Source organism: Scardinius erythrophthalmus (genome assembly GCF_964197995.2).
Source record: "Scardinius erythrophthalmus genome assembly, chromosome: 8".
Taxonomy (NCBI): Eukaryota; Metazoa; Chordata; class Actinopteri; order Cypriniformes; family Leuciscidae; genus Scardinius; species Scardinius erythrophthalmus.
Genome location: NC_138228.1, coordinates 12,032,479 through 12,104,567, shown reverse-complemented (window position 1 = coordinate 12,104,567; position 72,089 = coordinate 12,032,479). Strand labels below are relative to the sequence as shown.

Sequence of the window (72,089 nt, the reverse complement as noted above, 5' to 3'; positions counted from 1 at the left end):
GCAGTAGTTTCAATTTTGATATTTTTAGGTCAAACCATTCTTGTCTGTCAGTCATATAATGCAGGTCTATGGTCACTGTCTCAAAGAGCATGCACAGAGTCCAAATTAAACAATTCCCCATCGTCCAAATTAAACAATTCCCCATCGTAAGTACACATTGATGACTTAAGACACGAAACGAGCGGTTTGTGTGAGAAAACGAACAGTATTTATATCGTTTTTATCTCTTATAACACAGCCACGTCCAAGTGATCTGGTGCAGACTGGTGCATAGAAATATACACTAGATGTCGCCTTGGCTACGGCAGTTCATAACGATTGTCTTTAAGGCGACATCTAGTGTATATATCTATGCACCAGTCTGTGCACACGTCACACAACAGGATGCGCGCGCACCCTCAGATCACTTGGACGTGGCTGTGTATAAGAGGTAAAAACTATATAAATACTGTTCGTTTTCTCACACAAACCGCTCGTTTCGTGTCTTAGGCCATCAATGTGTACTTACGATGGGGAATTGTTTAATTTGGACTTCTCTGTGCATGCTCTTTGAGACAGTGACCATAGACCTGCATTAAATGACTGACAGACAAGAACGGTTTGACCTAAAAATATCAAAATTGAAATTACTGCGGAAAAAAAGACACCTACATCTTGGATGCCCTTGAGGTACAGTAAGCTAAAACATACCAAAATTTAATTTCAAAGTGAACTATCCCTTTAACTAATATAGTTCACAAATGAAACCCAAAGCGTTTTCGAAATAGCTTATGCTGCCAAATTGATTACAACACATAAAGGGGCTAAATGGTTTATAAACACTTCCTGTCATTAGCTGATGACCTGTTTGGCTCGAGGTCAGTGCACCTCTGAGACTCCATCAGATATACATCTTATTCAAACACACTTCAGTGGAGCTCTGAGGAGAAATGATTATCCAGGAGACTAACTGAGCATCAGTCATGACGTGGCAGTTGATTGCCAGCATTGTCCACCCAATTGCTGTGATTTTCAGTCCTGTACTAATCTGAGGGCCTCTGCCTTTCATTTCAGCTTCAAGATGACCAAGAATATCTGGAGCTGGACAAAAACAGCGACAGTCCACTGAAGAGGAAATCTCCCTATATACTAAAAAGGCAACTGCGCACCAATAAATCAAGACGGCCGTACATTCTGAAGAGAAGTGTGTATTACTGATGCTCAAGACCCACAGACAGAAAGACATTTTTACATTTTGTGAATATGTGTCTGTTTTCACTGTCATAGTATTATATATAGTAATTGTATGTTCTGTTTTAGCTAAACCTTTATTTATTTATGTGATTCAGAAGTCAATCCCTTCTTCTTCATTATGGGATGGACGATATAAATAAAACAGCAGTCTATTCAAGAGTTTATTATATTTATTCATTTATTTAATGTATTTTTCTTCCAATATAATTAAATCATACTTATTAAAACTATTTTTTTCACAGAAGAAAGTATTCTTCAGATGAACATGATATAAAGAACATTTATGAAGGATTTTGAGTGAATGAAAATACTAAAATGTGTAACTTCTCTTAGTGTATACACAGTAAATATAATTTAAAGCTGAAACGTTTTATTCCAGATTTGCTACCTTCAGATTCTTGTCGCATAACAAATAATTACTACATAAAGAAATTTCAACCAATCACATGATAGAAGAAGAAGAGGAATAAAAAAAACTGGATCACAAGACTTTTAAAGGTTTCGTTGGATTTTTAAAACTAACAAGCAGAGAACAAAATTAAGCTATTAATTGTGCTTGGACTTTCAGTTTAAGGAAATTATGTGGCATCTACATTTGTATTGAGATTGATTGATATGACGATTAGCTGACCAATAAAACATCATTTGCAATTCCCTGCTAGTGCAACATCCTTAAGACAATAGCTACGTTTTAATTAGTCTGCCCTTCACATAATACATAATCTGTTTAAAATGTGGTCTGTAAATGGCATATAAAACACTTTTCTGGACTCTAGCGGACGTGCCAAAGCAATTAAGAAAATAACTGGAAATATATTCCATTAAACTCCATTAAGGACATTTGACTTATTTCACGAGGAACAAAACAGTATCTCTGATGAATGCTCAATGATTTGTCAAACCCAGAGCTATATGCACATCACTTTCATTAATGAAATGGAAAAGAGAGAGCTTGTTGGTTTTCATTTCTCTAATTGGCCAGTGCTAATTAAAAATACTAAGTAATTGGCTTCAAAATGTGCTGAACAACTCAAATATATTTCTCTGTGGCCTTTTGACACAGTAGGCTGCAGTGGTAATGATCCTGATACAATTAATGATTCAAACTCCAAATTCACTGTAGATGTATATATATGTATCAACAAAAATGACAAATATAAACAAAAGCAAAAATGGTTGTGTGTATTTTACAGATAATCCAGTAAATAATCAGAGACTGTTCACCAGTAGATGGCAGTACAGTCTAATGCAATTCTGACCTTGAAAAGGCAGCAAGTTAAGATACCTTACAAGTGATCAAGATTATTTTTCATTTCAAATATCGAACAACATATAGATGCCGTTTTTTATTTTATATAGCAGTGAAATTGTGTAGTTCATTGGGAAATTATATACAAGAAACATGTCAAATAAAGATGAAGAGACTAAGAATCATTACTATAAATTCTATGATTCAGTAGTGCCAAAATAAATCTTTCGGTTCTGTTAATCTTATAAGCATTAAAGCACTCAGAGGAATATGCCATTTATATAGAGAGGAATAATAATTTGTCATTCTGTAGAAAGTAAATAAAGTTGGCTCTTTCAACCTAAATAATCTAAATGTGATAAAGGGAAACGCATCAATAAGACATGATGGACATCTTATGTATCACTGTCTATGTAGGAATTGGAATGTTTTTATTGATGCACATCTGTGCAATCCTGTTTAGAGAGTGCTTTTCTCTGTCTCTCTCTTTTTTTTTTTTTTTTTTTTTTTTTACCATTTCTGCAGGCATTGATCGCATATGGCTGCTCGTCTTGTTTGTCACTCACTTTATTGCCTGCTGCTGAAGTCTAGGGAAAAACAGCCGTGTCCTTCGACAAGGTCCCACACAATACAGACAGGAAGACAGCCACATATCTTTGTATTTACAGAACACTGATTATTTGATGGTTGCTCGTATGCTGCAATGTGTTTGATATCTGACCAAAGCGGCAACTGTCTATCTATCCAAAATTACTATATAAACATATACTATAACATTTAGCATATAATGTATTATGTAAAATATATTACACGCAGTGAATTCTGTTGCTGTCCGTTTCAGTAAACAGTCTGTCTTTACTCATGCAAAAAAAATGTCACAATTCTTTGAAAAAGGTCATGGATTGTGAATGGACACTGGGGAAATGCAGTCCTCCTGCATCATCTGTTGTGTCCATGCTAGTGCTCCTTAATTGTTTTGGCCACTATCCAGTGCTGGAGCTCTCTTTAATTTAGCTCAAATTTTCCAATAGAAGCACAGATTGACAGTTTAACTTAGCCACGGATCTCTGCTGCATCCTGGGCCTGATGCAAAATGAAAGTCATTGCCTTCATCTGGGCTTGGCGGAGCATCTCCTACCAGGTTACATCAAGATAATTGCTTGTGAAAGAACGAGATTAGTTCTTTGTGAGATCTCTGATTGTGTGGATTGAATCTGATTGTGTGAATTGGATGATGGTATAACAAGCATGACCTTGTTCTCTGCCTGCAGAGTAAATAATTAGGGCCTGCATATGGGCAGTATTACCAAGCTCAGAAGTGACAGCCTCTAACAGGAGAGACTGAACTAATCGAACTTACTGTCTTCTCGAAATGAACCAAATTGAAATGACCTCCTCCAAAGCAAAAACAGGTCCTCATCAAGAGTTCTCAAGAAAACAAGCTACACTTATTACTTCAAAATGAATGGCCTGGTGGCCTAACAAACCACAGGACACAGTTTTCCATCAAACATTTAAAATATAATCAGAGTTTTGTATTGGTGTGTTCACTCTTAAAGTTTTTTGGCTTTTAGTATGAATATGTTAGCCTTACTGTTATCTATAAGCTAGTGCGCTCCAAAACAATGACAAAATTCGCATTTAGAAGACCAAACCCAACGTTGAAAATGAAAATCAGGTTGATGTCAGAATCCAATGCCAGATTGACATTAATCTCCAACGTTGGACAGACGTTGTATTGTGGTTGAAAATGAAAATCAGGTTGACGTCAGAAGCCAACATCAGTGAAAGCGACTTTCATTTCCAACCAAAATCCAACGTCTGTCCGTCGGTCGATGGTGACGTCAATCCGACGCTGGGTTCTGACGTCAAACCGACTTTCATTTCCAACCAAAAATCCAACGTTTGTCCGTCGGTGGATGGTGACGTCAATCCGATGTTGGGTTCTGACGTCAAACCGACTTTCATTTCCAACCAAAAATCCAACGTTTGTCCGTCGGTGGATGGTGACGTCAATCCGACGTTGGGTTCTGACGTCAAACCGACTTTCATTTCCAACCAAAATCCAACGTTTGTCCGTCGGTGGATGGTGACGTCAATCCGACGCTGGGTTGTGACGTCAAACCGACTTTATTTTCCAACCAAAATGCAACCCCTGCAACCAAAATCACCCCCCGACTGACGTTACTACTGTATGTACAGGACCTTGACAGAATTGTAGTGGTGTAAAAAGTATGATATTTGTCTTTCAAATGTAGTGAAGTTGAAGTAAAAAGTTTCCAGAAAAAATAATACTCAAGTAAAGTACAGATACTCAAAAAGTGCAGTACTCAAGTAAATGTACTTTGTTACTGTCTCTTCAGTCCTCTGGTTAAAGTTTCTTCATGGAACCACATCACAATGAAGAACTGTATTTTTAAGAGCGTACAGTAGCAAATAAAATTGCACAATCTGTTTTTTTTTGTTGTTGTTGCTATATGTCTATGAAATAATATGCATCTATTACTTAATTACGATTAAAAAGTCAACACTTTTCAACTTTTTTCTTCGGTCAGACAGTCTCTTTAAACTAAGTAGGCAGTTCTTGGCCACAATAAGAAAAGGTCTTGTCAAAAGTCTGGATAGCTAGAACTTTCACAGAAATATACTTTAAAGTAGTGACATATTCTACAAAGAAATATTAAAACCATCCCTTCGACATTACCCTAAAAGCAAAGAAACGAAAAAAAGCAACCTTATCCAATTTGTTCCTCTCCTCTGTTGGCTCTTTTTAAAGTTCCCACTAGAGCCTGATGGTCTTCGACAGGCTCCAAGCAGAGCCATTAAAGAGCCTGATGGAGACGGTGGCAGTAATTGTCACACGGGAGGAAAGAAAGGTAGCCACTACGCAGGCTTTTAAATGAGCTGATTGCATCTCTTTGGTTGCCAAAAATGAAATGACTACCCGCAACGTCGCACCTCTATTTTCCTAGCCTCGCTCGGTTATTACATGGCCTGCAATGGGAAAGAGGGAGAGGGGATAGGCCAGAGTGCCTTTGTTCTCCGCAGCACCGCAGTCTCTCCAGTTTTTAGCTCTCCCAACAGTGCAGTGCTTTTAAAGAAGAGCCTTGGGAAATGAGCTATCTCCACTCTACACGCAGGGAAAACCCTCCCATTAATCTTTAATTAAGCCTGTTACAATGGAGAGGGACACTGCAGTAATAGGAGAGAGAGAGCAAAGAGGTCTGCTATAACAACAGGAGACAGACAGCGTATGAGTACATTAGTATCAGCTCATTCAACCATCATCAAAAACACGTCCTCTCATCATCTAACAGACTTTGAAGAGGACCCATGGCTCTTCAGCAAGAGAGATCATTTTACTATTGTTATACAGCGTATTGAACTTTCCCAAATATTGATGTATTACGGGTTTGCATCTGTAATGGATGTGTAATATTTCCATGTGTTTGGTGTATTGATCACACCCTCACAGGAGAACATAGATTAATATCTTGCCTAATGGCCCAATGCTTGCGAATTGATCCTTAACACTCTTTATTCTGCCTTAAAGTTGCATGTAAAAGAACAGATTAACATCATAACTGTAAAGAAAAAAAGAAAAGGTCATCTCAACTTAAAATGATAAGGCACAGAGTTTACTAAACTAAGGGCATATTAGTTACATCAACTTAAAGTTGGTCTTTTAATGAACAGAATACAGTAAACTCCATAATAATAATAACAACAACAACAAATGATCAATTTAAGATAAAAAAGATTAGTTACCATAGATACTGTGTATTCCTATAATGTAGGCGTGTACTCATTATGTATACAACATATAATATACAAATGAAATAAACAGTGCTTTTGTGTATTTAACAGAGGCATTCAAGAAAGAAATTAAATGAACAAATATCAAAATAAAAACACTACATAGACTTCACTGTATATATTATAGACTGACACTTATTAAAGCTACTATTAAAGCTCTCAGAGTAGTGAGTGATTTTCTCTTAGTTTTTTGTTGTTTTATTAACATTAAAGGGATAGTTCCCCCCAAAATTAAAATTGTCATCATTTACATATACACCAACACAGACAACGACACGGACACACGGACACAACACAACAAAAAATGTGAATTTGACTATGGTTACACGAGACTCATACAATACAATGTGACAATATTATTACAAATGAAAATGGACACATGGACACCGGCACTGACACAAATACATGACAAACAGAAAACTTGACTGAGAATTAAAAAAAATAGACATGAAACATGAAAAAGAATCAAAACCCAAAACTAAATGTGACAATATTATTACAAATTAAAGTAACTGTTTTCTATTTTAATATATTTATATAATGTAAAAACGTAATTTATTTCTGTGATAGAAAAGCGGCACGCATACCGGCACGGACACACCGACAGGGACACACCGGCACGGACACACAGACACACTGACACGGACACACCGGCACGGACACAGACATTGACACACTGGCACGAACACAGACACGGACACACCAGCATGGACACTGGCACGTACACACCCAGCGGACACGGGCACCAGTTCGGGCATGGACACCGGCACGGACACACCCAGCGGATACACAGACATGGTAACTCCAACACGGGCACCAGTACGGGCACGGACACTGACACGGATACACCGACACGGACACACTGGCACGAACACCGGCATGGACACGAACACCGGCATGGACACGAACACACCAGCACGAACACCGGCACGGACACACCCAGTGGACACGGGCACCAGTACGGACACCGGCATGGACACACCCAGCGGACACACTGGCACGGACACGGACACGCCGACATGGACACACAGACACGGACACCGGCACAGACACCGGCACGGACACACTGGCACGGACATGAACACACCGGCACGGACACACCGACTCGGACACTGGCACGGACAAACCGGCACGGATACACAGACACGGACACCGGCACGGACATGAACAAACACCCAGCGGACACACCGGCACGGACACACCGACATGGACACTGGCATGGACACACCGACACGTACACCGGCACGGACACACAGACACGGACACCGGCACGGACATGAATAAACACACCCAGCGGACAAACCGGCACGGACATGGATACATCGGCATGGACACCAGCACCGGCACGGAGACACCGGCATGGACACTGACACGGACACACCGAAACGAACACAAAGACACGGACACACGGACACCGGCATGGTAAGGGACACCGGCACGGGCACCAGCACGGACACCGAGTGAACTATTCACAATACAGATTCACGAGTTCACACTTACATACAATTAGAGGGAGTGAAGTTTAATGCGTATTTGGCGTGCTGTCCGGGGGGAGGGCTCCGAGCTCGGCCCGTACCCAGAGTACTCCCCCCGTATGTAAGTGGTTAGGACTAGAAGTGTGGAGAAGGGGTGGTGGAGGGATGCTGCTAAACTGTCAATGAATTGAGGTGAGCCTGCTGAATATATATACACCTCTTATCGTTGATTGCTTAGTGCTCCCCACTCGCGTTAATTATCTGAACGTGCTCCTCCCGAACTTTGTTAATAAAAACATAATTTGTCACTATCCACGATACATGTTGTTGCATTTTTGGTATTGCGATATTGAAGATCAAGATGTTTTAAGCTTATTACACCTTGATTTCTACAAACAAAATGCAACAACCATTCTAGAGTATTGGACTAACTACTCAAAAGGAAGAAACGTCACTAAAAGGAACACAACTCACTCTAACACCATAACGTTTAAAACAAAATGGCATCAAAAACACTAAATAGAGCTAAATTTATTCTTATATTCTCATATTGACCAAAACACATTCTAACACTATTTAAGTGCAAAGGATTGTGGGTATTCCCCCAGCCACAATGCTCCTCCAATTAAGTTTCTCCTAACACATCAAACAACAAAACCTTCATTTTGAAGTGTCCACATGCAATTTCAACTATCACATATCTTCCCACTCTTTCTCGTGTCAAAGTGTCTCTCTCTGGCACCGGCAGGAGAAGCATCTATCAACTGCTGCAGAGTGATGGGCACCATCAGTTTCATAAAGCTGGTCCAATGAGGGAGAGTGTCATCAGACAGTAGTTAATACTTATGAAACTTTAATGGTTTACTGATGAAAGCTGCGTAGAGAAGCAGGCAGGAGCCCAGAGCAACACTCCGAGGGGAACAGCAGGATAAATGAGACTAATTATTGTATGAGGGTAGATCCGGTTCCAGCGCCTCTAGCATGATATGTGACAGCAGCTGAGAAAAGCCAGATGTGTGTCTCCACCTTGGTGCATTGCAGTGATGGGATATTAAACCACGGTGGCCCAGGGGACAGTAAGCATAGCCAGAAATGGTCCATTCCAACACCTGTGGCATTGTGTCTCTGGGTCCACTGATAAACACCTGCTTATGTTCTTATCGGACAGGGACTACAGGTCTTATTTTATTCCAGGTTTGTCCTCCTCCCCTCTGGATTCATCTAAACCACTTGCATCCATGCTGTAATTGACTCAGGACTGTCTTAGTAAAAAAAAAATGGCACAGCTCTGTTGCAGTGCTTTGTCAGTGAAACATGAATATGTAATTCTGCAGGTACATTTTAAAGGGATAGTACATTAAAAAATGAACATCGTGTCATCATTTACTCACCCTCATGTCGCTCCGAACTTTTTTGTGGAACACAAAAGAAGGTATAAAAAAGTTCTTCAGAATATCTATGTTTCTCAGTAGAAAATAAGTACAGGTTTAGAATGACATTAAGGTGGGTAAAATATAGTGGTAGACCAATATATTTTTAATTATTGGCATCGGCCTATACATTATGGCCCGGATTCAAAAACAGGGCTTACATTTAGCCAAGATTAGGCCTTATTAGGGCATTTACAGTAAGGAAGCTTTTATAAATGTGCCTTAGAAAAAAAACATTACAGGTGTGCATCTTGAGACAAAACAATGGCACTGACATATTTTAAGATAAGTCTGTGCAAGTTGTTTTCTGTTAAAACAGCTCAAACATGCATTTTAGCCTAGGAGGACTAGGTTTAAAGGGTGTAATGAAGTTAGATGTTATGGGAAGAAGTAGGCGGGAACTGGCGAACATTCAACAACTTTAATCCATAAATAAATAAATAAATAAATAAACAAACAAACAAATACAAAACGAAAGGCATAATAAAACATAAACAAAACACACCATAAATCCAGGCCTGGCCTCTCTCGTCCTTCACTGTCGTCGCTTCTCCTTTTATTGCTCCGCTCCTCAGTGAGAGAGATGTGAGACCCGTGCGTCGCGCAGGTGTCGCTCATCATTAATCACGCCACTGGCCTTGCGCCGTTCTCTCACGGGCCTCGGCCTCGTCCTGCTCGCCATAAAGGGTTAGTTTACCAAAAAATTAAAATTATCCCATGATTAGTCATCCTCAAGACATCCTATATGACTGACACGATGTATGACGTAGGATGTAGGATAAGCGTAAGCTTTAACATCTCGGTTCAACAAACTCAAGCTCCTCTTCTTTTATATCGAAATTATATGACATTTCTCTTTAAAAATTATCGTTTTAGACTTCAAATTTGTGACTGGTGTTTTGTTTTGCTCTGTCCTCTGTGCTTCAGCGTTCGTCAATACGTCATTCGTCAGGTAAGGGGTTAACCCCCTGGAGTCGAATGGATTACTTTTATGATGGATGGATGCATTTTTTGGACTTCAAAATCATTCACCACCATTATAAAGCTTGGAAGAGCAATGACATTTTCTTAATATAACTCCGATTGTGTTCGTCTGAAAGAAGAAAGTCATATAAACCTAAGATGGCTTGAGGGTGAGTAAATCATGGGGTAATTTTTGGTTGAACTATCCCTTTAAGCCTTGTCTATGAAACAGGGGGTTTGTGTTCTGACAGTGCATGGGGCTTTTATTTTGACAGCGTTAAGAACACCAGCATCTGAGCTCCCATTCTCTATCCTTTAACAGTTCTGTCTAATAAATTATTACTGTTAAACAAAGAAAATAAACAGTATAAAAAGGTATTATAGCATTTGCTTTTCTATTATTAATAGGCCAATAGAAAGCCAAATGCTACCTAATACTTTCTCATCTACCGTCAGCATTCAGCAAATATGCAATTATATGATTTAAATATGATTATATGTCTTTAAATATCTAATAAACATTTAATTTTGCTCACCTTGCTCCCAGTCGGCATTGGCCATCAAAAAATCAATAAAAGTCAGCATGAAATGGAAGATGCAATAGTCTTTTCTTCCCAATTGTGACATGTGAGTATAACAGCCTCTCAAACAAGAAAAAATGTAAGGCGGGGCTTGATTTTGTCAATAGGGAATTGAATGCATCGTGGGTTTGTTGTGGTTTGCTATTGCTATGATCTCATTTGAGTGACAGGTTGTCCCGCCCATACGCGAATAAAAATCATCAGAGATGTTGCAGCAAGAGGGAGTGGAAGTTATTTTGACTAAAGAGGGCACATGAATTTGTAAAAACATTATGTGTACAGATAAATAATTTATAATAACTACTGCAATATTCCATAGAAAAAAAAAATCAAGAATGGTCCATTTTGAGTTAACCCTTTAACATTTCTTTTAGCACACGGCACTGACTTGGTGTTCCTACACCAGACTTAAAGTATAACTGAAATAGCGCCAGATCTTTTCTTTCATATTGTGACGTTTATCCAAGTGTAATGGCTTATTGAAAAAGAGAAAATGTATTCTTGGACTTGGTTCAATGCATAAGTTGTTGATTGGATTTTGAGATGTGGTGATAAAGTTTAAGCGGATTAAAAGATTACAGGTACCCTGCATACGTACATCACCAGAGAAAAGTTAGTCATCTTCACCGACACAGACAAGTTCCATAACATGCTTTTAGAAAATAGGGTGAATTTTCATTTCATGCCGACATCAACATGTTTCTGAAAGGCCCAGATGTCTTTATCGTTCCATCAAGTCTATGTAGCACATGTTTGTTCTTAAAAACAGTTTGCAGAGGTGGTTTGACGAAACGTGGCCCTTCTGTCTCAGTGACTGTTTATTTCACATTGACACACCCGCCCACAAACACATCAACACACAGATCACATCCTTGTCATCGCAGCCTCCCCGTGAGCGTGAGAGCGTCTAATCGCAAAGGGACCTTAGATCAGTGGCCGTCAGACAGTCGCCGGCTTATTACAAGCCATTCATCACCCACATCTCTGTTTTGAGCTCCTCTGCTCCTTGGGGAACAGCTTTTTACGGCCCTTTGTTTACCCATCAATCTGTTCATGCTTTTCTTTTCCATCCTCTTCATCACGCCTTTCCCTGACATCCATATCACTAGGCCCTTAAACCATTCAAAAACCCATATACATGCCAGTAAGTTCCTTTGTTGGTTTTGGATGTTGCACCACAAAACGGATCAAATACAAATACAATCATGCCTTGATTGCTCTTCTAGAGGCAGGACAGCTATTAAGCGGAGACTATATTTTACAGACTTGCTATGTTAAAGTTAAGGGCCACCCGATTTCAAATAAAGATATTTTCCTTACAAAAACCCATCGCTTTGCTTCAGAAAACCTTTATTAACCCCCTGGAGCCGTATGGATTACTTTTATGAAGGATAGATGCATTTTTGTTTTTTTTGGAATTCAAAATCAGGACTGTAAAATATTAAACTTGCTATATTAAAATTAAGGGCCACAAGATACTGATACTGTATATACAGTGCAATGCATAAGTTTAGACACCCATGCTAAAGTTGACTAAAAAGAGGAATAAAAAATCATCTTTTGGAAATTTAACTTAATGCCTTAATTAAAAAAATTAGGAAAAATCCAACCTTTAAGGACACCAATTTTCTTTGTGAATGAATAATGTATCGTAATGAAATAAATAACCATACCTAGTGATTGGCATGGAGTACTTTCCATAAGATCATCTCTTAATGCAAATCAAACCAGCTATTAGGCTTACTGAAATAAAACCATGCCAATCTCTAGGTATGGTGAAGGCTATGTGATGATGTGGGTCTATTTTAATTCCAGAGGCCAAGGGAACTTTATCAGGATGCATAGTATCCTGGATCCATGAAGTAACTGGCCTTTAAAAATAAAAATCTGCCTGCCTCTATGGGAATTTAACATAGGGGTGTCCAAACTTATGCACCCTGTATTTTAAGGAAGAACATTTATTTATTTACGATGCATTATTCATTCACAAAGAAAATTTGTGTCCTTAAAGGTTGGATTTTTCCAAATTTTTTTAATTAAGGCATTAAGTTCAATTTCCAAAAGATGATTTTTTATTCCTCTTTTTAGTCAACTTTAGCATGGGTGTCTAAACTTATGCATAGCACTGTATATATATATTTTTTCAAGGATATAGTAAGTGTTACTTCATTTTTTAATATATATACTCTGATTTACTGCGGCTGCCATTGTAATAAATAACTGAAAATATTCACAGATTGGTGGTAATCCAAGCCACTTGAGAGATTCAATAAAAACACACAACATGTTTCAATCTATTTTTTTTCAACCACAGTATTTCAGAAAATGACTGGCTGGCAAGCAATAGTAAACCTCAGACACTGCAGGTGTTTTACTTGGAAATGCAGTCAAACTGTTTAATACTCTTTTTGTTGTCATTCACAGTTTTATATTGCAGCATGTTACATAAAATCCATCTAAAATGTGCATTAAGGCAATTACAGTAACACACTAAGAATGTGTTTAATGATTCCATGCATTCATTTTACAGGAATGTTTGGTTATCAATTTCCAACAACCTTGCAGAGTTACTGTCCTCATAGCTCAATCACAAATGTTTAGGTGCTTTGACTTGCGTGCTTTTATAATCCCTAAAGGGGTCAACTATTTAAAGCTTTTATTAGCTCCTCTACTGTGATTGTTCCTGAGGCAAATGCAGTCTTTTTTCTATCTAAGTGACATATTTATATTTCAGGCTAAAGTTCTGTTGCTTTCGTTGCAAATTCAACCCCCATGCTGTCACATTAACGGTGTAATATTGAGGTACAGATACATCTATAGTTTCACTGTATTGCTCTCAGGCTTAATCAGTTTGCAGTTTGAGACAGATCGAAGCGGGATTACTTTCATATGAAACTTCGGAGAACTTTCTGAGTAAAAAACAATCGATTGGTTCCCACTCCCTGCCTATTATCTTCTGCCTGCCTCTCTGAAGGTATTAACATCCATAATGATTTTTCTTGGGAATCAGATGGTGGGAGATATCCTGAGCGCGGCGGATCATTTGGGAATAGGATAAGAGAAGCCTCTCCGCCTCAGATTCACATCATCTGATTGTATGGTTTGCTCCCTTATTTACGCAGACTGGCTGCCATGGAAACTCGAATCGATTGGGTGATGCTCCGTGCGGGGCCAGGAGTTATTACGGTATATTGGTTTTTCTGGACCATTCTGACACCTTTTAAAATGCACATTAGCTACGCTTTCCCACATATCTCGCCTGCCATATGGACTCACCTCAGCATTAGTTCCACTCCACTTTGAAGGGCAGTGCTGCTGTGGCCTCAGCTTTTCTCTACCTGCACTGAAAATGTGCAAATCGCTGGGTCTGCAATAAAAATGGCCTGTCTCTGTATATGTGTGTTTATCTAATGAATGTAATGATCTGTCATTTCAGTTAATGTTAATAACCCGAGTATGTGTTAACTGAAATATGGCAAGGTTTAGCATGACCTTTGCTCTGCTGTATGGAAAGATGAATTATAGAGGAAGATAACTGTAGTGCTGTCCTTCATAAAGCACAGATTATTGCAAATTTACCTTTTGCTATAAGAAACATTTATATGTTCCAAAGGTAATTTTAACAGTAAATAATAATAATAAAAAATAACAGGCCCACAAGCCATAAAAAGGGAATTATTTGATCATAATGTAATACAATAAATAAGAGTAAATTCAACAGCATCCACTGAAAAAAAAAAATTAACAAAACACATTTGAACGTTTTTGAGAAAGAGAATTGTACATATTATGTGCTGATTAAAGTTTCATCACTCTGGTTTATTTGTGATTGAAGAAGTTGAGTGTATTACAAGTGCATGCAGTCTATCCTAATATATCCAACATTTATCATGGTAAAATTAATTTTATTATACAAGAAAGAATTTGCTAAGAGCTGTCAAAACTGTTTTCAGTTTAGCTTCCTTTCTTTCCTTTGTCTTTCAAAAACCAATGCCTGTATTGTAGCACTTGATCAAAATGAGATAGTAAAAAGTAATAACGTTGGTGAAATCTCTATAAAATGTGCATTACTTATTGAAAGCCTGCTTCGCTGGTAGGGTGATTCAGAGTAGCGTTTATTAGACCGACTGGTATTTTACCAAGCTTATGCTTTTTCAGAGATAATCAAAAAATTTGGGAATGGGGGAATGAAAAAGTAAGAATTACTGCAGAATATTCCACCATTATCTATGAAGTGCACAAAATAAATGTTAACTGGTTTTGTATCAAGACCCAGATTTCACAAAATGGTCTGTCATACAATCAATCATTTTAAAACGCACAAAAATAAAAATTGAGCTGTATTACCACTGAACTGGACAGATGTAACAATAAAGGCTGAACAGGAGGTAACTAGGAGACATACACTGATATATATTTCATCAAGCCATATATATATATATATATATATATATATATATATATATATATATATATATATATATATATATATATATATATATATATATATATATACTGTATATATATATATATATATATATATACTGTATATATATACATCTATGCTGGCTTTAAAGGGTTAGTTCGCCCAAAAATGAAAATTATGTCATTAATGACTCACCCTCATGTCGTTCCAAGCCCGTAAGACCTCCGTTAATCTTCGGAACACAGTTTAAGATATTTTAGATTTAGTCCGAGAGCTTTCTGTTCCTCCATTGAAAGTCAATGGACGGCATACTGTCCATGTCCAGAAAGGCAATACAGACATCATCAAAGTAGTCCATGTGACATCAGTGGCTCAATCTTAAGTTTATAAAGCGACGAGAATACTTTTTGTGCGCAAATGGTAAACAAAAATAACGACTTTATTCCACTATTCATTTCCTTCTCTCTAGGCCTCGAGTGAGTTCACGTAGTGTTTTTGCGTAGCGTGTCTGTGTTGTACGTCACATGCATCACACATGACCAGTGTCGGCCAATAGTGAGCCTACGTGTGACATACAACATAGACGCGCTGCGCAAAAACATTATGTGAAATAGCTCGAGGCCTAGAGAGAAAGAAATGAATAGTGGAATAAAGTCGTTATTTTTGTTTACTTTTTGCGCACAAAAAGTATTCTCGTCGCTTTATAAACTTAAGATTGAGCCACTGATGTCACATGGTCTACTTTGATGATGTCTGTACTGCCTTTCTGGACATGGACATTATGCCGTCCATTGACTTTCAATGGAGGAACAGAAAGCTCTCGGACTAAATCTAAAATATCTTAAACTGTGTTCCGAAGATGAACGGAGGTCTTACGGGCTTGGAACGACATGAGGGTGAGTCATTAATGACATAATTTTCATTTTTGGGTGAACTAACCCTTTAAAAATCACTCAGATGAAGGTATCTCAGGAGACAGGAAGTGAGGCTAACATATTTTTTAAATACAAGAATGAAGTATAAATTTTTATGAAGGTTGTGACTCCATCGACGAGTTTTTTTTCATGGTTTTCGAAAATATCATGCAACTTATACATTTTTTTTATGTCAAATTTGATATCAAAAACAAATAGCCTATATATGAAAAGTATTTTCTCCTTTTTAAATTATGTGCCATTTATTTTGTTATCCTAAGTTTCCTGTGCCAAATTATACAGTTAGTTGCATAATATTATTTAAAAAAAATTCACTGACCTTCAAACAGACCAGCAACCCAATTTCTGCAACCTAAGAACTGCACAATCACAGCCATGAAAAATCTAAAATTTATCAGCAATTTTGTTGCAAAATCCTTGACACTCATCACCAGTGCATCCTTATAGCATCACTTCAAGACTTACTCGGAGGGAAAACAGCAACTGCACAGCCTCAGGGAAATATTTGTTGAAATGTGTGTATAATTTATATATTTGATTATTTTTGCCATTCTTTTTTAACTTGTGCAACAACCAGAATCATTTCAAGAGAAAATAATATACTGTGTTTTTTTCCACAAAATATAGTAAGCTAGAAATGGAAAACCCACACAAATAGCCTGCACTGTAAATTCATTATGAATGTATTAACATGACACAAAGCATATGAATAAACTGCATGAAGCAGCCACTGCTTTGGGCCATGGTTATATAGAATCCAATGACATATGTGATCATTTCAAAACTGCTTTAGCGCTAATGTTTATTTCCAAACCAGTGAAGAATATCTAGTGCGGATTGTTTGAACCTGTACTATATACAAATGCAGGCCTATGAACATGTAAGGCAGAGAATATTCAGGTGGATCCATGCTGGCTAATGTGTGTCCAGCCAGTGTGTGCATTTGTGTTTTTAGAATAAATTTAAAAAAGTATATAAAGATTTTTTTTCCCCAAATGTGTTTTACTTTACAATCTCTGGATTTCAAATGATGAAATGGCATTCATTTTTGTCAACTCAGCACTTGAGTCAAAGTATATTTAGGTACAATATACAAGGCAAACAGTTCTAATGATAAATGTAAAAAAATATATGTCATTTTACAATATAGATACAGTACCATGTGACAAACAGTGTGGGAGAAATACAACATAACTCTACATCATAACACATTCTCTTCACCTATGCAGCACAATATGTGAGATGTCCATTGTTGCAATGTAGTATTAGTACAGTTAAATTACAAATCAAGTACAGTACAATGCCAGTCAAGTTCAGAGTAGACACTTGGAAACAAGTCAAAGCCTAAAACCGACAGGCGTACTAACACAACGGCATTCTTTCTTAGCTCATGCATGAACAATTATGTATTTAATTGTTTTATTAGGAAGACAAAACCTTCCAATATTTTCGTTTGTAACGTTTTATTACACAGCCAGCCCTAAAATGTAGCTGGCTGTTTCAAAAAAGGACCTGTGCTTTGCTCACAAGAAAGCATTACAAAACTATTGAAAACATACTGTGACATTAAATAGCCATAGAAGTCAGAAATGCATCCAAAAGACCATTCACAAATACAATTGGGCAAGAGGTATTCACTTCTAATAAACTAAATAAAAAACTGACAAGGAATCAATGCAGTTCTGACCTGGGATAAAAATGAATGTATACAGCAATTTAACACATTTCTAGCCTGAGAAATAGTGCTAATGGCTTCTTGATAATTATGGCAAATTCAAATTTTGACATAATATGTTGGTGCAAAGCACTTCTTAATTAACGTCAATTTTGTATCTAGGGTGTTGGCAAAGACGACTGCGAGAATCATGCAAAGTACAGAGTATTTTTATGATTTTAGGTTCGTATGAACTACTACACATGAACTGCATTATGATAATAACGTGAAAGAGATGGTATGTCTTAAAATGAATAAATAAAAACAGGAGATGAACACATTCTACAACATTACAGAGTCATGTAAACAGTTGTCTTATTATTGCATTGTTTATGTGACATGTTCAGTGTAGCGGCGTAATTAGACGGTTGTGAAACGTTTTAACGTCTCTCAAAACAAAGAGTAAACAGATTCTCATACTGATAGATTTAGTCTATTGTGCGTAGACCTACACGATGACATTAAACTTCAATTCCAGCCAGGGGTTTGCTATGAGAACGGTCTTCACTAGGGTGGTTGTTGCTGGTGTAATTTTATGGGGGAATGAGCCAAACAAAATCCAATTTACCCTGGTAAAATTGCGCTGAGCAAAAGATAGGAGAAAAATACTGAAAAGGGGAAGGAGGTTTCCCTCATTTTTCACTATACTGTCCAATCACAACACTTCAGAAGATGGGCGAATACCCACACTGTTCCAGTTCATGCCTTTGAAGAAATGCACAAACAAACCAATACTACACCATCTTTTTGTCCCAAGGTTGATTGAATAACATTTCTGCTATCATTCAGCGAGGAGATAGTATGAAATGTTGCTGAGTAGATTCATGCCACAATACATTGTATATTCAAGGCAATATTGACCCTGTGTTGGCGGAAAGGAGAGAAGGGTAAGCAATTTTTTAGATGTATCAAAGAAAAGAATTATAAATAAAAAACTTTACCCAAATGAAATGATTACAATTCAGCTTCAAGCAACTTTTTTTGTCTGAAAAAAATTGGGAAATAGCTAAGCTGCAAAAAAATCACTTACTTAAACTGTATTTGTCTTGTTTTCCAGTTAAAATATATAAACATTCTTAAAAACATGACAAGAAACATTGATGCAAGGTACTAAGAGTTGTTTTTAAAGAACATCTCAAGTAAGTTTATTTTCTTGCACTGGCAATTTTTCTTATTTTAAGTATAAACCCACCACACCTTAATAGATTTATGATTCAAGTAAGAAAAAGTTTTAATTAAAAAATATATTAATTTTGTTTCTCAAATAAATAAATCTGATTTTAAAGATGTCTAGGAATCTTCACTGGAAAATAAGGCAAAAACAACTGAGACAAAGCTTTTTGATGAGGAGCACACATTTCGGAGTAATATGGTAAAAGGTAGAAGCCTACACCTCAACTCTGATGTGTGAAATCTTATACTGCCTTTAAATGTTCCTTTATGAATAAATAAAGATTTATCATGTGAGAGTGAATAAATAATTGCATAAATAAATAAATAAATAGATAAATAAACAGATACTTGTGCATTAAGCTATGGTTCAGAAAAGTTCTCATTGACTGGCAGCTTGTGTAGTCCAGAGGCTTATGCTTCTAATGATAAGCCATTCTTTCTGACTTGCCGTCACCACAATGCGAACACACTCGATATCAAACGCTATCTTGTGGTCCACATCATAAACCTCAATGTTTCCATTTTTAAACTCCCCTAAAGTTATATACGAGGAGCACTGCCTTCCTTTTTTGGTTCCTATTAATTTCTCTCCCACTTCCAGAGCTCCATGATGCAAAATGTCATTCTGGCGATCATCTGTTCCTGTGATGATCTTGATTTTGCTGATTTTTGTTGCCTTGTTGAACACTATAACATAAAAGTCCCCGGTGGACGGGGCCTTGCCCCAAAAGTACTCGTCCACGCTACTGTAAGCTTTGGCAGCATCATAGCTCTCAAACACATTTATGTTTGTGTACAAACTGGCAGGTGGATTGTCTGGGATATCAAGGGAGTCTTCCTCAAAGTCATCATCCTTAAGTTTGTTTTCTGCACCTTTATAAGAGGAATAGTAGCCCATGTGTTGGAAAAGGGATGGCTTGAAGCGAATCGCATCCTTCTGGGCCAGTAGGCCTCGGAAATGGATAAGAAGCCAGTCGCAAGGCATCTCCTGATAGAACATGAGCAGGAAATGTGCAAGTCTGGGAAGGTCTCGTGAGTGGTACAGCTTCCCTATGTATCCAAGTTTGGAGAATTCCAGCATCACCCAATATGATCCCTCTCTAGATGACACTACTTTCTTCAAGGCAGTGAGGAAGTTTCGGGAGCAGCGCACATCATCCTCCAACATCATGTAGAAGTCTGACAGGTTGGTGCAGAAGTTGAGCAGAAATGCATAATCTACATTCTGTTTGGAGCGGAAGCGCACTCTATCCTCTGGATCATTATAATTTCTCTTCAACCCATCCAGGGACGGGTAGTACTCCTCAGGTGCATGGATAACCAGCAGCCGTCCTGCAATGATATGGTGGCCGAATTTCCTTGAGATTTCCTGAACTAGGCTCTCGCACCATGCCAGGTCGAAGTCTGCCAGGTGGACAACCACAACAATCTCCTTGAGCTCCTCGTAGCTTGATTGGTCAAAAATGGACTTGATGGTCTCCAACAGGTAGTTTCCTCGTTTTCTTTTCACAGATGACAATCCAATAGTGAGATACTCTACAAAATAACATGGGAAGTCATGAAGTGAATCAAAATGTCTGATTTGAACTGCATTGTTTATAATGTGAATACTATCTTATATCCTGTTCAAATATGTGAAATGATATCCATAAATCCATAAACTATGTATTGAATGCACAACTTGAATAGAGTTTGAGATACAGTTACATTATTTACTTATTGGTTTAGAAATCTTTTACACCGGTGTATACTGCTAATACTAAGTGTACAAAGGAAAGCAGTCTTACTCTTTCGAGGTAAAGGTGTTCCAGCAAGGTACCGATAAGTCACATTGATTGTTCCAGAAAAATTGGTGATATCTTTAAAGGTATGAACATATCGCTCCGAGTTCAGCGGATGCATTGAGGTTTCCCGCAACTGACGTTTGTCTTCCTCCTGAAACACATAACATCCAAAGACAGCCAAGTCTATAAGTCCAAGTTTGCCACAGCATTCGCTATGCGCCTTTAAGGCTAGTAATTGTCAGGCTTTTTTATTTACAACAAAATAAGCTAATTCCCTGCACAAAATATAATAGCATTGTAAAACAACACTATACAATAAAGTTTACAGTGGCTTCATAAATTAATTAAAAAAAAAAACGTTAAAAAGCAAAACACATCTGATGCACATTCTTTGTTCTTCATTTTCTAGAAGTAGTGTTTAAAAACCTTGTGTAGTTAATTAAAAGAAGGTACACTGCCATCTTCATCACGAAAGTGACTTGAACGCACCTGACCCTGTAAACACGACTTCCCAGGAGGACTTGAACGCACCATTAGATGTGTTTTCTTTAAATGTTAGCAATGCAGGTCATTATTTTTTGATTTGGTAATATGCTTGCACACTCTTGTATAATTTAATTAAAATTTGAAAAATTAATTGCACACACAATTTTACTCGCTTAAATTTATAGAATCTAGTATTAAAATGATAGCATTGTTGCTATGCTTCAATGTCTTTTTACCACACATGAATTGTTCACACTTTACTAAATCTTTGCTGGCCATGATGGTGTTTGTTTTTCAATTAAATGGGGGTTATTTAGAAAAGTCATTTATTCAAAATGGGTACAACTTTTGAATAATTCAACAGACAAACACACGACATGTTATGATCACAAAGTTTTGATCATGAAGTTGGCCTCATGAATAATAAATGTGTCTCTTGCATTTGGACTGCCTCTACATCATGAAATTTTAAATAGGCTGCATCGCGAGCTCTGATAATTATACATGCATAACACAGCACCGGCAGCCTTACACGCAACATTTGGTAATTAAAGCATATAAACAAAATAACTTTTCAGCAAGGAGATAATTAATGCTAAATCACATGCAACAACAGTAGTCAAGTTGTTGTGAAGCCCACTATTGTCTTGTTATCTGCTCCACTGATGTTGTAAATAAATTGACCTCTGTAATTTACCTGCTGGATTTCAACAGGTAAACAAACTCACCAGCACGTAGCCATCTTCCATGTAGAGGTTTATGAAGAGCAGGAAAGTAATGAGAGCCACCAGAAAAGGAATGGTGGAACGTTTCCGGAAACACCTCATCTTGTCCAGGTACTTTAACACCAGTCTCATGATGGAAATACTACTGGTGTGATCTGATAGAAAACAAAGAGAAAATACTGCATCAGGATGTAGCATTGACACACTAAATTTGATAGATAAAGGGCAAGAGGTGGAGCATGGAATACGTATTGTTAATTTATTGCGCTTTTTGGAGCTTAATAGTCATAATCGTCTTACAAAGCCTAAATAAAACATGTACCAAAAAATAAAACCACTGGGTTAAAAGCAGTGAAGTCAGGGTTGCACCATTCAAAACTGAATCGAAAAGTCCCCACGTGGTGAAAATCAAGCGTTTAATATTGCTTATATGGCTATGTGGTGTTTTTAATATGCTTTAAGACAAACCATGTGCAAATTCATAAGTCAACACCATTGTTAAGTATTTTCTCTTTAAAACTGCAGTGAACCAAAGACAGTCTCAAAAACGCGGTTTGAAATCACTGGTGTTACCTTGTAACCAATCAAGTCAACGTGTGATTTTCAACGAGTGGATCTCTGAGCTGGTGTGAATGAGTGGAGGCGGGGCTAATTTGCATATTCAATGCAAATGAGGCAAGGGTGTAGAGTCACGTTCAAGCTATTTTAAGGCATGGAGATTTTTTTTTAAAGAAAAAAACATTTAATTATCTCATTTTGGTGATCAAAGATGAGTTTTAAAGGATAAAATGATTGACTACAGGGGAATTTAAACTCCTGAATTTGAATTTAATTGAGGATGCATAATTGCAATGTAAGGAGGATTTTGTAGATTTAAAATGAACTGAAATTCACATAACTAATTTTTAACTAAAAAAGCAAAATCCAAGTGTTGGCTTGATAAATTGTGAAAGTTTTGAAAAGCCTTTAAGTTTAGATAGATAGATTTGTATATATAATCATAGATAGATAGATAGATAGATAGATAGATAGATAGATAGATAGATAGATAGACCCCAAGAACATTAAGAGTGCACAGAAATTCACAGAAACTGCACAGAAAGAGCTCACTAAAATTATGATGTCTTTATTATTCAGGAGAAGCTGCCACCAATTTCTTGCTGTGCAGCCATCAGAGAAGCACTTCTTTTTGTATAAAAGACAGGACATTCACTTTAAGGTCACACTTAAAAGAAGTGGAAGCTTTGTGTGCTTCTAAGCCCAGTAATTAACTCGACAACGATGTAGGTATAATGCAGACTTCAGCTGAAGAACACGCTGTGAGGTTAATATCCCGACCCTACTCACCAGGCATTAGCAAAGTACGTACAACTCTGTGCCTTTAAGTCCTTTTGTTTTGCCCATTTTTAGGTCTGTGCGTCAAGTACAAAGTATGGTTCTTAAAAGCTATACTGCAAAAGGGCATTTCAATTTCAGCTATCTTCATCTGATGATGCATAGCTGGAGTGACTGTCTTTGAAATGAAAAAAAAAAAAAAAAAGAGTTCAGCTATGTGCATGAAATAGGCCCCAGGCATTCTTTTATTTTTTTACCTCAAATTACACAGTCATCTAAGAATATAACGAAGACGCAAGTGTTTTGGAAAGCTTACGTGTAACAGCCTTTTTGATGGCTCCTTGTAAGCACCTAAGACCACTAATGGAATACAAAATACCTTTACAGAGGATCCCTTGACCAGATGTGTATCGATTCTGCCCACTGCCAACCTGTGTCAAATGGGGATTGTCAGGTCGATATTCTATGAGCTCTTGCTTGTACTTAAAAAGTAGTGGAAACAGTGAGACCACGCAGCCTTGGTGAGCATAAGAGACTTCTTTCAAAAACATCAGTTTTTTTTACAGACCCCAAAGTTTTAATGGCATTGTACATCAGAGGTACTTTTTTAATACACACTTTAATATATTTCATTGGATAGTGTCTTACATTTACAATGACACATTGAATTCTTGGTGCTTGTACAAATACCGCAACTACAGTACCATCGATTGCAGAAAATGTCAGTTCCTACATATATAATATGTACTTATCATTCAGAAAAAACTTCAACCTTTTTTAAACTATCATAAGACAACAGAATGTAGACAGCAGAAAAATCATATTGCCAAAGCAATATCCATACTGCACATTCAATTTTCTTGGGCATTTAATTACACAAGTGGCTGGCTTTTACATTTTCCAGTTCAAACCATTTTGCATTTTGATACATGCAGGTGGACTCGTGTAATGTTAATGCAGGATAATAGCAATGCTGGATTGATTCAGCCAACAAAACCTGCTTCATCCTTCACTGGCGGTGAAGTGAGGAGACCACTGATGGTTTTGGTTTACATCAGATGGTACCTAATTCTAAAACTTGCAAACTGACTGGATGTGATCACATCTGAATTTAGCTACTAAAAGGCTTAAAGGCACAATATGTAACTTTTTTGCTTTAAAAATAGCAAAAATCACTATATCTATGTTATATATTTTAGTCATTTTAGTTGTGTACTTAGATTATCCCGACTGTTTCCAACAACTTTCAAACCAGGAGAAATTTGTAATTTAATTTGAGAAACGTCCCGTTTCTTTATTTCCGTTTTGTCGCCGCCAATGCCGTCATATCCGCATTGTCCCTGGTTTCCGCCTATGGTGCCATGGTAACCAGAGCTATGAGCAGAGCCCTCTGATTAACAAAAGCGACAGACGCAGACATCTGTGGAGTTCGCAATGTCTATCTGCACGCTGTTGTTGTTTCGTTCAAACATTATGGACCATGGCAAGCAGACTTTGGATAAAAAAAGGAGAACTAAAACGAGAATCAATATCAGCGCGGTGTTTTCGAGATGCCAAGAGATCCCATAGACAGTATATAAACGAGAGCTCCACGTCCGAGACTTCGACCGCTTCTACATGTACTTTATTAAACAGGTGAGCACATTTACATAAAACTAATCAATGTTATATAGGTGTCAGAATTTTATATATCAGAATATGATCTGTATGTTATTCTAATGTTGATCTAGCTTACTGCTAGTCTCATACAGACAAACTAACACATACACTTCAACACATTCAAATGCAGTTTAGTGTGATAGTGTAATGTTAGACCAAGTGAAACAGCGCTGCGTTACCTCACAAGTTTAATTTGTCTAATAAACTGACCTGTGAGTAGTAATTCTGCGTGTAGTTCGGTAGAATGAAATGTCCATATTCCTTTTATATCCGCGGGACTCGCGTCGCGTGTGGAGCTGATAGCTGTCTCTTAGCAATCCCGAACTGCTTCATATCACAGTCATGATAAAAACATCGATGTATTCAGTCATCCATAAACATTATTAGATTGGTCGGCTTGACGTTGACGACAAGATCCATAATTCTTAGCAAATGTTGCGTCATCAATCTACGCCTTTGTTATTGTAAATAGGTTAGCGACCCCTAGTGGCAAAAAATGCCATACTGTACGTTTAAAATAAAAATGTTATGAATGACAATTCTGAAACACAGTGAGGCTGAGTCAATACTGTAAAGCCCTCTTAAAGATGAATTAAAAGGGTTGTTGACCCCAAAATGAAAACTGTCATCCTTATGACTTTCTTTCTTCTACAGAACACAAATGAAGATATTTTGAAGAATGTTGGGGACTAAACAACTGTAGACCCCATTGACTTTCATTATACGGACAAAAAACAGAGACATTTTTTAAAACGTTCTTTTGTGTTCCACATAACAAAGAAAGTCATGCAGATTTTGTAATGACGAGAGTAAATGACAACAGAATCATTGAATTTTTAGGTGAATTTTTTCCTTTGATTTTCAGCAGCATACCTTACAAGTGCCATTTGAATGGTGGAACATTCATATAAAAAGAAAGAATGAAGCAGAGAGAAAGTTAAAATAGCATTATAAATGTTCCAAATATTTTGCAGCAAACTGCCTACATTTGCCAGGTATTCTTCCACCCCCTTAAATCCCCAAGTGTCCAAACACTTCAGACGCACCCTCAGGCTGAAAATAAAACATCCATTAGAAAATGTATTAAGCTGAGCTGACATTATCCCTCCTCCTTTCATGAATTCAGAGAGCGGCTCTTGTTGACATACACACAAAATCAATTCTGAGCTTTGAAACCCAAAACTCCTCAAAAATGGTTGAAAAACAAAGATTTAATAATGACTGCATTTCTTTCCAGACTAAAGCCGCAGATTTAGTTTGTAAAAAGGGAAAACCACCAGCCTGGTACCTTCATATGTTGCGTAATTACACCTGACAAGGTCTGATTCTGGAAGAGCTGAAATTACAGGCAGACGGCAGAGCCGCGTACAGCTGCCAGGGATCTCGCTTTTGCAGAGGTCTCATTTGAGGGAGTGCTGACGTAAATAACCTGAGGTTCATTCCCACTTCCTGTCGCTCTGTAGATCATCACCTCCCGGGGAGAGCAGCCTTTTTAGCAGTCAATATAAACTGGGCATTTAGAGCGTTACCGCCGCGCTAAACGAAACTGCTCAATTAGAGAACGAGAGAAGTAATCCAAAGAGTTGATTTCATAAAAACACAGAAAATCCAGATGGTCCCTCTGTCTAACATCAGCTTGTTTGTGCATTACTTTGCGTATATTAATGCAGACTGCCACACTCGTAGGAAGTATACTTATAAACACCCATTCATTTCAAAGCGAGGACATTGTGCTAGCATCATTTTGAGCTGCGCATTTGCAGATATTTATCTAACGTTCTTATCTTTTCACTCTCCTCTCGGTGACGGAGGGAGTGTCATTTCTCCCAGGGTGCCATCTCTCTCTCTGCCTTAGTGACATGAAATAGAGAATAAACTTCAGAATGAGAAACAAGAAGCTCCCTGGTGAGAAGAAGGCAATTACAGTCATGTCTGATGTGCCGCAAGACCCCATGAATAAGAAAAACAAATCAGTTTACAGAGTTGGAAATGGCTTAGAGAGATGTTTGAGGAAGGATGTCTAGTAGATTGGGAGACTGCTATGCAATTTTTATTATGTAAATGCACTATGAGAGAATGTGGAATTAGGGAACTCTTGGTTTGATTTGGATTTTATACAAACACTGCCAGCATTCAACAGCAATTCGACTAAAGAGTGAATCTACAAGGCCATTCATATTGTGTTTCATTGGTGTAAATCTGCAATCAAAGATTTACTGAAGCGAGCAAGCAAGCAAGTCTTGTGTATCTTCTAAAAAGCCTGATTCTTTAAGGCCAAAATACAAACACATGTAAGTCAGCAAATTTCCTTACAGCTCCGTTTTAAAGTAAATTAAGCCTCTAAAGCATCTTGTCGCTGAATAATTCCAATTCTAATTCTTAAAAAGCAAGCCAAAACGAAGCTAAACCCTTTCAGTTTCCCTGCCACACAGACGCTTGAAACTCGAATGCTAAGCTAATGTTGAAATCGTGAGCCGCCCATATTCTTTGAAATCAAAACCGCTTCATAAAACCTCCGTCAGTTGTAGCTTTTATATGCTACTTGGGACGCAGAGGCGTACCTTACCTTAATGCGAAAACCTGCATAGAGGAGAGGGAAAAAAGCCATTTTGACTAAGAGAGAAACAGATTAATAAAGCTGGCAGTAGAAAGCAATTCTTCCACATTTGATCTTGTTATCTGTTTTACATTATTTCCCAAGGGTATGCTGCACCTCGCTGATATACAGCTCTGCGCAAATAATCAATTAAGCCAGCAGATTCTACAGCTTTCTGCTCTTGCTTTGTGTCAGAGCTTCAGCCACTTAAATAGATTTTTCTCCTCAACAAAAGGGTTGAAAAGCAGAAAAAGAGTACCGGCTGAAGACGATAAGAAACACTGCCTATAGATGAACACTGTGCTGTGGGCCTCAGCTCTGTGAATGAACTTTTGTTAATTAAATCAATTTCTTTGTGTTAATCAATTTGTGCACTGCATTCTTGTTTATTTGAATTTGCCATTAGGCATAAAATACAATAAAAAAATACAATAAAAAATAAATGTATATATATATAAAAAAACAATTATGTAAAGGATAATAGGTGTCTGAAAAAATGTGCAATCCACAAAACAAATTATGCCTGGTTCATCATGTTTGTGCTAATAAAAGGTTATGATTTATGACTAATGTATTTGTACAAGCCCAAAATTCTATTTTGATAATGAAAATTCAAATGTGCAAACTGATCTAAATTTATTCTGTAAATTATTACAGTGTCATGATGTTAGAAGAACTGAATAAATTATATTTTACTGACTGGCTATACACTGTATACTGTATACACTGTATACTATATACTGGCTATTTATACACATTCACAACATGGTAAATTACCAGGCTAATGGTTAAAAATCTTGAATGCTATCTTAAAAGTTGCAGGTCAGATTAATCTCACATATGTTTAATCAAAGTAAAAAGGTAAAAGTAGGTTGCTTAATAAAGTTTATATATGAATTGTGTATTCAGACCATCTGACCAACATAAAGTGACCAGTGATCTTCTAGTGTGCTGTTTAGAACAGGTTTATCTAAAATGTATTTTGTATAAATATATTGTTTATAACAATGATCCAAAAAAAGTTTAATAATGACAACAGTTTTATAGAAAAAAAACTGTAAAAAAAAGAAAACAAAAGTACTTACAATTGTACAGCTCTGCTCTGTCCTGATTATATTTGCTACTAGATTAAACCAACGCCAAACAATGAATATCTGATTTATTTATTTTTTTCATTTCAAAGCAAATTGATTTTACCAATGTTCACTATATTCAGAGTTTGATTTTGACTAAATAATAGCAAGCCAGCAATACAAGCTAACTACTTTCTACAAAGTCTGAATTTCTGAATATCCACTAATGTAGTGAACTTTGGCCAAATCAATTTACTTTGTAAAAAAAAAAAAGAAAAGATATTCAGAGTTCGGTTAAACATCTGTTAAATAAAAACTAATTTGTTAAAAAATAAATTTCTGTTAATTAACTAAACAAAAATTGCTGAAATACAAAAGAAATCCCCATCTTTAGCAGTATGTCAGCATTCTTCTATTCTAGCACTGTCTAACACAGCACATCTTCGTATCTCAGTAGTCTGACTGCTGGTAAATCTCTTAGGGTTGTGCCTGTGCGTATTCCAGTGTTTGTACATGCTGCTGAAATGGCAACTCCTGACATCGGTTTTAGCTCAACACATTTTTAAGGCATAATAAGATAGTTCACTGGAGGGATTGCAAGCAGAATCTTCACTAAAACACACGAAAAACATTGTTCAACTGCTGACACTTTCAGACACAAAACACACTCAGAGAGCCACACACATGCACAATTCCCCCTTTTCTATCTAGTAGACAAGAAGTATCAAGTCACTAAACCCTGCTTAGTTAAAATAATTCTTTTGTTCCTTCACAGAAGGCTGGGAAAGCTGAGGTGGGATATCTGTTTCTGCTAGAACAATGTGCAAGTGACAATTGGTAAACAGTGCGGACACTTGTTGTCTAAAACCTGATGACAACACAAAGAAGGATCTCTCTCCCCACATCTGGGCCTCAAACCTTCATCTAAAGTACGTGACATTTTTCAGTTTCGCATGAAGTTTCATTTTATCAAGTTCCTGTGAGATAAAAGATGATATTTGTTTATATCCTCGTCCCAAGTCTTGGTGGCAGCCTATTTTTAGCGACTCTCCTGCACAGAAGCCGTGGTGGTGCTTTACTGTGAGGATCTGCCGAATGTCTCTATGTTTTGATGTATGAATAAATCCAGCACCCCGCTTGGATTTGGGCGCAGTCCATCAGGCTGCAGCAGGCACCAGCTGTACAGGTGGCTTAGCTTCAAGTTGGAAGCTGTGTGAAGAGCTGGATTGATGCTGAATACAAAGCATATTCTATAATGGCTTACACATGCCAGTTTTTCCGTGATTGTAACAATAAGGGAGCCAAATATGCTAGAATAGAATAGAATTGCATTACTGAGCAAAAGGGAGAGATTGCATGATTCCTTATTCCCTTTCCGTTGCATTACAAGCTTTTTGCTTCTGAAAGAATAGAAACAGATTCTTCAAGAAATAAATGTTATGTTAATGTAAATCAATCAATCCATAAATCAATCACTTTCTAGTTCACGTTAAAGTTCTTTTAAAAGAATAGTTCACTTAAAAATTAAAATTCTGTCATCATTTGCTCACCCTCAAGTTGTTTCAAACCTGCATGAATTTCTTTCTTCTGATGAAAAACAAAAGTAGATATTTTGAAGAATGTCGGTAACCAAACAGTTGATGGTCCCCATAGACTTCCATAGTATTTTTTTTCCTACTATGGAAGTCAATGGGGACTATCATCTGTCTGGTTACTGACATTCTTCCAAATATTTTCTTCTGTGTTCAGCAGAAGAAAGAAATTCATACAGGTTTGTAAATTATGATCGAATTTTCATTTCACATAAGTGAACTATTCCTTTAATGACTCCAAAACAATTCAAGTATAAAAATTCATCAAGCGCAAATACGATTATATTATTGTGCATAATTTTTTATTCATATTTCAAACGTTTTAATTGATACTTTTAGTATTAAATATATATGTAAATGTTTTTATAATAAATATACTTAATACTTAGTGTCAGTAAAAAAGTATGATTTAAAAAAATAAGAATTGGGCACTTTCTCTAATCTTGTCCATCATCTTGAATGGATTTTATTTCACTAAGCTCGGCACAGTGCATTCTGGGATTGTCTTATCTGCGGAAGATACATTTATTGTACTTTCATAATCATAAACACATTTACCTATGGGTGGCTAATGAATCAGAAGTCTCCCACATTCACAGGAAACAACTTACATCCGTGTTGAACAACAAGGTTAAAGAGGCAGCGTAATTATGATTGTGGAGCAGCTTTTGCGTTGTGAGCATATCAGTGATGCCTTTTAATGTAAATTTTGGAACTAAGCCAATGACCTCGCAATATGTGCAAACTATTCTGGTCTACGTTGTCTGACATTCACACGTTTTTAAAATCACAGTATGGCTTCTTGCTTAATACGAGTGACTAATGCTTACTCGAATCTCTAGCTCTCTGTGCCTTTAGTTATGTGGTGCATCTTACAAGGTTAGCCTGTTGAACAAGGCTCTGTCATTGCCGTAAGGCAGAATTTTACCTTTAAGGTCAGTCGAAGACACAGAGGCCTTTGAAATTCTATCAGCAGAGAGTCTAATGAGGAAGAGAGGCATGAGAAATGATTCATGTGCGAGCGAGCCTCTCACAGGCGCCTCTTAGCAGTTAGCACTTTGACCCAGATTATAGCACCAACCCAAACCTCAAAGGGGAGCTCTGGAGATGGACCTCAGCGATATAACTTTCCTGTGACCAGTATAATAAGCACAAACACACAGTACAATCTTTCTTATTCTTTTGCTCAATATTATCATTTACTTTTTACCCGCTTCTACTTTCTTCCTTGTCTTCCTCGCTTCGCTTCCATTTTCCTCAAGCACACTCAAACAAAACTGCACCGTTTCTCCTTTCCCTTAAACATAAAAGATCCTGGCCACTAAAAACAGTATGTGTGTGGTTAGTGCCATGTGGACCTCTGAAATGAGAATTGGAGTGTTTAGTCCAGCATAAATTCATGTTCCAATTCCAGTGTATGTTTGCATGGCTATTTTTATTAAAGCTCACCTTCTTTTTGGACCATTAGACAACAAATCCTCAGTAAACACCACAGGTGTCATGAAGGCTGCAGATACGAAGATGAACCTTTCATTCAGCTGATTGCTCGGAAAAGGCCAGCTCAATTATAGTTCTGTCATACCAACTCTCTAAGTGTTTGGCATGGTAATGGATATGACAATGTTGAGATGTTTGGTCTTGGCAAAATAGATCTGCCGTTGCTGCTGCAGAGCAAGTGTGGGACTTGCTACTGCCAATACACACACAACGCTTCTGTGACGAACTAAGACATGCTGCTGCTGTACAATAGTATACATGAATTACCAGTAGCAGATATATACAGGTGGAGCTGGGGAAAGTGAAGGGTTTATGAAAGCACACTGCAACCGCTACAGCAAATCCTGACCAAGTATTTCAAGTTTGAGCAGCGAGCTCATTGGCTACTGATACAGCAGGAACCAATCAGCTGTGCCCTACAGAGAATGATGTGATTGCGAGCAGATTGAGTTACGGAACTATCAGCTTGTGCCATCTGTTTCATGACAGAACTTTGTATATCATCATTTCAAGTGCATTTCAATTCATATATGAACAAAAGTGGTGACATTTATCCATTTCTAATTTTTTCATCCATTCCGGCTGATTTCTCACAGGAATGTACCAGGCTTGTGCACAATTCAGAATTGAATTGAGAATGACTCCTTAATTCCAATTCAATTCTTGAATTTGAATTGAATTTGAATTGATGTAAAAAACGGGATCTAGAATTACAATTCGAATTTGAATTAAAGGAAGCAGAATTGCAATTCAATAAAAATTCAGAGAAATTCATATACATATTTTAAGTGAAGTGTTTAACAATGAAGCTTTACAGTATATGTCAGATATGAGTAGTTTGAACTACTTGTACAGATTACATTAAAATTTTTCCCCAGCAATGAATGTTAAAAGCAATGTTAAAACAAAACTAATTAAACAACATTGAGGGGGTAATTTATTTCAAGAATTTGATCAATATCTATTTTAGAACAAAATGTATGCAGGGTTGAGGAGTAAATAGTTATATGAAATGAAATTTCTGTTATTAAATTACAAAATTAATGTAATTGTATTTAGTTGTATTACTGAGGTAAAATGTTTAATTCAATTAGTTACTAATCAACTTAAAAATAAATGGCTTTGCATTGATAAAGTTATCCAAATAAAAGTAATCCAAACCACATTTATAATGCTAATAACAGTAAGCAATAACATTTCCAAAGTAACCTTCCTAACACTGAATGCATGCAAGACTCAACACATTCTTTCTGTTTTGTGACTGTGTGGAATTTCTTTGAATTGCCATGAATTTAATTCCACTTCCTGTCATTCCAATTCAAATTCAATTCAACGTCCTGTGGGGCAGAGTAAATTCAATTCAAATTCAAATTCATGAATTGAATGGAGGCCAATTCTGAAATTCTGAATTTTGCACAAACCTGGAATGTACCCATATTACATGCCACACTTTAGCACCCCAATGAAAATAAAAACTAACGTAAATTATCATTCAAACCTAAGGGGATTACATGCTTTCTTTTCTGCTTTTTTTTCCAGGCAGATAGGCTACATCTTGACATCACAAGGTGCTTGATCCGTTGGCTCCAAGGGGAGAATGACTGTGAAAGCCAAACCATTGTGCAAAACTCCCCTCCCTCTCCGTTTGTGTGAGAGGAATGGTGGGACAGCACTCTTTCCTAAAAGCTCTGTAAAGAGCCAAGGTGACCGCTGGGTCACAAGTGAGAAATGGGAAAATGGCTGTGGGCTGTGCGTCCAGTAGTAGATAACATGAGAAAGCACTATCTCCTCTCAGCACATTTTTTGCAAAGAAGAAAATCCAATACATTCGAAACCAAAACTGTTTCTTGCTCTCTGTCTCTCTCTCTGAAATGATGGACAGTTCATTGTTTATTTATTACAATAGATACTGTGCATCAAAATCAAAAGAAATGCTCTAAAGGGGCTCAACAATGCTGTTTCCTCTTTGGCACGATTCATTTGCAAAAAGGAAGGTCTACGTAGACCCTCTTGAAAATTTTAATTTACAAGCTTAAAAAAAAAGTCAAAAGCAAATACAGTATGTGCCATGTGTAAGCAGCCAACATTCTCATGACATTTATAGATGTAATACACATCAGAGTAAAAAATATGACCATTAACCTGGAAAATGTGTAAATATTAAATGGAACTGTAACATGAATAATGTACAGTTAATATACAGTTATTGCAAAATAAACCCTGACACTGTCAGGAAATAGCACAGACACAGAAACGAGAGGAACAGGGGTACTGTTACAATGGTAAGTTTACAACAGGATAAACACAAACAGGTGAGTATTGACCGCAGACACAGAGCGGGGTTACTATATAAATATATATATGTGAACAAGAAAAATATTGATTTCATTTATAGATCAATGGCTGCAGTACCTGTATGTGAAAAAAATCTTCCAGTAAAAAAATAGTCCAATACAACGTACAAAACAATCAGCCTAGCAAAAGATAAATACGTCAATATTACAGTAATATCAATACTAATGTTCTCTGAGGGGATTTCAATATAATCAATGACTGCAGATGCAGTTATTTGCATATGTATGCTACCAGAAATACGAAAGTGCTTTCAGTTTGATTCAACTGTGAGTATTTGGAAATATCAGACTGCTGGGTGCTGCATTTGACCAATCAGAATCGCAAGAGTTTTAGAATGCAGAACTCTCATGAATAATCGAACTGCGAGTGACTAAGCATAAATCAATAAAGGACACACAATCACATTCTGCTGCTGTGTGAACACTCGATAGTTCAACTGTATAAGAGCTGTGTTTTTACATAACTACAATTATGTGTTATGTTGCTTGCAGGTAAAATCTATGATGGCTGAAGTCATTAGCATAAAGTGACTAATTAAATTGAAATTAGCATAAATCTGGACACAAATGAATAGGTAAAGTTCTTATTAGCTCAGGAAGCTTTTTCAACTGCTGAACCAAATGAACTGGTTAGAAAAACATCTTCACATCACAGTGGGAATTCATTTAGTATTCATTCTCCACATACCTGAATTATGACCTAGCTTTATGCAACATAATTATTCATACTAATCCATTACTTTTCATTATTTACATAACATTTTTCTCAGTAACTTATTTAAAAGAACTAGGGGTGGTGAAAAAAATCGATTATTGATTAATCGCGAGTATGTTATGGACGAGTATGAATCGATTATCAAATTTTCAAAAATCGATTTTTTATAAAAAATAAAATAAAATAAAAAATCCACTCTGCGTGCATTTAGAGCATGTTATGTTATGAGAGGCGAATCACAACTACTTCAGAAAACCCAGCACAGTATAGGAACTACCAGGCAGTGACGTATGTGTACGCTGAAATAAAAAGTATTTCACCTCAGAAAAACGGACGTTCCTGTCCTGTCAGCCGTTATACTGTACTCGTAGCGCACACTCTTCAATTGCACGCGCAAATGCGGAGGGGCGCGCCGTGTATCGCTTCACTGTATAGTGCAAAGTGCAAAGGAAACTACGAGCATGCAACGTTGTTACGTTGTAAATTAGTAAGTCATGAAATAAAAGTAAAATACCAATAAATCACGTTACTGGTACGTCGTGTGTTAGCTGAGAAGGATTTGCATGCAGGCATGATTTTCATTCTATTCACCAGGAGCAGTTTCCATGTTTCATTAACAGTTCTTGTTAGTATTGTGTATTCACCATGGTAACTGTCGTTTCAATATTAACGCCAAAATGCCACTTTATTTTCACTTTGTGTTATTTTTTATATTTGTAAAATACTGTGGTGGCTCATACCAACATTGTATTAAAAGCTAGTTTGGTTCAACTTGATGAGTCACAACACAATGTGATGTATTCATTTCTGTGTTCTACAGAACATAAGCTACATACAAATAATTCTGAAGTTATAACTACACGACACAGAAAGTGCTTTGAGTTGTTACTCAATAAAAGAGTTAAGTAATTCAGCAGCTGACTTTTTTTAATACTGCAATCACTTAGTGTATTTTTGTTTACTGTTGTGAACTGGAAAATCAATAATCGCTAATCGAAAATCGTTAATAATCGAAAATCGACTGTAATCGAATCGGGACTTCAATAATCGTAATCGAATCGAATCGGGAAATCAGACAGATTAACCACCCCTAAAAAGAACGTTGATGGTTTTCATTTAATTTCATTTTAATTGTGTGAGTGATGGAAATAAAAGGAAATTAGAATATATGATTCTAATCACAAACTGCAACATACAATTTTCCACTCCTGTAGAAATATAAATTTGATCTCCTTCAGCTTAGGGAGATGTTCATATGGAGTCAAATGAGGCTCTAAGCCATTTGTAACGCAATCAGTACTTAATTAACGAGCACAACTCTGTTCACTGGCATTTATGCGTGTAGCTGTGCGGAATAACTTTCTGACCTCCACACAATAGTTCAGCCATTTACAGTTAAATTCCCCAATCACACTTTTAAAATGAACAGTCACATCACAGCCTTACACAAAAAGTCATGGTCGTTACAAGGCAAGACCATCATTAATCGCTAGTCTGGTCTTAAGACAACTTTTCGACTGCAGTATAAATGGTCCAAAACAATGCGGCAGCTCATTTTTTACTTATTTCTGCAGGGGAAGGCTAAAATAAATGTAACAAAACTCCAGGATAGTTTGTGCATTTGCAGTGAACTAATCTAACCAGAAAGGTAAGTAAAACACAATTTTAACCTTACATCTTATATTTTGGAAGCGTTGCCTTTAAATTTGCTCATATAATGATTAAAAACAATCAATCAATGTTTGATATGCATATATTGCAGAGAGGTTGAAATGGATGTGTCGTCAACGACACTGCGGTGAATTGTAACACTGCAAGTTTCTTGAAAAAAAGAGAGAAAAGAATAAACAAATATTTCAGAATAAACCTGCTGCTGCCTCTTCTTTTGGCTTGCAGTCTCTCTGTCGGCTTTGAAGTTTCCCAGCAAGCCTGAGGTAAAATAAAACGGCAAACTTTTTTTCTTACTTAACAAAGGTAAACTTTCAGCAGTTTCAAACCAGAGGAAGAGCTCACACTTGGCATCTTTCTGATGTTTAGCACACGCAGCACATGTTCCCCGGTTGCTCTAAGAATCAATTTGGTGCATAGTCTTCCAGCCTTTCAGAACTGCTCTTCCACATGGTGGAATAGAAGAACAATGGCCTGTTCTATTGTGAGCACAACAGAATATTGAATCAGATAGCTGTAAAAGCAAAGGTTCTTTCATTATTGATGATAACAGAAAAGAATTGGAAGGAGGAGATAACCGCTTGTTGTATTTAGACACTCTCGTGCACACAATACACATTCACTCTTTTCTTTATGATTCTTCCTCTCTAGCTCTCATTTCACTGGTCTTTTATATTGTACATGTTCATATCATTGTTGCCATTGTCTTGACTCTTGTAGAATTTTTATTTTAGGGGTAGGCTACTATGATATTAGACTACATAGCCTATAATAAAATATAATGAACTTCAAACCTGAACCAAACATATTTTTATTCAAAATCAACAGTTTGTCATTAGTCTGTAGTCTGCCACAAAAAACAACAACATTAAAATCATGAACTCAAATGTCATTGTGAAAAAAAACAAAAACAATGACTGTTGTAACAGTGCGTAAATCAGACCTTTCAGGCTATAGCCTAATGCTAATAAGCCTTATGCCAAAATTATTATTACAACTAAATTGTTCGTCACTAAATAATTGTGTAGATGATTTGCTTTGTGTAACCCGACATCAGCCATCACATTCACTGTCCTCGCGGCTGCTGTAACTTGCGATCGCTATCAATGCATTTAAATTCGCGCCTATGGTATCTTTGTAGAATGACTCAACCTCCACAGACAGTTTTTAATGTTTTATCAGACAATAACTACAACAGCTTAGATTTCATGACTGTCCCGAATGACGGACACACGCTCTGTGTGATTTGCCTAGGAGCGGAGTACCCACGTTCAGCCCTCGAGGGAGTTGGATGTGCGCGCTGTGATAAATTCTCATTGAAGAAGCTCCCGACTGGCTCTCTTCACGAGTGAAGGGAGCCAAGCATCTGAACCCTGCAGCTCTGGCTCCATGTCTGCCAAGGCTGCAGGCTGAGATCCTGGGGTTCTCATGGGTTTGATGGGTTTTGAGGGTGACCACCTTGCTTCTCCTTCTGGCTCTGTGGTTCTAGTGTCTGATTCGGGAGCCCGCCCAGCGGGTTCTCCCAATATGGACGAGGGCATGCTGCTCACCACCAGTTCAGATTAACTAGATGTGGAGTCAGTTGAGACAGATGTTTAAAAAATGCTCCACACAGCAAAGCTCTGCGTATGATGAGCTTTTGGACCTTATGACTTGCACAACCTGAACCACGAGATCGCAAGTGGCCGTTTGGATGAGCGATACCTATGAGGTCATAAGTGTCCAGATCCAGTGAGCCTTCCTTTTCTCTCGGATTTGCACACTAAGGTGGCAGGGTCTTGGAGACACCTATATTCTGCTTGGGTGACGAATGCAGCCTCGAGTTATTCAAACGTAGAGGGCCTTGCGAGCAGGGGAATGGGAAGATACCTTGGGTTGAAGGGATCTCAGCGACCTATCTCTCCTCAGGGATATCCTCATCATTAAAGGCTGCCGTGATTCTATTGAAGCCATGTCAAAAGACATCAACGCTGGTTAGCAGAGCATATGCAGCGGCAGGACAGGCTGGTGGTACTTTACATATGATGGCTGTATCGCAAGCCTACCAGCAGACCTATTGAAAGACCTGGATCAGGGCAAGGGATTATCCCCGAAGCGGTGGCAGAGCTGCGTATGGCCACAGATCTAGCCCTCCGTGCCACCAAACAGGCAGCCTGCTTAATTTGTCGTCTAAAGGGGGTCGCACACCGGATGCGCAGCTCAGCGCCGCGCCGCGTCTAGGATAACTCTCACCTGAAAATCCGATAACATCAGCAATTTTCTGATTTCTGTAAATAAATATAAATCTAAATGTATATTGCAGCACAGGGTGAAGTCCATATATACATTAACTGCAATTTGAGACACATAAATGTAAATTTAATATAAAACTATGTAAATGGCGCTCTGTGGCGCGGCAAGATTTTGAACACGGTCCTGAGCCGTTGCTGGGCGCCGTGGACAGACGCCGAAAGAAGCCGCCGGTGTGCGTACTCTCATAGAGAATAATGTGTTTGAATTTAAAAGACGTGGCGCTGCGCGGCGCTGAGATGCGCGTCCAGTGTGCAACCCCCTTAAGAGTGTGACAAGACCATCCTCAATGCCCCTGTCTCGCCCTCTGGACGTTTCGATATTCACAGAAAAAAAAGCCCAAAAGAGCTGAGGTTAGTTGCTAACTGGACAGTATTAGGCGCCCCTCCACTGGAGGTGGTGAATATAACACCGGGTACTCCGGGACGTGTCCCCATAGCATCATTCAACGCAGCGTGGAGTTCCCTCGTAAGGGAACCGGGGTTACATTCGTAATCTAGATGATTCTCACATTTCTCTGTTGTGATCTTGGTCCACTCTCCTTCCAGTCTCCTTCCATAATGGTGACTTAATGTTTTATTATGTGACTTTTAGTTAGGCACTTGGCTCTCGAATTTGGTTGAATTATTTCTCTTTCAGTAATTGTTGAAAAAAGTGCATGCTATCACTATTGACTACAATGTTTAATGGAATTCATGCTGGTTTATGCTCTATTGTCCAGCAGGTGTATCCAATTTTAATTGTTCTTTTTCAAATGTCTCACAAGATTTTTATACTGTGCTTCAGAATATTTTAAAAATATTATATGAAATATGCTTAAAGAGTCTTGAAATGTTGGAAGGTTGTTCTCTGCTTGATGAAAAAAGAGAGAACCCGTGAACGCATGCTATTATAGGTCGTCCCTTACGAAACAAAAATATATTGCAATATACTAAAATTTATATTGCAATACATTAGAAAATATATTTCAATGTATCAGAAACTTCCTCATATATTTGAAAATATATAGCAATATATGAATGGACAACCTATTGCTATATATTGATTCATATATTAAAATACATTGATATACAAACAAAACTGTATTACATTTATTGCATGTATGTTTATTGAAACAAAGTATTTTTTATGAGTTAAGCAAGCTCATGCATAGGTTTACAGAGAGATTGATTAACAATAGTCCAAATCAAATTTTTGCATGACATTCATTATATTTTACATTATATAGCCATATGGATGGGCCATATATGGCTATGTATTGATTCATATATTGTAAAATGTAGATGAGAGTATTATAAATTAAATTATCATTAACAGCAGCAATTACAACATTTTTTTTTTTTTTTTTTTGAGTCCACTTTGAATTCCCCCACATGACATTTCATCCTCAACATGACCAAAGTCCAACTTTCCAAGCGCACTCTACGTTTACACGGAAACGATCTGAAGAGAAAACGCAAAAGTGATCACTTTTTATTCTGCGTTTAGACGAGCGTTATCCATGGCGTTATCGGGGGAAATCTGCGTGCATGTGGTGACGCAAAAGTGTGTGAAATTCAATGTAGTATGCACTCCAGGCGGCTAGGTGGCAATGTGAAGCACTGATCGGTGCCTTCACTGTCTAGCAAACTTTTGCGTTTTTAACGCGACGGTGGAGCGTTTTTAAGATTTCCACTCTGGAGGGTGGTTTCACTTTTTTGCGTTTTTAAGCCCCGAAAACGCCGTCGCCGTCTAAACGAAAGGCACATCTGATAAAATATTTTTACGCTTTCACCCGCGAGCGTTCTCGTGTAAACAGGGCCTGCAATCACAGTTTTTGTTAAGAGAAGAAATGCTTTGGAGAAATGCTCTGTGCTGCTGCCTGCTGTTTCATCAGATCTGCTCTCATCTGACTCTCCCCTGCTCACACTGGCAGCGGCGCCAGCGCGATCTGAATGCGCCACTCCTAATGGCTCTTAGCACCATAACATAACACTGCACTAAAGGATTGTTGTCCTGTTTTTTCCACTGAGGGATTGTTCTGTTTTTGTTGCACTAAAAACTGTTTTATTTTTTTACAATGAAGAACAGTTGTCCTTCAGCTGCTGCTTTTGAAATAAACCTCATTCAGTTAATGTGAACTATCGATGTCTTATTCAATCTATTATATTTTAAAATATATGACAGACATTGTACATTAGATTATTTCATATTTACCATGTATACAATATATAATATGATAATTATATAATATATTATGTAATATAAATCAATATATTTTTCAACATATTTAATATATGTTCCCATATAAATCTGATTATATTATCTTGTACATTGAGGTATATTATTGCATATAATTTTACATATATATTTACATATATATACAATGCCTCTTCCAATATATAATTTCATATAATGTGGGATATATTTCAATATACATAACAATATATTAAATAGTATAATAATATGTATTTATTCAATATATGAAAACGGCAATAATTGCAGTATTGTCCCATATATTGCAATATATAACTTACATATATAATATATTATTATATAATATATCATATGATATATTACGATGTCAATTTCACAATATATGGAGACACATGAAATATATTGTCACGTAATATATTGAGAAATATATTTTTGTTGCGTAAGGGGTAACTCTTCATAAGAGCAAGGAAATATTCTTTTTCAAGATATGTCCCCTTTAAATATCCCAGAATAACAACCTGCACTGGCTCTGTCTTGAGGCAAAGCCCACCATAGTTCAGGATGGAAGTTAAGGAGGCCCAGACTTCAGGGAGCAGAAGCAGAGCTCCTGTATTACACATTCTGCTTGTACCCTCACAGCAGCCCAGATCCACCTTTGGCTAATTTCCCACAATTTCCAAGCTTCCTGAAAATGAATATGCATTACAGTTGCAGTGAATCCATTTGCACGGCAGAATAATAATGAAGAAAAAGTGCTCTCAAAAATGCAATTAATCTTATGTAAAACGCCTGCTCAATGCCTCTAATTAGATGCCATTTTAATAACTGCGTATGTTGTACAAGAAAGACAGTTTAGCAAAGGTGGTAAACACCATTGTTCATTTGTTTGATGACATAAAAGCAAAAGTAAATAGAATGTTGTTTACTGGAATATAACCAATCACTTTGTCTGAAATAAACCCTCTAGAAAAGTACTGCACATGCTAAAATCTACACAAAATGAGACAAATTGCTAGCAACAATACTTGACTAACACTATCAAACAGATGACATATGCATTCAGAAAAAAACAAATGTAAATAAAGATAGAAATGCATTTCAAACGAGAAAATGGATTCACATGTTTGGCATTCAGGCTATGCTGTACAGCAAGATGAACATGGATTTGTGGGAGTAGACGCTTTTGGCAAAGGATTACACTGAGCCTGCAGAATTAACCAAACACATCACCAATAGAAACACCAGTACATGTTCTCGAAGCATGGTGTCATCATGTTTGTGATATCCAATTGTAGGTGAAAACAGGGTCCTCCCACGACCGGCTCTGGGCTGATAACATCTTCCAACGTTATTATACTATTACAGGTCACAGACTGGGTCGACAACTAAGGATTTCAGAAAAGGTTACTGATTCTTCAGGCTAAGATGTGTACTGTTCTGTGCTACAGAAAATGCTTGATGTACTGATAGTGCCTTTCTGGTAGACTGTCAATCAACATGCCATCTCAAAAGGTACTGTAGGTAGTAGAATGTAAAGGAATATTACAGATTCAGTACAGATCAAGCCCAATTGACAGCATTGGTGGCATAATGTTGATTACAGAAAAACACCACAGACACAGTACAATCAACATGGGAAAATCTCAGAGTAAAACAAGCAGCTGTTTTGCCAGATGAAAGTTTATCTATGTATCATCTTTTTACTCTTTTAATTACTTTTATAACTGTATCATCTTATAACATTATAACTGTTAATTTTCCTTATTTTTATTTTGTGATTATTCTAATTAATTTCTGTGTAAAGCACTTTGAATTACTAAAGTGTATGAAATGTGCTATATAAATAAACGTGCCTTGCAGCAAAAACATTTTTCAACCTTTTCTTTAAAAAAAAGAAGCAAAAATCTGTGAAACAGTAAGGCACTCATTATGGAAAAACAGTATAGTGTTAACATATTTTAAGTCATTTAAACAGCTTTACAGCTCAAACAATATGAAAGTTTATTTACTGTAAATTTACTTATTTACAATACTGTCACACTGACAACGTGAACCTGAACCTGAATATTTCTATGCATATTTCTTTGCCATATTTACCTTCTGATGGTGTTCACTAGAATGGACAAAACTTTAAATGCCAATTTTAAGTATGCAGGCTGTAAAGTATGCATCTAAACCGCCATGGATTATGGTTTTCAACCTTTAATAATTTGTATAAAGATAATTTATTATACTGTTGTTTTAGAAGTATATAAATATATAAAGTTGATAATTACGCTTTTACTGAGGCAATTTATTAAGAGTGACATGCTGAATGGCTACAATTATGAGACAGTTAAAATATATGGTCAGTTATCTGGAGCGTGTAAAACAAATTGCGATTGCAGGCGAAAACAAATCTGCCTGTTGTGTACCGGAGTGCCAGTTTCCAGCGTTCAGCATGTTTATTTATTTATGGGCTTCAAGAAAGAAGGTCTTGGCACCGGCTGGACACTGGGCCACTGCGGTTGCTCAACGCTCTATCACTGGACGATGAGGAGAGAGGTAGGCCAGCACATTAATGATGCATGGGGACCAGTACGTTCAGTTTAAAGTTCTCCATGCTCTGTGCAGGCCCACTGAAATATGCATGAGCTACACCACATGTGCAGGCTGCAGCACGTCAAGTTACTTTCCACCTTGACGGAGGTTGCAGCGGCTCACGGCACGCTTGCAGCAAAGCAACCGCAGGCTCTTCTGAAAAAGGATGCTTGAGTCGTAAGTTGTCCATTATAATAGTCCGGTTTCTGCATGTATGTGTTCATCGTGTAGAGTTCTTGAGTGTTTTATAGCTTGTTTTTGTCATAAAATAGATTTATAATGTAAGAAACAATACTTTTCATATAGTAAAATGCACCCTGTTGAGATAATATATATTCTGCCATATAGATGCTTTGTGAAGATTTTGCTACTTTAATAAAAGTGGCAGAATTTGTCAACATATCATTAAAACAAAAAAGTTTGCTTTATTTCAAACAGATTTAAAGGGGGGAAAAACAAGGATTTTCAAAGTAGCTTGTTATGCTGGCTTGTTAGTTATAATGAGTTGTTTGTTCATGGACTGGCCTCTAGACAAAGTTGTTTGGTCTGCTGGATTTCCTTGAAAGTCAACATGAAACCCAAATCGACCCTGTTTACTTGCTTTCTTTTTGCATTGTCTTATTTTGAACAATTCATTGCTGCACGGTTTTCCAAATAAGTTTAAAATGAAATAACTCTTACTTTTAACCTACTACGTTATCATTGACAGGTTGTGCAGGTTATTAGATAATGTAGTACGTTCAGTTTAACATTAGGTTGACTATAAGTAACATTACACCTACATGTCAACTTACTCTCATTAGAGTATTCGTAGAGTATTAGTATGTCGTCTGCTTAATATCTGCTAAGACTTTATTGTGATGGTCCCCTTTAGACATTCTACTGACTACAAGTAACTTTGCAAGTACATGCCAATTTGTTCTACTAACCCTAATCCTACCACCAATACTGCAATATTGAGAGTTAGTTGACATGTACTGTAGGTACAACATTACTTATACTCAATAGAAAAAAGGGACCATCAAATTAAAGTGTAACCGATAATATTAATCAACAGCCAAACAGCTAGGCTTTATCAAACTAACACAAACCTGGCTACATTCTGGTGTAAAATACCTACATTTTATTCAATCAATTGCAGATGGATAAAATTCATACATTTTTTCACATTAAATACCCAGTTTCACTTTGAACACTCCATATTACAGAAGTAGAATGGGTTAAAAACAGGGCTTCATATTGACTTTTAAGTATCTACAACAACTACAAAAGCAAAATGAGGAGGTGCAGAGACTACATTAACAAATCTAAGGCTAAAAACACTAAATCTAACTTCTGAAAATACTGTCAAGTGTTAACTACATAACTGCAGTCAGCTGTAGCCTCACCTATGAATGAACTTCCAAGTATTGTGCTGTGTTGCTATTTCTACATCACAGGTCTAACAGCGATCTCCAACATGTCAGGATCCGTTATCACTTTGTGGCGCGCAATGCCAACGAGCTCTCCGTGCAGCAGGGCGAGGTGCTGGAGGTACGGATGACCCTCAGTGAGGAGGTGGAGGAGGATGGGGAACAGGGCAGAATAGGTCTGAGGTACAGCGTGTGGGAGGATAGAAGGAGAGAAAACACGACTACAGCTCATGCAGAGATCAACGTCTAGAAGACTCTGTAGGCCGATGCTTGAACATAAATGATAAAAAACAAAACATAAAAAGTTTGAGGGAAACCTGAGGAAAACTAGATTGAACATAACATACCTATAACATATAGGGCCCTGTTTTAATGATCTAAGCGCATGGTCTAAAGCGCATGGCACAAGTGCAGTTAGGGTGTGTCCGAATCCACTTTTGCTAGTTAAACGACGGGAAAAATGGTCGGCGCGCCCGGTGCATGGTCTAAAGGGTTGTTTTGGGCGTAACGTGCAAAAAAACTATCAAAGTGTAATTTCCTATTCCAGTTGTGCTAGCACCATGGCAGATTTGCTATTTACATGGAGGAATTTGCAAGCGGAAAGACTGAACTTGTCTCTAGAGAGCAAACGGATCTGCTCGTGCACTAGGTTAAAGCGTGCGAGCAGACCATCTACGGGACAAGCAGGATTCCACCATACCTTTATGTACACAATATTAATATTTTACAATGTAATCCTTTTAATTTTAATATTTGACATGTTTGTGTGCTGCTGCGCGTCCCTCTGTGTGTAATAAGCAGAGTGCACTCGCGTTGTGTACCCGCATATAGGCGCACATTACTAACGCGCTCTTTAAGTAACAAAAAAAATAAATAAATACTGCACCGTTGACTTAAGACCAGGTTTCAGTTGGTCAATGGTGCAGTCTATGTCAGTTGCCTCAAAATAGCAACACGCCAACAATGCGCCTGAACACAGCTCCTTTTCAGACCAGCATTTGCATTTGCTATTTAAACAACTTGACGCAGGACGTGAAAATGATAATTGCGTCAGGCTGAAACTAGCGAAAAACAATTGCATTGCGCCAGGTGTATGATAGGGCCCAAAGACACACAAATTTAGTTTTGCCTACTTTATAATGCATAAAATGAGATCTTATGCAACTGCACATTATTGGAACACAAGTAAACTCTTGCAAATGCACAATACCCACAACAAACCAGCATGTAGGAAGGCGTCCTTTCAACCTGTCACTTTCAGATGTCTGCAGTTTCCCTCAGAATAGCCTCCAACCCTGAGAAACTCTATTTACATGAGAACTACTGAAGTGATCAAGAGGGATTACCCCCGATTGGCTAATCCATCTGGAAACACGGATAATCGTGTTTCTAGACATGCCCGGCCTGAGCCTGGTATCACTGGGATTTAATTCTAGGATCCCAATGATAGGATGCATCAAATGGGACACAGTATGACACAACCGCTTCACCAAAACCTTTTAGTTAAAATTAGACAACATGTTGAATGAACGAGGAACAGACTCAAAAATAGATTTGTCACAGAAAAAAGTATTGATCCATGCACAGTCATGCAATTAATAATACTAGACTCTCATGTTCTTCTAGGCCTTGGAAAGCAATAAACAGTGGTGGCTGCTGAGGAACCGCAGCGGTCAGTCAGGCTACGTGCCGTGTAATGTGCTAGAAGAGGTCAAACCAGGAGAGCCACAGTACAACCGTGCTGCTCTCTTCAACAGCCAGGTTAGCTTGCAGCCTAAGCTACTTCACTGTCAAAATGTTTACCCACCATTCTGGTTCATAATTTGAATTCTACAAGGCACATTTCATGAATATGTTACATATTCTTTAATGTCTTATTAATAATGTATTAATAATTAATAATGTCTTTTTGTTTAAGCATTAGAGTACAATATGCCATGTTTTTTGTAGTGAAAACGGTCACGCTTTACAATAAAGTCTCATTTGTTAACGTTAGTTAATACATTAGCTAACATGAACAATCAGTGAGCAATATGTGTTTTACAATATTTTTTAATATAATGTTATTTAATAAAAATACTATTGTTCATGTTGCATTGTCAAGTTCATAGTACATTAACTAATGTTAAACAGATATTTTGATTTAAAAAATGTGTAATTAAATGCTTAAATTAACATTAACTAAGATCATTTAATGCTGTAGAACTAATGCTAAAAAAAGAAACTGTATTGTAAAGTGTTACTGTGAAAACGCCTCGGTTACGACTGTAACCTCGGTTCCCTGAAGAGGGAACGAGCGTTGCGTCGAGTTTGACGCTATGGGAACGCTTTGCGTGATGATGTCTTGAAGCACATGTAAAATCAGTCCAATGGCGTGGCGGAGCGTCAGATGCGGGTGACGTCACGTACCAGGAAACTATAAAGCCTGCTTGAAAACAGAGAGCGACAGCTTCGTAAAAAGTCTGAAGTAGCCGCTGACAGGCATGAAGGAGATATGGCAAGGTGACGCAACGCTCGTTCCCTCTTCAGGGAACCGAGGTTACAGTCGTAACCGAGGCGTTCCCTTTCAAGGGAACTCGCGTTGCGTCGAGTTTGACGCTATGGGAACGTCTATACCAACGCCACCATAGCTACGAATGTCTGTCCTGTGTGAAATCAAGTGAGCAGCACTAGGAAGACAGAACATGAGACCCTGGAGTAGAGTCCAAATCCAGAGAGTAGAACCTGACGAATGTGTGCGGTGAGGACCAGCCTGCCGCATCACAAACGTCCTGTAAGGAAACTCCTGATATAAGGGCCTTGGAGGCCGCCATACTCCTAGTAGAGTGCGACCGGACAGCCATAGGAGAAGGCTGTCCGGCTGCTTCATAAGCAAGCGAAATGGCCTAACCACCCACTTGCTCATCCTTTGCTTAGACACTGGATATCCCTTGTTAGGGGACCCGAAACACCCAAATAATTGGTAGTTTTAAGCCACAGGGCAGCTCTGTGGACATAGCGTCTAACGCCCGAACTGGGCAAAGCAAATAGTTCTTTCCTGGTCCGTGAAAAGGAAGAGGACAGAAGGCCTGCAGAAAATAGTTAGAAGGAACAGAGCTTTCAGTGTCAAGAACTTCTCTGGAGCCTCCTCAATAGGCTCAAAAGGGGCCAGGGAAAGGCCTTGCAGCGCAAAGGACAAACCCCATGGAGGGACCCTAGAGCAAACTGCAGGCCTCAGCCTCAAGTGCCACGAAGGAAACGAGATACCAAGGGGTCTTTCCCCACAGAGATTCCACCCAAAAGCATGTGGTAAGCACCTATGGCCGCCACATAAACCTTTAAAGTGGACGGGGTTAGACCTGCAGTGAACCGTTCTTGCAGGAACTCCAGCACTGTACCAAGTGGGCAGTTAACTGGGTCCAACCGACAGTCACTACACCAAGAAGTGAATAGTCTCCACTTCAGGGCATAAAGTTTCCTCGTGGAGGGAGCTCTGGACTGTAGAATGGTCTCAACAACCTCAGTTGAGAGACCTGACACTATGCGCTGGGCCCCCTCAGAGGCCAAGCCCACAGGTTCCACAGTTCTGGTCGGGGGTGAAATATCGAGCCCTCCGCTTGGGACAGAAGATCCCTCCTGACGGGTAGCTCCAGGGGAGGCCCGTCGAGGAGAGACACGAGGTCGGGAAACCATACTCTGCCCGGCCAGTGCGGGGCTATCAGAAGCAGGCAAACCCGGTCCCTGCGAACTCTTTCCAGAACTCCCGGGAGCAGAGCAACTGGGGGAAAAGCGTACAGACGTAGCCTCGGCCACGTCTGCACCATAGCATCCAGTCCCAGAGGAGCTGGATGCGTGAGGGAGAACCAAAGTGGACAGTGAGACGTCTCTCGAGACGCAAACAGATCCACTTGTGCTTGCCAAACTCCCTCCATATCAGCTCCACCACCTCGGGGTGGAGCCTCCATTCCCCGGGCCTCAGCCCCTGTCTCGACAGAGTGTCTGCTCCTATATTCTGGACCCCGGGGATGTACGCTGCCCTGAGAGACAGCAGCTTTCCCTGGGACCACAAGAGGATATGGCGTGCCAAGTTGCATAACGGGCGCGAGCGCAAACCCCCCTGGTGGTTGATATAGGCGACTACCGACGTGTTGTCCGTATGTACTACACATGGTGTCCCCTGAGACCTGTGATAAAGCTCCTCAGAGCCCGGAAGACAGCTAACATCTCTAGGCTATAGAATGCCAGGAACGATGATGGTCTTCCCACAGACCTTGAGATGAGCGACCCTCAGGATCGCTCCCCAACCCGTGAGGGAAGCATCCGTCGTTAGCAGTTTGCGACGACAAGGAGCTCCCAGCACTGGGCCCTGGGACAGGAACCAAGGTTTCTTCCACATAACCAAGGCACGTAGGCATCACCGCGTGACCTTGATTGTGCGAAATGGGTTGCCCCTCGGGGAAAAACCCTCTGGTCCTGAGCCACCACTGCAGGGGCCTCATGTACAGCAGTCCAAAAGGTATCCCGTTGGAAGCTGCTGCCATGAGACCCAACAGTCTCTGGAACTGTTTGACAGTGAGTAGCTGGCCTAGCTTTACACTTCTCACAGCTGCCAGGATCGAAGCGTGGCGATGACAGGCGCGCCTGCATCGACACTGAATCCCAAACCACGCCTAAAAAAGTGGTCCTCAAAAATAGAGAAGCACACTCTTCTTGCCGTTCAGCCGTAACCCCAACTCTTTCATATGGGCGAGAACAACGTCTCGATGTTGAACCGCCATCTAATGCGACTGAGCTAAAATCAACCAATCGTCGATGTAGTTCGTGATGCAAATACCCCGGAGGCGCAGAGGCGCCAGAGCTGCATCCACGCATTTGGTGAAAGTGCGGGGTGATAAAGCCAGGCCGAATGGAAGAACTCGATATTGGTATGCTTTGCCCCCGAAAGCAAACCTCAGGAACTTCCAATGACACGGACGGATGGAAATATGCGTCCTTGAGGTCTATCGTGACAAACCAGTCCTCGGACTAATCTGTGGCACGATTGTCTCAATGTTAACATTTTGAACTTGAGCTGCATGACAACTCGAAGACCTAAAATGGGACGCAATCCCCCGTCCTACTTTGGAACTATGAAGTACCGGCTGTAAAACCCGGTTTCCCTGTTGGAGGGAGGTACATATTCTATGGCCCCTTTCTCTAACAGAGTGTTTACTTCCTGTTCCATAACCAGAACCTGCTCGGGGCCCACCATTGTGGGCAGGATCCCCATAAACCGCGGTGGGCGTTACCAGAATTGTATCTAATACCCTTTTTCCACGGTCTGCAGGACCCAACGAGAAACATTTGACAGTAGCTTCCATGCTGTCAAAGATTCTACTAGAGGTACCAGTCTCTCGAGACTGGTTTCTGGATTTTGTTGCTGTTGAGTAGTCGGTTCGTCGCCCTGTAACGGCGCACCGGCAGGGAACGACCAAACAGACTGCTCTAGCACCCTCCTCAGAGGGGGCGGGCATCCCGAGGCCACTACGTTTCCAGGTGGACCTTGAGATATGTGCTCGCCGGAGACCGCTGCGCCCTGTAACACCGGAGGCGGCAGGGTTGGCAGAACGGTCCCCTGAGGGCACCGAAGAGAGACGGCACCGTATTTTTCTCCTGCTGTTGAGCAGTCGGTTCGTCGCCCTGTAACGGCGCACCGGCAGGGAACGACCAAACAGACTGCTCTAGCACCCTCCTCAGAGGGGGCGGGCATCCCGAGGCCACTACGTTTCCAGGTGGACCTTGAGATATGTGCTCGCCGGAGACCGCTACGCCCTGTAACACCGGAGGCGGCAGGGTTGGCAGAACGGTCCCCTGAGGGCACCGAAGAGAGACGGCACCGTATTTTTCTCCTGCTGTTGAGCAGTCGGTTCGTCGCCCTGTAACGGCGCACCGGCAGGGAACGACCAAACAGACTGCTCTAGCACCCTCCTCAGAGGGGGCGGGCATCCCGAGGCCACTACGTTTCCGGGTGGACCTTGAGATATGTGCTCGCCGGAGACCGCTGCGCCCTGAAACACCAGAGGTGGCAGGGTTGGCAGAACGGTCCCCTAAGGGTACCGAAGAGAGACGGGCACCGTGAAAAGAGGTGTTGACCGCTGCACTTCGGGGGGGGGGGGGGCTACCCTCATTGTCCTGAGCCCTCGAGCATCAGGACAAAAAATTTACTAAGAGAACCAGCCTCTCAAGACTGGTGTAGATGTTACTCGAGCGACCAATTCAGTGCCCTGTATGGCGAACCGGCAGGGAACGACTGAACTGACTGCTCTAGGACCCTCCTCGGAGGGGGCAAGCATCCCAGGACCACTACGTTTCCGGGTGGACCCTGAGATATGTGCTCGCCGGAGACCACTGCGCCCCGAAACACACAAAGTGGCAGGGTTAGCATAAATGGCAAAGACATCGTGTATAAACACACGCGGAATAAGCCTTGCCCACCAGAGATATATTTTTTCACATAAAGCGCTACTGAAGACACAGAAGCTGTCGCTCTGTTTTCAAGCAGGCTTTATAGTTTCCTGGTACGTGACGTCACCCGCATCTGACGCTCCGCCACGCCATTGGACTGATTTTACATGTGCTTCAAGACATCATCACGCAAAGCGTTCCCATAGCGTCAAACTCGACGCAACGCGAGTTCCCTTGAAAGGGAACTATTAGATAAATTAGATGAACTGACGTCAGGTGATTTTGGCTTGTCCCATTTATTTATTTATTTTCTATTGCATAACAAATTTATACATTTTTTGTATGTTTACTGTGAGAATTTTACATTGAAGCTTTAAACTGTATTTAGACAAGTCATAAAATGTGTTAACAGGGTTGAAAAAATAGCACGCGTCATAGAAAATAAATAGAAACAGGCTAATATAATATATCAGACCATTTCCTGAAGGTTAAGCACTTCCTTTTGCAGATCACTTGTGGAAAAATAGAAAAATACTTTTTTTGTACCTTATACGTGGAAAGTGCACACATATATTCTCCTACTTTACATGGCAGGCATTGACTCTTTCTTTTTCTGCCCCTCTGTTTTCCCCATCTACAGCCTGTGAATCCTTACAAAGGTACCTCTGCTGGCCCTGTAAATCACGCAGAGGTTTTGGAGATGAATAAATCCTCCCGGGATAAAGATAGTACGTACCTCTTATCTGCTTGCTGTATTTGCTGTGAGATGGAGAGTGGGGAGAGTCTGCCAAAAAAAAGCAAATGCAGAGAAGTGGGAAATGAATTTGGTGTGAGAGTGCTCTTATGTACATAGATTGCAGATTCCCACCAGAGCTCATTGCTCCTGTCTTGGGCAATCTTATTCACTGTGTCTCTGTCCCAGTGCTTGTTTCTCTATCACTCGCTTCTTCTGCCTATCTCTCTAGACCGCAACCAACAGAAGGAGGTAAATGATGAACTGCTGAAGAGGATAACTGACAACAAGGCCCAGCCACCAGCTCGAAACTTTCGGGTGGAGCGCTCAAGTTCATCCGTGCCCATCACGTATGAATCCCAGCCCTTTGAGGTCAATGCTTGGCTCAACGCAAAGGGATTCTCCAGACCGTGAGTGACACGTGAGCTGCGACATGTGACACTTCAGATGATTTATTGGTTTTGTAACCTAGTGGTTAAACATAATGGGCTGTTAACTGAGGTTGCAAGTTCAAACCCTGGAAGTGATGAACCATGTAACCTTGAGCAAGGTACTTACCCTCAGGTTGCTCCATGGGGACTATGATAAAGATATACTGTAAATACACATAATTAGGGCTGTTTTCGACTAAGGATTTTCATAGTCGAATCTGATTCGTTAGATTTTGCCGTAGTCGACTGATAGTCGAACCTTTTTTTTTTTTTCTTTTTTTTTTTTAGATAGCAGCTAGATTTTTTCCATTTCAAACAAAGGAGCTAAAAAACACATATATATCACACATATATCATAACATTTCATAAACATGAGGAGCAATATGAGAGAGAAATTTGGTGATGGTTGTTTAGGTACATTAAATCACGTAAAGCTTTTCCACGCCCATGAGAACCGCGTGGAGTCAACTCACAGCCGCTCCGCTGCCCTGCTGAAAATGTGAAGCAGAAACGCTTAATATCAGATAACGTCCATAATAATTGGACTCTGGGTTCGATTTTTTGACCATTTTCAGTGGTTATGAGGAGCAATATGAGAGGGAAATTTGGTAATCGTTGTTTAGGTACATTAAACAACGTAAAGCTTTTTAACGCACATGAGAACCGTGTGGAGTCAGCTTTTTAACGCACATGAGAACCGTGTGGAGTCAACTCACAGCCGCTCCGCAGCCCTGCTGAAAATGTGAAGCAGAAACGCTTAATATCAGATAACGTCCATAATAATTGGACTCTGGGTTCGATTTTTTTTATCATTTTAAGTGGTTATGTGGAGCAACATGAGAGGGGAATTTGGTAATCATTGTTTAGGTACATTAAACCATGTAAAGCTTTTAACGCACATGAGAACCGTGTGGAGTCAACTCACAGCCGCTCCGCAGCCCTGCTGAAAATGTGAAGCAGATTTTTGAATACATTTTTATTTATTTACATTAGTAAGCTACAGGACATCGTCTTTCAAAACATGACCTGAAAAAATTAAATAAAAATGGTACCCAGCCCTTCTGAAAATGCGAATGCGTCTCTGTCCCCAGCACATTTCAAACCAAACTGACGCCCATGTATTCGACTATGAGGTTCATAGTCGAATCAGACCTCTCCGAATCGAATCGTCGAATCCTCGACTATTAGAAGTCAGCCCTACACATAATAATATGTAAACCTTATTGAGAATGTTATGGGGGGTCATACTAAAATCTGGCAAGCATCTATTTTAAATAAAAATATACTTCTACCACGGTGTTAACGTAAACTATGACAAATAGTTCTTTGGCGAATAGTTCTTTGAATAAAGTACAGTCTTAAATGAGCCTAATTTACAGAAGGAGGCGTGTTTGTGCTGATAAGAAACACAGTGACTTAATTTCAATATTCGAGCCACTATTTCAGCTCACTTAGTGCTTGGAAACAGTAACAAATAGGTTGTGCAACTGTTTAGTAATTTGCCTCATATTTTCATAGTATATGTAGCAATTTATCTCAAAAGATCAAATAAAATTGGATTCCTTGTGATATGATGAATATGATGTAATCTTCTCTCCGCATTCCAGGGTGGTGGAATGTCTGGGTATTCTGAACGGGGCTCAACTATTTTCTCTCAGTAAGGATGAGCTGAAAGCCGTGTGCGGGGACGAGGGTTCCCGTGTCTTCAGTCAGCTCAGTGTGCAGAAAGCTCAATTAGAGGTCTGTCACAGAGCAATAGCACTTATGTTAATCTGAATTTGTGCAGATTAAACGTTCAAATGCAGTGCAAAATGGAGCTTGAAAGCCTTTCTTTCTCTCAGAGGGGTCGTGGGGATACAGAACTACAGGAGATCATGAGGCGAAGACAACAGGAGGTGGAAGGCTCAACCTGGGACTGATTATAGTCAATCAAGCCGTCACTCACGGCCTTATTTCATCACATTTTCTTCAGTACTCTTGTTCACCCTACAATCAACAGCCACCCTGAGGAATTCAGAACAGATGGACTAAACAACTCCAATGATTACTGAAGCCCAGTCCTGCCCATTTCCTTTATGACCCATACAATGTAGTGCTTAACACTAGTGCTTAAACTGATGAACATGAATGCAATGAGAGTGAAGTCTTTAACCATACCGATGAAAATGATTTTGAAAGCAGGCATTGACTTATGATTGGTGCTGTTAAAGGGATAGTTCACCCAAGAAAAAAATAAAATGTTGGCATTACTTGTCATTTCAAAACCTATTTGCAGTTATTCTTATGTGGAGCCTTCACAGCTTTTTTTCCATGAAATGCAAATAGTGGTCAAATCTATCAAGTTTAAGTCATTATTCACTGCTCTCCTCTCTAGCTTTTAAATCAACTTTGACACTTTTCAATGCATCTCATCAAATGTGATTGCTTCTGAGGGTAAATAATGGTTTATTTATAATCATTTTAGGATAAACTATTTCTTTAATTTAACATTTTAAACAAGTCCCATCTGTTTCTGCATAAATAATTGATGGTGAATAAAAAATAAAGTGGCATTAATAATGCAGTGAAGAATTGTAATCTATTATCTCCTGTATTCAGCTAAATGACTACTTGAATTGTCATTTTAAACAATGTGTTGTTATTTATTTTTTCAAATCATTAGTACACTCATGCTTCACACTTCATTAACGCAAAGAAGATCATGTTTATTCATGTTTACGATTAGAGACTATCATACTTCATAATAAGACACATAAGAGCTCATAGATGTATTGTGAAACATTCCATATACACTATCTGTACCTTTGAATTATGAGTCTGAATATATCTTTTGTCATTAAACAGCAACAATTAAATAAACAAACTATGCAAGCCCATGGGTAAATCAGTATGTGTGAAAGCTATGGGGTCTGTGCTACTGTAATTGATTTAAATCATATTTACATAAATTGTGCACTGCATGTGCATTGATTTCATAAGTGTCAGGTGTCATTGTACTATCGCTTTTCACAGAGCAAATTCCTGGTGCTCTTCTTGCCCAGTGTTGTCTATAAAGCCCCCTTTCAGTCCTGTGAAAACCATAAGGCTGAATCTCTAACCGCCTCACTGACTGACAGCTTTGCTACTTGCCCTCACAGGGGGCACATAACAGTGGCTTTCAGTTTGTCTTGTTGCTTTATTTCTGGAATAGATTGTGAACGCATCAGCGAGTATTGTGCTGTGTTCAGGATGAGTGAGAATGACCTCCATCTCTCCCTTTGTATGCACTGTCAAAACGCCTCCCAGTCTTAAGAGAGGGTGGATGTGGCTGCGTATTGTCACTATGATTCATGGCATGAATCAATGCCTAATGATGGGAACATCAAAGAAAAGATACTAGAGATTTGCAGTGCAGTGGAACCATTGTTATTCATGTTGAGGGAATCTACCATTTTTGAGAGAATTTATATCTTCTATATATTAGGGATTGTGGTCATGTATTCTTTGAAGCAATATCCAAGTATGATATCAGGCTGAGGAGATATGAAAAATAAAACCGTCTCAAATACGTTGCAAAGAAAATTGCATCCAATAAAAGAGAAGTGATATTACATTTCACACCGAAACTTCAGTATTCGGTTAAAAAAGGAATGAACCACAGGTAGGCCACATTCACAAAGCAGCAGAATACAGTTGTCAGTCCTGTATTTGAGTCCTTAAAGGGTTAGTTAGTAGTAAACACAGGGCAGCGCTTCCGGGTTCTACAGAACGCCGGCTCATTATTGGCTGGAAGCGCTGCACTCCGATTACAACGTGAACAGCGTAGGAGACTGACACTGAAGAGAAGAAATTGTTGAATAAAGTCAACATAAAGTATTCTCGTTGCTTCATAACATTAAGGTTGAACCACTCTAGTCACATGGACTATGTCTTTACTACCTCTCTGTGCCTTAAAAGTGCTAATGGTGTTGATGTCTATTGGGAGCTCAGACAGCTCTCAGATTTCATCAAAAATATCTTGATTTGAGTTCCGAAGATGAACGAAGGTCTTACATGAGGGTGAGTAATTAATGATAGAAATAAAAATTTTGGGTGAACTAAACCTTTAATACGGTTATGTTCACACACAGTATGGTTATTTACAGGAGTGACAACCGCATTCTATAACCGACCCCTACATTTTCAGAACTCACAACCGGAAAACCTGCGCTGTGTGATCGGAACCGCAGTGGACAACTAGTTGTCTGTCATGTCAGACCTTGTGAGAGAGCCGCTATGCTAATGGGTTTTGTGTATGGTTTTGCTTCCAGTAACTTACAGCAACTGAGATATGATTTGAAGGTTCTAGATCTAGTTAATGTTTTCCACCGGAGTGGCTCCCGTCAGTTTAGTGTTTTATGCGCGACCAAAGACTGGCGCGACTCTAATGTCGTGTCATGATCAAGATGCTACACAGGACGTGAGACACGAATGCAGCGGTTAAAGGTGTCCGGCTAGAACTTGTTACATTGAAACTTCTGTCTTAACAGATGAACTCTGGGCTTAATTGGACTCTTGTCTTGTCAAATGTGATAAGACTTTAGTTTTATGGACGTCGCCATCTTTGGTATTACTTTGGTCACTGTCACTATGGTTACTGTTAAGAGAATCCAGGCTTGACTCTTGTGGCACGTTCATACAGACAGCGTTCGAGACGCTGCTGTAAGTTGATGTGTAAACGGGACACTTGTTGTGTGTAGATATTTTATGGTGACTTTACATAGACATAATGATTTTTATACTACCCCTACCGCTAAACCTACCCATCACAGAAAACTATCTGCATTTTTACATTTTCAAAAAACATCACTGAGTATGATTTACAGTATAAGCTGTTTTCCTCATGGGGACCAAAAATGTCCAGCACATCACTGGCTGAAGTGAATTCCAATTTCTGACTACTTGAAGTAATTTACAACACCAACCAGTAGAGAAAATAGCAATAACAAGACTAGATGACTAACTCGGAATGCCATGAATCTAATCATGCATAATTTATGAAATGCACAAAAAAAAAAAAAAAAAAAAAAAACACAGTCCAGATCTGTTAGTTTACAGCCAATTATAACCAACTAACGTGAAAGAAGCTGTCACAATTTGCAGGGTATTTCACCCTGGTGGAGAGAACTGCCATAACATGTGACAGATCTGACATTTGGGGATATGCTGTGTGTGCAGGGGGAGAAGAGTTTTTTCTGGAGAGACAACTAAATTCACAATATCAGTCACACCCGCGCTGTCAGCGCTGTAGGAGACCGACGACTTCAAACTTCTCCTCATTTCATTCTCTGCACCACCCAGTGGGCAGTCACTTAAAATAGAAGACAATAACATGCATGGGGCCCGTTTGAGGTGGCAATACAAGCGTGCCTGATGGAGTCTGATGCATGCAGATAAAAGCCATCTAATGCGTGTTTTTTTGTTTTGCGGAGCAAACGGCTGCAAAATCAATTACCAATCGAACTGCATATATAATGCATACTTATCCAAACATCCTCTGGGAATTATAGGTTGATATGGTGATGTCATTTAGCTGCAGCGCATCATCCACAACAAAATTTTAATATAACCTGAGATGTTATAAGCGATCTGCCACTTTAAGACGCCTGAAGTGACACGGATGATTAGGCGAAAAGGGAACAACATGACAATGTGCATATAGCATCTCCCTAAGCCCTTGCCAAGATTCCTAATTCCCAGTGTTTGTTCACAAGGATTAGTGGGTGCTCGGCGCTCTGTACCGACTCAACGAGTGCTCCCACTAATTCTTATCCAACCATGACAAAAGGCGAACAAATTTCTCGAATGACTCTACTGTTAGTCTTGCATGATTTAGATTCACTCCGCGCCGCCTGGTTACTCAAAGGTGAGGGGAACCACGTTATTAGCCAGTTATTCTGCAAATGACATTTTCCCCCGCCTTACAGACATTTGAGATTTACACTCTAATTGCGACTAACTAGACAAGTGCCCTTTCTTTTGGCTTGACCTCACTGGCATTAATAGTTCAGATTAAATCAAATGTCATTCCACACTTAGGTAATTTAATTATATCTCTGTGTTCGCCCTGACATCTGCAGTGATTCATTTTCTTTTCCCCTTTTGTAAATCACCCTGGACTTCAATTTAGATTTGTGTCTCCCTGTTTTCGCTGAGCGGAGGGAGAGGGATCGATCCGGTCGCCCCCCTTAGCATCTGAGAGGGTCTTGCCGCCGCACGGCACGATCGATTTACAGTGTGGAAAGCTGTTTCTTTTTTAATTCGTCGAGAAACAAACCATGAACGGTTACCGGGCGTGGAGTCCATGTGCGTGTGTAACACTGACAGTGAGGACTGAACAATATGTGAGCGGGTTGATGGCCATTTAGCTCAAGGCTAATGTATAAGGATAGCCATTTAATCCTTCAGAACAGAGACAGATCAAGTTAATGCACCCTGTCACATCCTCTCTGCCTCAAGACAACCCTGCTCAATGTAAAAAAGGCCCTCTGCAAACTCCATTCTGCTGGTTATATTATATCAAGAGACTGCCGGCCCTCTATTGCTCAGTGGCCAGTTCATGTGCTTCCAAACAGTTGCAATCTCATCTTTACTAAAATCATGAAAATGTTTGATAGCAAAGGTCATTTTTTGTTTGGTTTGCTTTTTTCGTCAACAACAAGGGCAACGTGCAAAAAAAGCATGATGATAATGATAATTAAATCGTTAAATTGATGCTGATAGAAATGAATATATATACATAGTAGGATTTTTCAAAAATGTTACAAATTTTCCATCAGCATGAAATGTGTATATATATCCATATTCAATGCTGATGGAAAAATTAAAACAGTGAAAACATTAACAATACATATATGAGCTTAAAGGGATAGTTCACCCAAAAATTCTAATTCTGTCATAATGTCTGTAACCAAAACAGTTGATGGGCTCCATTGACTTCCATAGTATTGTTTTCCCATACTATGGAAATCAATGGGGCCCATCAAATGCTTGGTTACCCATATTCTTCAAAATATCAAAATTATGACCGAATTCGATGCAATGATTGAATATTAAAAGTTACTGTGATGCAACATTGATGCTAACACAGAAAACAAATAACATGCCAGCCTAAAATATGTAAAAATATTAACAGTCTTCAAAGCATGAAGTCTTCACTGTAAGTAGCCAATGCATCAGTACCGTCAGATTCAGTTCAGTAGCTTAACTTTCCACAACAAGAACCGTATTTACACTTTCTACTTTGTTCATGTTCATAAATCTTTTATGTTTTGAATTTCTTATTCAGATTCTTGTGTCCTTTCTAGAAGAAAAGCAATAACATGAAAAACGTGGTTGACCCAAGCCAATGTCTGTGATAACAGCACTGGAATGCGTCACTGCCTCAAGTCCCTCAGATCCGTACAAAGGTTTGAGTAAGGTCTGCATTGAGTGGCTGTTGTAATTCTCAGAGAGACAGGCCCGCAATCTCCAGTTTCCCAGACACAAATCCTGCTTATCTGCTGAGGGGTGTCCTCCCCTCCAGTCCCTCTCTACGGTCCAATCCCACGAGTTCCACCAGCTAAGCGCAACCAACCAAGGGGACAAAAAAGCAGAGAATTATATCACACAGTTGCTAAAAGCAACCAATGAAAATACATGTTTGGGAAATTATCTTCGGATTTGACTCTTCTGTATGTTACTGTATGAAACAGATGATGATGCATGCATTACAAGCCCATCTAAGTGTCGACTTCCAGCTTGTTCCACGAGAGCTCCTTAAGCAACCTTACATGAGCAGAATTTGTAAGTTATGGTGTCAGCCGCTACCAGTTTCAGAATGCATAATGCAAACATGCCATATCTTCGGTAAAAAAGATCTGAATCCACATTGAAAAGACACAGCTTGGTCTGCCTAAACTCTTTCCCTGTCCCAGAGGACCAACGGAAGGTGCCAGGAGATGAGAATCTGGATTTTGTTTATCACTTGCAGATGGTGGCCCATAATGAGTTTCTGGCCAAACAGGACATGGTAGATTTAAACAGCTCAGAAAAGCGTTCCCTAAGCAGGACAGCCTGCCAGATTGCAAAGATGTTGAGTGGGAGCTTTTAGCCATTGCATGTTGGCACACCAGGAATTTGCCACAAAATTTTGTCACAAAAACATGATCTAATTGTGTAAATATCAGATATCGCTAACAGCAACATCCATCTTATACTTGTGTTGTTATTTTCTTTTTTTTTTATAGTAGCTGATTTAATTTCCCCTCATGTTTTTATACAGCTCACACTGAATTTGCATTTGGCACTGCAAGTGGTATTACTGTACGTAAATGTGAGGTAATCATTTGACAGAACATGATCGTGATGACGCCCATTGAATGCTCGTTAATTTTAGTTGCTAAGACAACCAACAACTCTTTTATTGTTGTCTCTCTGAAATCATTCCATAATCGAATTCACTTCAAATGCACATCACTCAACAACTTGACATACACCGGTTATTGATTCTGCACAACGTCTGCGCTGCATGAAGGACTACCGTCAAATTAACAAGATCTCAGAGCATATATCACACTCCAGTCCGTTTGAATTTATCGCACCTCACTAAATCCAAATCAGGTTTCTCAATTTGTTCTCAAGGACTGACGGATTATTAAAAATGAACTGGCATAAATTATAAAAATGGTTCATGGATTTTCATGGGATGGGTTTTGATGACAAATGTTCTAGCGTGTGAAGATTATGACGAACTGACAAAATATCATAATTCACACCACCTCCTCAAATCTCATCCCTAATGATATAAGTGATGATATGTCATCTTAAACCACTGAGGTAGCTGACACACATGACAGCTATTGTTCATTAGGTCTGATAAAATGTCCCACACTCAGGTAAAATTAAGCTCATTTCAAGGATAATACAGGTCCTTTACTGTCTCACCATCCTTTTTCGCCATCTCGCTCAGAAACACAATACGGAGGAGGCATTACGGCGAGAGTCTGTTCTCGCAAGTATTATTTTCATATGATTTCATGTTGATGTCAAAAGAAATATGAGGTTTATTAGTTTCCTGGTGCTTTGTGTGCTTCATTATTTCGCCGTGACAGTTTAGTCTGGAGGAGGGAGGGGGGTGTTTTTCATTAAACGCTTGTATCAGATGCTAATGGCAAACGTGGGGAGAGCAGGAAATTAAAACCTACATCAATACGTGAGAGGCCTTCCACAATAACACATTTTCAGCCAGACTTTCAATTCATTATATGCCACAGTGCAAAACATGTACGAATGTTTTTCTATTCCGTTTTTATCGATGAACGAGTGACAAAATCCACCTCGTGTTTTGGTGTGTGTCAGTGAGGATATTTCAGCAAGAAGACTGATGGTATTCGGTGGTAATGTAAACCTTTCGCAAACTATTCGCAATCACTTCCACACATTCATCAACTCACATCCGTCCTTTTTTTCCCTTTTTCATTACAGCTGATAGGAGAAGGAACACAAAACACATTTGGGCCCTCTGCGCTCCATAAAGAATATAATCAATTCTTTATTATTGCATTCGGGAGGCTTGAGGGCTGTCAAGCTGGGGAAAATGATATTGTTGGAGACTTAGAGAAGATAAATTCAAGAGTGGAGCTTTTGCTAATGGCGAATGGGATCAGGCACTGTCCGGTTTGCTGAGTCACGTTACTCATGATGAATGACAAGCCGACGATGACCCGCGGTGCGCCTCTGTTGACAACGTGACAACATTCAATGGTAGCATGATAGCAAGAACAGATATCAAACCGTTTCCTCTGGTGAGATCCCCTGGGATCTCAGGAAACGCACATTAACCAGCCCTCCAGACAGGTGGTAAATCCTCTTGACGTGTTTATACTTATTTTATAGCCACAACAACCACATTAAAGGATGGCAGCTGGAGAGCCAGTATTTCAGCAAGTCTGCCTATATCTGTGTGATGACGGTCTCCATAGTGACCTGAGAGGCAGCATTTTTAGAGGAAGTTGCCAGAGACAATGAAGCATCACACATCAAAGGAAACTAGCATTTGCACATCATGTAGGAAATAATCAAGCAGTGTCTGGAGACATGTTCACACTGCTATCAATAATTATTCGAACTTGGCTTTATAATAACTGACAGCTCCTCTGTTCTCCCGCATGCTTTTCGGTAATTTCTATTTTCTCATCTGCAAAAGTGAGCGATGGCTCAGCACAAAAGAATCAATACGGCAGAAAACAAGGAATTCTGTCAATTTTATAGCTGCGCTAAGCTAATCTAGGACTGGGAGTCATTCCATTAAACTCAAATATGACTCCTCCAGGCCCAACTTCTGTCATCAAATGCTAGACATTAATTGGTTTATCAAAGGTTAATTGCTCAATAGATACTAGGCTGTTGGAGTTTAATTGTGCCATTAAATGCACTTGCTAGAGCCCCAGGTTCGGGTAATGGATTTTGTCATTTGAATGAAAATATTATTTGGTGGCAGCTGGACTGATAACAGTGTTGAGCATTGACAGGTCCATGCCCTCTCGAAAACACACAGAAGCGCATGAGTACACATGCTCGCTGCAAACAGAGATGGTATTTAGCTATGCTTTGTAAATATAAATGACTCATTCTTCACTGTGGCAGAATTGTCTTCTTGTGGCGGATTTTATGAATGCATCTGCGTCTGCCATTAGGGTGTAACACATCAAAATAGGATGAGGAAATTGCATGAGCCACGGTTGGGCAAAATTCAGAATTGAACTGGCTCCCTTTCAGTTCATGAGTGTGAATTTGAATTAAAGTGGCCATGCTTGACAGCAAGTTGAATTGGAGCAGGAAGAGGAAGAGGAAGAGGAAGAGGAAGATAAAGAGGAATTTACTGAATTGCAATTTAAAGAAATTCAACATAAGGAATTTGGGGAAACTAAGTGTTTCTCCACCCTGGTCCACAAAAGTTAACTTCGTCAACATTGAAATTGTGTCTTGGCATAAATATTTAAAAAAAAATGTTAAATTAATATATTTGAATTTAAATGAATTAGAATTTTAACCTACATCCTTACATTTGAATCTGATTTGCAATTCTGAATCCTATTGCTCCCTCAGTTCAAAATCAGGAATTGAAAAAAAATGTTTAAAGGCGTTGCACAATTCTGGCATGAAAAAAAGAGCTTTACTATTCAGAATTATTATCCTTTCACTTGTCCTTTGCAACATATGTGCATTTTTGTGTGTTTAGCCTTACAATTTCCAAACCTATTTCAGTGTGCACATTGCTGGGAATTCAACCGAACCTGTGACTGGGCCGTTGCCACCACCATGCTTTACCCCATTGAGCTACAGGAACACAAACCTGCAAGAAGCATTGTTGTGCCAACAATATCTCTCTCCTTTTTTATTACCAGCATCTTCTTTAACGATCACTGGGTCATCCTCAGCACAATTATTTCAAATAATTGACCTTGAATTGTTGCTTCCAAACAACCATTCTTCTCTTCCATGCTTAATTAATCAGGACATCCACAGTAATTAATCTCAGAGGAGAACTGATTATGTGGCATAAAGCGATGGGTTTGTATTACACCGCTCTGTGGGCATCAATAACCAAATGTTAAATGAGTGGAAATGCAAAAAAATGGCTTTGGCTGGGGTCCCGGACAAATAAAGCTTTCTAGATAAATGAATAACTGCATGATATGTTTATTACATGCAAGTTAAAAATTCCTTCAGGCAAAAACTGGATTCCTAATATGAAGGTTTTTTTTTTTATGTCCTCATCATATAGCATATATCTCTTGACATGTACAGTATATTAATATACACAATTCTTAAAGATGAAAATCATATTAGTTTTCTTTTATTCCATACTGATAAGCTGAAGACTATTTTCGTGTTATGGCCAAAAAGCGATAAATGGCAGATAAAATATTCTATACTGTTTCGTCAGAATAAATTAAAGTAAAAAAGCGAAATCACTGAAATGCAAAAAAACAACTGGATTTATAAATTTCATAGTGCACATTATGTAACAATTATATTAATTTTGATATTTGTTAAAATTGCATTTAATTAATTATTAATTAATTAATTGTTACTTGTAACTTGTATTACCTGTAAGTAAAATTTTGATGGCAGCAAAGGTAATCTAAATGGAAAAAAAGGGGGGAAAATGATAATGGACAATTAAATAACCAATAACCATAACCGATATGGTACAGATATATGGTGCATCCCTTTCCAGATACAGCTAAAAAAAAATATATATATATATATATATATATATATATATATATATATATATATATATATATACAGGGTGGGCCATTTATATGGATACACCGTAATAACATGGGAATGGTTGGTGATATTAAAGTCCTGTTTGTGGCACATTAGTGAGGGGGCAAACTCCTCAAGATGGGTGGTGACCATGGTGGCCATTTAGAAGTCGGCCATCTTGGATACAACTTTTGTTTTTTCAATAGGAAGAGGGCCATGTGACACATCAAACTTATTGGTAATGTCAAAAGAAAAACAATGGTGTGCTTGGTTTCAACGTAACTTTATTCGTTCATGAGTTATTTGAAAGTTTCTGACCACTTATAAAATGTGTTCAATGTGCTGCCCATTGTGTTGGATTGTTAATGCAACCCTGTTCTCCCACTCTTCACACACTGAATGGCCCCCAAGGTCTCCCGATCTGACCCCCTTAGACTTTTATCTTTGGGGTCATCTGAAGGCAATTGTCTATGGTGTGAAGATACGAGATGTGCAGCACCTGAAACTACGGATACTGGATGCCTGTGCTGGCATTTCTCCTGCGGTGTTGCTATCAGTGTGTGAAGAGTGGGAGAACAGGGTTGCATTGACAATCCAACACAATGGGCAGCACATTGAACACATCTTATAAGTGGTCAGAAACTTGTAAATAACTCATGAACGAATAAAGTTACGTTGAAACCAAGCACACCATTGTTTTTCTTGTGACATTACCAATAAGTTTGATGTGTCACATGGCCCTCTTCCTATTGAAAAAACAAAAGTTGTATCCAAGATGGCCGACTTCTAAATGGCCACCATGGTCACCACCCATCTTGAGGAGTTTACCCCCTCACATATACTAATGTGCCATAAACAGGACTTTAATATCACCAACCATTCCCATGTTATTACGGTGTATCCATATAAATGGCCCACCCTGTATATATATATATAAGATGGTAAAATACGATCTTCCAGCTGATATCTTCATAGAGGCTTTAGCTCATCCCATTAGGTTCTATCCTTTTACTCATATAGTTCATTTTCTATTTAATGAAAAAATCAAGTTATAAATAGTTTAAGTGCCCAAACTTTACCAGAAAAAGTCTGATATACTTTTTTATATTAAAATGTCCTTTAGCAGCACAAACATTTTCCTCTTATGATGTTTTATTAACAAAGTTCGGGAGCAACACATTCAATCAGCACGAGAGGAGGCTTATTTCTAAATAGCCGACTCACCTATGTTCCTCGACAGTTTTTCTGCATCCCTTCCGCCACAACAACTCTTCACTCTCAGCTGGTTCCTATCCCAGTGTTGTACCAAACACACATACTCTTTACTCTATCTGATTATTTGCAAGCGTGAACTCGTGGAGTTTCAGAGCTCAAAAGGTACTGCGTAACAGGAATGATCCACTGTATGAAATGAATGTAGAATGTGTTTCCTACAATGTCTGCTTGTTAATGCAGTAACAAACGTGGTAGCAATTCCACCCTGCCATTTACTGTTTAAGTCAAACATGCCATCCAAATAAAAACAAACATTGGGAACAAAGGCCCTGCGCTTCCAGGAATTAGCATCCTGAGCGAGGTGCCAGCTGTGTTTGCTGTCTTTGGGTGCAACGAAACGCTTGACAGTGTGTCACATCTAACCACGGCCATTCTGCCGACGCTGCAACGCTCTACTCCTGACCCTCGGTGCCACAAAAGAAGTACACACGCTTTCCATTTCTGCAGAGCTCACTACCTGTCAATCTACCTATTCAAAGGTTTACCTCTCCCTGTGAGAGCCAGTTCTTCCATCTCTCCATTTGGCCGTGCCTATAAGTGTCACTTCGGTTTAGATTCTACCGCAGCCCAAGAACCGAACAAAAAGAGCTCCCACGAAGGGTTCGGCGGGGTGGAGCAGACCTGCTGTTTCATTAGCACTCCAGGGAAGTGCTGGTTCAAAAAGAAGCCTTGCGTCACACTGTTGATCCCTTCAGCTACATCAAAGAGCAGTTGTGATGATTGCATGGGGAGATTAAATGCCACACTGGGCACTCTAAGTGTGGAGAGAAGTTGTCTGTTCATGCAAACATTTAGAATGCTAAGTGGAGTAATGGCCATCTGTACGTTACAATATCTGCAGTCCAAGAATTTTTTTGCTTTAAATGCCAATTTTTTTCATTCAAAAGCCCTGGGAGAGAGGGTAGAAGCAATGATGATACTTTGGCAAGAGGAAGGGGTATGAACTACAGCATCTGTTGGGAAATAAACCAATGTTTGTCAAGGACTTCAGGAAAACAACATCAGTGTAATATAACTCGACACCAAGCGAAAAAAAAAAATCAGAATGCTGTAGATAAAAAAAATGGAGGGGTTGCAAAATAAAAGACACAACCTTAGCAAGACAGAAACTGCAGACTCTATGAAATGCTAGCTAGCTGTCTGTAGCAGAACACTGGATCCAATGGATGGAGCACAGTCTGAAAGAGAAATGTGAGACAGACACACACACACACACACGTCTTTCCCACTACTGCTGCATTTGAAAAAAAAAAAATCATTTCCAACTCCCCCTCTCCACAAAATCTCACATTTATTTTTAGCTATTTGCCTGGGAAGCATAAGAAGAACGTTGAAAGAAAATTAATTTCAACCCCCAATAGTGGTAAAACGTATTCCTCTGAATATGTTTACCCCTGTATAACATTGGTATCATTACGTTTATCATTTAGCTCCACTTACCCCAGCCAGTGTTGAGGACAAATATCCTATCCTAGTAACCCAAACAGCCTAATAATTCAGCATGATAGTTGAGGTTCTGTAAAAAGGGAGGCTTTTCTTTATGTCCAGGGTAATTTAACATAGATCACTATGGGCAGCTCTCACATTTAACGTGGTGCTTGCTGTTATACACTTGATTGCGTTCTGCTGACTGAGCAATGGGCGGTTTCTTGCCCTTTTGCTTCCACTGCAGCCTCCTTAAAAGACGCTGTGACCAAGGAGGTCAAAAATATGTGCAGAAACTTGGTGACGTTTGTGGCACCTTGCAACTGTATATGAGCACACACACACAAAATGTGAACATGATTAGAAAACGCTAAATGGTGTTAAAAAATGTCCCATTGTGATATTTGAGTTGATTAATGACTGCACCAGAAAATGAATATATGATATATACAGAAAAAATACGAAAATACACAGCAATTCTGGGGTACAAGCCACAAATCAGCCACAATGAATTAGTCTTTGATAATGTCTATATATATATCCATATACAATACCTAATAAACACAAGTAATTATGTCTGAAAATACTCTTATAATCAACTAGGGAATACACAGCCCTATAAAGAATAAATATTGAAACAAAAATATAGTCCATTCATTTCATTAAAGAAGAAAAAAAATTTGGTCCTTTTGGACAGCCAAGGATCACAAATGTGACCCCTAAGTGAGGAATACTAGAGGGTTAATAAAGCACCCAAGTGTATCAGCAAAAACGTACATGCAGTTCAAGCAAAAAAAAAAAAAATTAAATAAGCAATTTTTGCAATAAAATTGTGGCAGCCCAGAGAGCCCAGTGCTTCACATTCCAGTATGTCACAGAAATGCACCTTTTACATCAGTCTGTAGAAACACCATGGAGAAGCAGGTGAACATTTATTTGACTGGCCACCCTTACAAAAAAGAAGTTTATTCAAGTGTTCTATTAGTATACTTATTTTCAACAAAAAAGAAGAAAGCATACTTTCAGTCTACATTTGATATACTTCTCAAAAATATACTTTATGTACTTCTCAGAAATATACTTAATTACACTTAAGTGTGCTTGACTTACACAGAGAAAAGTCCAAGTATATTTGGCCTATACTTTTACTCAATCTTTTGATCAAGATATACTTAAAAGTTGAATTATTCAAAGTATACTTGGCTTGTAGTTGAGTTAACTCTTTTGATCGAGTAGCCAATTAAACACTTTTTTTTCTGTTTGAAAATATTGATTAAAATATTGATGTAAAACAGATATGTTTCTAATTCTGTGTATCTGAATTTGTGTAGTCCACTGGTAGTGCACATACAGTACCAGTCAAAAGTTTGGAAACATTACTATTTTTAATGTTTTTGAAAGAAGTCTCTTATGCTCATCAAGCCTGCAGTAAAAAAAAAAAAAAAAAAAACAAAAAAAAAACGGTAATATTATGAAATATTATTACAATTTAAAATAATGGTTCTCTTTTTTAATATATTTTTAAATGTAATTTATTTTTGTGATGCAAAGCTGAATTTTCATCAGCAAGTACTCCAGTCTTTGGTGTCTTATGATCCTTCAGAAATCATTCTAATATGCTGTTTTTATACTCATTAAATCATTACCATCACCTTTTTGAATTAAAGTACTAATTTCTTAAAAAAAAAAATAGTTATTGTTCCCAAACTTTTGAACGGTAGTGTATATTGTTACAAAAGATTTATATTCTAAATAAATACAGTTCTTTTTAACTTTTTATTCATCAAATAATCCTGAAAAAAGTATCTCAGGTTATAAAAAAAAATATTAAGCAGCACAACTGTTTCCAACATTGATCATAAATCAGCATATTAGAATGATTTCTGAAGGATCATCAGACACCAAAGACTGGAGTACTTGCTGATGAAAATTCAGCTTTGCATCACAAAAATAAATTACATTTTAAAGTATATTAAAAAAAGAAAACCATTATTTTAAATTGTAATAATATTTCATAATTTGTTTTTGACATTTCAACATTTGTTAAAATGTTTTTTTTTTTTTTTTTTTTTTTTTTTACTGCAGGCTTGATGAGCATAAGAGACTTCTTTCAAAAACATTAAAAATAGTAATGTTTCCAAACTTTTGACTGGTACTGTAGGAATTTACTTTAATTCTACTTTACTCTTTCCCCACCATTGACTGAATTTTCCAGCTATCCATGTTTTCACTGTTATACGGTAGGGGGCGCTATGATGCATCTTCTAGTACAGAATCTCCAGATCAAAACACAGGAGAAGAAGAAGCTGAAACAAGTGATAGAAGATTGCTCACTCAAATGTAAAATAATGTGATCATCAAACATTAAACAGCTTGTAAATCAAAACTGCTTAATGTTTCCAAATGAAACGAAGCATAACCCATGAAGAGAAAACGACTGTGAAGCTTTGGGGGTGTCAATCTACTCCATCTGTGTTTTGATCATTGTTCTGAATCTGATCAGGCGTAGTCTTTGACAAAAATGAGATTTTCTCATCTTTTTTGTTTAAAATGTTGCCTTTATTTATGAAACTTACCAACATTCAAGTGTTGATAAAAAAGGATGCATTAAGCTAATAAAATGTTTTTAAAATTAAAGTACAGTTAAAGGCATTTTTCAAGTATAAAAAAATCATTTGAACATAGTAGTATAGGCCTACTGCAAGTGCAAAAATTATATAGTAAACTATAAGTATAATGTTAAGTTCACTTAAAGAAAACTTGTAGTATAAAACTACTAAACTAGTAGTTTACAGAGAGTATACTTTAAAGTTGCTGTAAGTATTAAAATAGTAAACTACTAGTATACCCATAAGTTCACTTGCAGTACAAATGAGAAACGTAATTATGAACTACTGTAGTTGTGCACTTAAAGTTTATTACTGGTACACTCATAGTACACTTAAACATATACTTTTATATACTAAAAGTGGGCCAATTTAGTCCCAAGCGGTATTAAAATAGTAAACTTACAAGTTTACTACTAGTACATATTGACATTAGTATACTTCATAATGTATACTTAAAAATATACTTGAACATTACTTAAGTATACTTCATAAAATGAACTTGAAGTATACTTCTTTTTCGTAAGTGCACCTATTTGCCTTGGTTGAACTATTTCTTTGAGAGCCCTTAAAACAATCAGTCACAGGTAAAACATCTACTACAATACAATGAAATACATGAAAAACTGGTCAAAATCCATGCTTACTTTTGAACGGCCTTCAATTAGCAAGTCATTATGGTGTAGTTATGACATCTACCAGCAGAGGCGCTAACAAATCAATTCCTAACCCCTGGTTGTGACTAACCAGCCTTTGGGATTATACTCCTTTTTCACACTCTCTCCTCACAGTAAAACTTGTAGTAACCTAGGTGAGAACATACATGTTATCATACATAAGGTAGCCTAAGGCTGTGTTTTAAAAATGGGTCACAGGGTATATCTGCCTATCTTGTCCGTGTGCAGCCATCTGATACATGAGCTGGTTTGCAGTTTGAGTGGAGAGAATGCAGGATAAGCCCATCACAAAAGGCAGAAAACTCCATCTTTATTGACCTGCTGCTTTTAAAAAGAGGCAATTTTTCAAGTTAAAAAAACACTCACATTAAGGCAAGGCGCTTAGAATGTTTCTCTAAAATCTTGCGCAGGAGATGGTGCTAATATGGTGAATCTTATAATAAGCCAGATAGCAAATGGCATTAAATACTATCGCTCACATAAACCATTCCAGCAGAACAAAAGCAGTATGTGCGAATAGGCTGACATATGAACAATCGGATAGTGTTAAGCCATAATAACAATGTAAAAATAGTGTGAGGCATAAATGGGAACTGCTTTTCTGCTAGGAAGACACATAATAATGCATAGCTTGGATCAGTGGAGTTCGTCTCTGCCGCCACACTCTTTATTATAAGATGTTGGCTCCCTGGGAGCTGCTATACGTTATCAGCGCTCATCAAAGACACTGTCAAGAAAATGTAAAACTGGGACTTTCAGAGGCTGTCTCAGACGCTGTGCACATTTAAATGAGACAGCCTTATTAATTCTTCAAAAGCTAGGCAGCTTCCTTTTTCCCCCTCCGACTAATTTTGGCACATTTAGGAACGATAAAAAGCTCTGTCACCCTCAAAAACACATGCGGTTCTTGGAGGTCCACTCTAGTGAATGCTGTCTATTTGCGTATCTACAACTGGAACATCTAATACAGGGTGTCTGTCTGTCTGTATATATACAGTCAAACCAAAAATGACTTCTTTTTTTTTTTACTAGAGGTTGCAGGACACTATAGTCCACTTATGTAAGTGCGGATAGCAAAATAAAGTAAACTGTGACATATTATACCCAAAAATTCTTAACACAGCGCTACCAGTAAAATTTATAAATATTTGTGACCAAAAATAATTCAGACACTTTGACCTGACCATGTTTTTCTTCAGTGTTTTTTCTTTAATTGCTAATGCAACCTTTTTACACCACATACTGAACAAAATTAAGCATTGCTTGGTAATTGGTTGACCTAAATTG

The 72,089-nt window shown here is 38.5% G+C and overlaps 3 protein-coding genes across 3 annotated transcripts in view; 2 read left to right on the top strand and 1 right to left on the bottom strand.

Annotated features, from left to right (window-relative positions):
- nts (neurotensin) overlaps nucleotides 1–1,887 on the top strand; it is a 5,137-nt gene extending 3,250 nt beyond the window's left edge. The window contains exon 4 of the mRNA XM_081373328.1: nucleotides 1,054–1,887. Coding sequence (XP_081229454.1) covers nucleotides 1,054–1,197 — 144 coding nt within the window. The 3' untranslated portion in view covers nucleotides 1,198–1,887. The remainder of the gene's footprint in view (nucleotides 1–1,053) is intronic.
- Nucleotides 1,888–19,374: 17,487 nt separating this feature from the next.
- mgat4c (mgat4 family member C) lies at nucleotides 19,375–22,125 on the bottom strand (the record flags this gene model as incomplete). Its single annotated transcript, XM_081372141.1, has 3 exons — nucleotides 21,994–22,125; nucleotides 20,783–20,930; nucleotides 19,375–20,531 (listed from the first exon to the last, which is right to left on the bottom strand). The coding sequence occupies exons 1-3, from the start codon at nucleotides 22,120–22,122 to the stop codon at nucleotides 19,375–19,377; spliced, it is 1,434 nt and encodes a 477-aa protein (XP_081228267.1). The 5' UTR covers nucleotides 22,123–22,125.
- A 20,006-nt stretch (nucleotides 22,126–42,131) lies between these two features.
- Nucleotides 42,132–55,429, top strand: eps8b (epidermal growth factor receptor pathway substrate 8b). Its single transcript, XM_081372142.1, has 7 exons — nucleotides 42,132–43,721; nucleotides 44,984–45,077; nucleotides 46,583–46,717; nucleotides 52,020–52,107; nucleotides 52,345–52,522; nucleotides 54,151–54,283; nucleotides 54,385–55,429. Exons 1-7 carry the CDS (start codon nucleotides 43,711–43,713, stop codon nucleotides 54,460–54,462), a joined length of 717 nt encoding a protein of 238 aa, XP_081228268.1. The 5' UTR covers nucleotides 42,132–43,710; the 3' UTR covers nucleotides 54,463–55,429.
- The last annotated feature ends 16,660 nt before the right edge of the window (nucleotides 55,430–72,089 follow it).

Excerpts from the sequence above, each read along its gene's own strand:
- eps8b (XM_081372142.1), top strand. Across the intron at positions 52,108-52,344 it reads ATCCTCCCGGGATAAAGATA|ACCGCAACCAACAGAAGGAG; the intron begins GTACGTACCTCT and ends CTATCTCTCTAG. Across the intron at positions 54,284-54,384 it reads TGCAGAAAGCTCAATTAGAG|AGGGGTCGTGGGGATACAGA; the intron begins GTCTGTCACAGA and ends TCTTTCTCTCAG.